General features: G+C 40.1%; 26 non-coding genes across 26 annotated transcripts; all 26 read left to right on the forward strand.

Annotated features, from left to right (window-relative positions):
- Positions 1-24,144: 24,144 nt before the first annotated feature.
- trnac-gca (transfer RNA cysteine (anticodon GCA)) lies at positions 24,145-24,216 on the forward strand. Its single transcript has one exon. It is a non-coding gene; the product is annotated as a tRNA-Cys (tRNA).
- A 1,012-nt stretch (positions 24,217-25,228) lies between these two features.
- On the forward strand, positions 25,229-25,300 carry trnac-gca (transfer RNA cysteine (anticodon GCA)). The gene has a single exon. It is a non-coding gene; the product is annotated as a tRNA-Cys (tRNA).
- A 1,012-nt stretch (positions 25,301-26,312) lies between these two features.
- On the forward strand, positions 26,313-26,384 carry trnac-gca (transfer RNA cysteine (anticodon GCA)). Its single transcript has one exon. It is a non-coding gene; the product is annotated as a tRNA-Cys (tRNA).
- Positions 26,385-27,396: 1,012 nt separating this feature from the next.
- Positions 27,397-27,468, forward strand: trnac-gca (transfer RNA cysteine (anticodon GCA)). Its single transcript has one exon. It is a non-coding gene; the product is annotated as a tRNA-Cys (tRNA).
- A 1,012-nt stretch (positions 27,469-28,480) lies between these two features.
- Positions 28,481-28,552, forward strand: trnac-gca (transfer RNA cysteine (anticodon GCA)). The gene has a single exon. It is a non-coding gene; the product is annotated as a tRNA-Cys (tRNA).
- A 1,011-nt stretch (positions 28,553-29,563) lies between these two features.
- trnac-gca (transfer RNA cysteine (anticodon GCA)) lies at positions 29,564-29,635 on the forward strand. Its single transcript has one exon. It is a non-coding gene; the product is annotated as a tRNA-Cys (tRNA).
- Positions 29,636-30,647: 1,012 nt separating this feature from the next.
- On the forward strand, positions 30,648-30,719 carry trnac-gca (transfer RNA cysteine (anticodon GCA)). The gene has a single exon. It is a non-coding gene; the product is annotated as a tRNA-Cys (tRNA).
- Positions 30,720-31,731: 1,012 nt separating this feature from the next.
- Positions 31,732-31,803, forward strand: trnac-gca (transfer RNA cysteine (anticodon GCA)). Its single transcript has one exon. It is a non-coding gene; the product is annotated as a tRNA-Cys (tRNA).
- A 1,012-nt stretch (positions 31,804-32,815) lies between these two features.
- Positions 32,816-32,887, forward strand: trnac-gca (transfer RNA cysteine (anticodon GCA)). Its single transcript has one exon. It is a non-coding gene; the product is annotated as a tRNA-Cys (tRNA).
- Positions 32,888-33,899: 1,012 nt separating this feature from the next.
- On the forward strand, positions 33,900-33,971 carry trnac-gca (transfer RNA cysteine (anticodon GCA)). The gene has a single exon. It is a non-coding gene; the product is annotated as a tRNA-Cys (tRNA).
- A 1,012-nt stretch (positions 33,972-34,983) lies between these two features.
- Positions 34,984-35,055, forward strand: trnac-gca (transfer RNA cysteine (anticodon GCA)). The gene has a single exon. It is a non-coding gene; the product is annotated as a tRNA-Cys (tRNA).
- A 1,012-nt stretch (positions 35,056-36,067) lies between these two features.
- Positions 36,068-36,139, forward strand: trnac-gca (transfer RNA cysteine (anticodon GCA)). The gene has a single exon. It is a non-coding gene; the product is annotated as a tRNA-Cys (tRNA).
- Positions 36,140-37,151: 1,012 nt separating this feature from the next.
- Positions 37,152-37,223, forward strand: trnac-gca (transfer RNA cysteine (anticodon GCA)). Its single transcript has one exon. It is a non-coding gene; the product is annotated as a tRNA-Cys (tRNA).
- A 1,012-nt stretch (positions 37,224-38,235) lies between these two features.
- Positions 38,236-38,307, forward strand: trnac-gca (transfer RNA cysteine (anticodon GCA)). Its single transcript has one exon. It is a non-coding gene; the product is annotated as a tRNA-Cys (tRNA).
- A 1,010-nt stretch (positions 38,308-39,317) lies between these two features.
- On the forward strand, positions 39,318-39,389 carry trnac-gca (transfer RNA cysteine (anticodon GCA)). Its single transcript has one exon. It is a non-coding gene; the product is annotated as a tRNA-Cys (tRNA).
- A 1,012-nt stretch (positions 39,390-40,401) lies between these two features.
- Positions 40,402-40,473, forward strand: trnac-gca (transfer RNA cysteine (anticodon GCA)). The gene has a single exon. It is a non-coding gene; the product is annotated as a tRNA-Cys (tRNA).
- Positions 40,474-41,485: 1,012 nt separating this feature from the next.
- Positions 41,486-41,557, forward strand: trnac-gca (transfer RNA cysteine (anticodon GCA)). Its single transcript has one exon. It is a non-coding gene; the product is annotated as a tRNA-Cys (tRNA).
- Positions 41,558-42,569: 1,012 nt separating this feature from the next.
- trnac-gca (transfer RNA cysteine (anticodon GCA)) lies at positions 42,570-42,641 on the forward strand. The gene has a single exon. It is a non-coding gene; the product is annotated as a tRNA-Cys (tRNA).
- Positions 42,642-43,651: 1,010 nt separating this feature from the next.
- On the forward strand, positions 43,652-43,723 carry trnac-gca (transfer RNA cysteine (anticodon GCA)). The gene has a single exon. It is a non-coding gene; the product is annotated as a tRNA-Cys (tRNA).
- A 1,012-nt stretch (positions 43,724-44,735) lies between these two features.
- On the forward strand, positions 44,736-44,807 carry trnac-gca (transfer RNA cysteine (anticodon GCA)). The gene has a single exon. It is a non-coding gene; the product is annotated as a tRNA-Cys (tRNA).
- A 1,012-nt stretch (positions 44,808-45,819) lies between these two features.
- Positions 45,820-45,891, forward strand: trnac-gca (transfer RNA cysteine (anticodon GCA)). The gene has a single exon. It is a non-coding gene; the product is annotated as a tRNA-Cys (tRNA).
- Positions 45,892-46,901: 1,010 nt separating this feature from the next.
- On the forward strand, positions 46,902-46,973 carry trnac-gca (transfer RNA cysteine (anticodon GCA)). Its single transcript has one exon. It is a non-coding gene; the product is annotated as a tRNA-Cys (tRNA).
- A 1,012-nt stretch (positions 46,974-47,985) lies between these two features.
- On the forward strand, positions 47,986-48,057 carry trnac-gca (transfer RNA cysteine (anticodon GCA)). The gene has a single exon. It is a non-coding gene; the product is annotated as a tRNA-Cys (tRNA).
- A 1,012-nt stretch (positions 48,058-49,069) lies between these two features.
- On the forward strand, positions 49,070-49,141 carry trnac-gca (transfer RNA cysteine (anticodon GCA)). Its single transcript has one exon. It is a non-coding gene; the product is annotated as a tRNA-Cys (tRNA).
- A 1,012-nt stretch (positions 49,142-50,153) lies between these two features.
- On the forward strand, positions 50,154-50,225 carry trnac-gca (transfer RNA cysteine (anticodon GCA)). The gene has a single exon. It is a non-coding gene; the product is annotated as a tRNA-Cys (tRNA).
- Positions 50,226-51,236: 1,011 nt separating this feature from the next.
- trnac-gca (transfer RNA cysteine (anticodon GCA)) lies at positions 51,237-51,308 on the forward strand. Its single transcript has one exon. It is a non-coding gene; the product is annotated as a tRNA-Cys (tRNA).
- Positions 51,309-70,534: the final 19,226 nt, after the last annotated feature.

Below are 70,534 nucleotides of genomic sequence, written 5' to 3' on the forward strand. Positions count from 1 at the left end.
TGCTTGCATGTACTGTACAAAACTGACAGTTTTGCTTATTTGACTAGTATGCATCAAGTCTTTAAAGATTAAGTTAGAGAGCCGTTTCAGCTGGTGTCTTCTTTCCTTGGCAGTATGTCAGTAACTTACTTCAAAGAAGAGTAATCGGCTTAAAAGGTCAGTGTTATCATCTTGTTTGAATGTAAAACCCTAAGGAGGAAATGAGCACAATAAGTGAAAACTACTTAAATTTTAAAATCCCAATTATCTGAAAAAGCCAAAGCTATTGTTTGAATTGCAAAGCCTTTCCACCTGGTGATCTGTAGTGTGCTACCTGCTTACTGCAAGACATTGATAAGTCAACTTAATGGGCTTCTTCAAGCTCTTCAGAGGCACAGGTCATGTGACCAACATGCTGGGACATTAGGTTCAAGTAATAGCTGATATTGCCCACAATTCCATTTTGTATTTTTAATTGTTTTTTTGTTTGTTTTATTTTATGTTTGTGTTGCTGTGGCACCCATTATATTGGGCCATGAAAAAAGATTATTTTCTTTACGACCAGAGGTTAAAAGTATTTGTACTTCAAGCACTAGCTAAAATAGTTGATGTGTAGATAATAGTCAGCAGATCAATGTATTAATCAGTAGGCACTGCTTTTTAAAATTGGTATGGTGTTTGTAGTATGGATTCAATACCATTAACCTAGGAATTTTTGTCACAGATGAAAGTATGGAGAATCAAAAGTTTGAATCCTTCCTCTATCTTGAAATAATTTATTATTATTTCAGAAATAATCTTGTGAATCCATGTTGAAAACGACCATTTGTTCCCTGTGAAAATGTGGCAAAAAGACTTGATGGCAGTCATTTAAGTGGAGTTCTGTCACTTCCTGTGCATTGCTAAAAGAAGAGTATCTTGAAACTGAATCTATAATACAGCAGAATGATAATTCCATAGATCTGTGGTAGGCCATCAAGAAAGAGATGAAATTCTAGCTGACCTACCTTAGAGGACACTGTACAGCCTCTAATCTGTACAGCTTGTGAAAACAGCCACAGTGGGTGTTAATTTCCCAATTATGGAATAATTGATGAAGAGTGGGGAAGTGCACATTCTCACATGCAAGGCTATATTTGGTAATTAAACAGCATGTACAGTACTAGTTGTTTTTTTTAGTATTGTCAATTTGTTCTAAGAACATCAATCTGCCTACAATTACTCAAAAATATATTCACCACCTGGGGTATGAAATAAAAAAAATAGCCATTATCCTATCATGGTAAACATCAAAAGTATGTGACCATATTAGGACATCCTCCTTAAAAATACCATCTTCCATTCTCTAAAACTTCTCCCTTCTCCTATCCTTTTCAGATAGAATCACATTGATTTGTGCTACGATGGCTCCTACATTGGAAGTGACGCAACTGCACAATACAGTAAACTCTGTCGTCATTGGACGGAATGCTCAACTTCATGGAAAGCATGAAGTTTGGATGGAGGGAGAAGAGAAATTTGAGGTTGGTTGAGAGCATTTTGCAGGTGGTGCTTGTGGCACAAGGAGGATGTCCTAACATGCTGTACTACAGGAAAAGGAGCTGTCTGTAACTTCATTGAATGACTAAAAAGGCACATGAATCTAAACATTGAACAGGCCAAGTGAAAATCAGCATGGCCGCAAGTGAAAACCATTCAATTGTATAGTATTAGTTTAATATTAACAAATAAGATCAAATGAATACTATGGAAGAGGGGAGGAGCACAGTCAATGAACTCACTAAAATCTGAATTTACGTTCATTTACTTTTTCATTCTAATTGTTAGTCTTTCAAGCACAACAATCTTTGTGAAGCTCTCACTATAATGTATGGAAGCTCATATTATTGGTTTTTACTTTAAGCACAGTATCCCAGGTGTACCAAGTACACTGTTAAAGGGTAACTGCAGTCCTAATTTCTCAGAATAGGTATGAAATCTCAGTAACAAAATACATTCGCTGACATTAAAGCAATATTTTGTAAATTTTGAATTAAGCACAAAATAATGAATTTTATGAAAATACTGTATTGTTGTTGCAAAAGGCTGGTCTCGCCATGGACGAGGGCTACTGTTCACATGAAGTGTGATGTAAAAATTGCCCTTTCTGCTCACTGTTACCTCTAAGCAAAGTTGTTTGTTGTCCAAACAACATTAACCCTTTTGGCTTTCACAAAGTATATATTTGAAATGATATTTTAAACTATTTTAAACAGTGTCTCACTGTCGTGCATTTGGTCATGCAGAACATACTGTAGCAGTCACACACAAAATAGAGGATTGGATCTGCAGAAAGTCAAGCTTTTCTTTTCCAAGGGATATTCAACTAGCCAAGAGAAGGGTAGTAAACATAGGCATTGATGATGGTCCCATTGACAAGTTTCTTGACATAATTCAGCGTGATGTGCAAGTGAATAAATACTGGCTGTGTAGGAGACATTTCACCAAAGAAATCTTCAAACATGCAGAGCTAACAAGTGAGTTGTATTTGTTGACAAAACCATCTCAAAGTCAATATGTTGAATTCAATTAAATTGCACGTATTCAATTCGGCATACATAATATGATATATCTTAATATATATGAATTAATGCACTAACAAAATTTGCCTGGTTGCTTTATTATATACATGATTATGATGCCTGACAGTTTGTAATGATGCCATTCCTATAATTTTTATCCATAAAAACAACTGATGAAAAGAGAATGCAGTGAGAGGGTGAGAAATAGAAAAAAAAATGTATCTTAACAATTTAAGTGATCCTTATTTTAAAAATTATGTTTAAAACCTAAGATGTGCATTAAATATGGTTTAACGACTAAAAGCAATATTTCTATTAGATTAAAATAGATGTATTCACAAGCCTGCTTGTTTACAATGTACAGTAATAGGGCCATTTTCACATCACTGAAAGTTATATTGCCTCATTCTGACTTGCAGACAATGAGCGCAATATAGCGCTACATATACCTAGAAATTATGTCTATTTTGTTTGGTAAATTGGAGATTTTACACATAACCTTCTACTTTGCACATTCATTGTGGTTTGAAATGCACTGATCAATGCAGATTCTATATAATCTGGAATGTAATAATAGTGTTGCAGTTCCCCTTTATCTTCTTGCATTGAATTTTCCGCTACAGTAAAAACACAGGTCTTTTCTACTCATGCTAGGGACTTTGTACAAACAAACCAATTCAGGCTTAGAATGGGGATTTAAAAATTAAACTACTAACTGAAATTATTCTAGAAAGATTTAGAGATTGAATAGCACTTTTTGCGTAAAAGGATCTAAAAAATCTATACTGTAATCTTAAGTGATATCTTTGCAATATCTTCATGCAGAGCAAAGTCATATCTGTCATAAATAATTTTAGTCTAGAAAATACAATAATTTACACATTTTCTAAATCCTCCTATTTTCTCTATGTAGCGTATCACAAATTCTAGCCAGCAGCCATGTCACCCTGCAACTTACAATTGGCAACCTATTGAAGCTAAGCAGGTGTGAGCCTGGTCAGTGAACCTTGATGGGAGACCTCCTGGGAAAAACTAAGGTAGCTGCTGGAAGAGGTGTTAGTGAGACCAGCAGGGGGCGCTCACCCTGCGGTCCATGTGGGTCCTAATGCCCCAGTATAGTGAAGGGCACACTATACTGTAAAAAACGAGCGCTGTCTTTCGGATGAGATATAAAACCGAGGTCCTGACTCTCTGTGGTCATTAAAAATCCCAGGGTGTTTCTTGGAAAGAGTAGGGGTGTAACCCCCGCGTCCTGACTAAAATTCCCATGCCTCCTAATAATCCCCCTTTATGAATTGGCTACATCACTTTGTTCTCCTCCCCTCCCTGCCTCCGACGGCAGGCGGAGCGATGCACCAGTTGGAGTATTCTCGGTCGTTCAAACCACCAAATGGAGACGGGCGTGCCGACAAGCGGACCCTGCTGATGCGGGATTAACGCTAGGATGAGAGAGAGAGCGTATCACAAATTATCAATTGACAATTGAGTTGCTCATTTGGAATGAATGAGGGAAATTAAGATGGCCAGTTGATTTTATTTTCTGTGTGTAGCTACTTTTTCAGTCTGGATGCGTTTTTTTTATTATTGTCATGTTGGAATCATGAGATCATGTTATCCATTATCTTGACATCACATCTTGACAAGGGCTCCAGGACCTGTTAAAGCAAAACAACCCCAACACTAAAACCCCCCCTACACACAATATTTCATAAGTGCAAAAGTATTTTCACAACAAGAGCTTCATTTTTATCATACCAAATATAACCCTAGATAACATGTCCAAAAAACTCAATTTCCATTTCATTTCATCATAAGACATTTTGTAAGAAATTCAGATTATGTTTGATTTGCCTCTTTTTGTGGAATCACCCTCAAAAGGGGCTTCTTCCTTGCAACCCAGGTCTTTATGCCACATTTATCAATACTTTTTTTTTAATGGCACATTTTGACACTTTGTATCCTGAAGTAATTAGTGTGTATTGGAGATCTCTGACTGTTGCCTTTACCAAACCACTTGTCTCATAGCACATGGTGGCAAGATACATTTGTGTTCTTTTCCCAGCAAGGTTGCCACTACACCGGTAGCCTTAACTCATCTTAATAATGACAATATGGCAGAAAAATTCAGTATTTGTGGTATTTTATAATAATAATAATAATAATAATAATAATAATAATAATTGCTTACACTTATATAGCACTTTTCTGGACACTCCACTCCACTCGCTTCACAGGTAATGGGGACTCCCCTCCACCACCACCAATGTGCAGCACCAACCTGGATGATGCGACGGCAGCCATAGTGCGCCAGAACGCTCACCACACATCAGCTATCAGTGGGGAGGAGAGCAGAATAATGTAGCCAATTCATAGGGGGGGATTATTAGGAGGCCGTGATTGGTAAGGGCCAATGGGAAATCTGGCCAGGACACTGGGGTTACACCCCTACTCTTTTCGAGAAACACCCTGGGATTTTTAATGACCGCAGAGAGTCAGGACCTCAGTTTTACGTCTCATCCGAAGGACAGCACCTGTTTTACAGTATAGTGTCCCCGTCACTTTACTGGGGCATTAGGACCCACATGGACCGCAGGGTGAGTGCCCCCTGCTGGCCCCACTAACAGCTCTTCCACAACACAATCTTTATGGATTCTTTTATAGCCCTTCCCCTACCTGTGGATGTCAATGCCCATTCACCTGCAGGCTTCAAAGAGCTCTCTGACCTTAAACATGATACATGTTACTACTGATTGTCTTCCTTGTGTTGCTTCATTTTAAACTCCAACAAAACAAGAAACCTTCAGAGGCCTCTATATATAGTTTCAGAGGTTTACATTGCACATCCAGAGAGCAGAATGTTACCATAGATTTGTTTATGTTGAGTATTATTTGAACGGATATTTTTTATGACAAATATGATTTTGCTGTTTGCAGTGTAATTATGATTACAGTATATAGAACTGTTACAAACTTTCAAGACAGACACATAATTCAAGCTGTAACTCATTCTGCAATATGATATTTCTTGTTCCTATTTCACCAGAGGTATGAATAAATCTAGAGGGCACTCTATTATTTCAGAAAAACAACGAACTTTGCTTTTTAGTGTAGTATACATATATACAAGTAGCAATTCAGAAAAGCAGTTATATATTGTGTGTTCATGTGTATTATGTCTACATTGTCAGCACTGCACTGCATGATAAAAACTTTCAGGAAGACAAGCAAGAGCCAGGCAGCCCTGTCAATTGAAATCCTGATGTTTGGGGCACATATACTATATATTATTTTACTATAGCCAGATATATGCAGTACAGTACACTTAAAGGTAGTAAACAAAGAAATTGAAACACCTGGGTAAACGGAAATCAAACTATTTGAAAGTGCTTCCACACAGGTATTGATTAATAAAATAACATCCCAGGGTCATGTATAAAAATGCTGTACAGTCCTGGTTACTTAAGTGCATGGTTGGAAGAAGAGACCTTCAAAGGGTGACTGTCAAGGTCCATTTGGCAGGAGCTTCAATGACCAAGACAGCTCAACTTGCTGACGTTTCATGATTCTAAGGTGATGTCAGCAAGGAACGATGAGGGAAAGCCATCATCTAATGTTGTGGGGAGAATTTTCCTGTCATGGTTTGGGTACACTCATTCGCTTAGAAGGCAAGGTCAATGCTAATCGCTATTGGAATAGCTACTATTCTCTACCTCCATCAGAAGTGAGCTGACTCTCATGGAAGAATGGTGCTGCATCCCTTCCATGGAATTCTAGCAGCAGTGTATTCAGGCTGTACTTGCTATACTTCATGTGTGTACATATCCACTACTTGTATATGTGCAAATCTTTTAAGTAAAATTTAATACATTAAACATTACTATATATTTGCCTATTTTAATATAAAGAAATGAATTTGGTACAGTATATTATTCATAATCTGTAGGATCAAAGCATGCAGTGGAACAGAAACCCACATTTTCTTTTTTGTACTCCCATTCCTTGTTATTTGGCTTTGGTTCCTAGTGTAGCAGTAAGGCTTGTGGATGATCCTCAGAAAGACGGGTTATTGTGAAACTTCAGTGAGGTCCATCTCTGTGATCTCAGCCACAGAATGACATAGTGATCTTTGCGTGTGGGAAAATAAGGGAGATACGTTTACAGTATGTTCAGAATAAAGATCTTCACCAGGACAGTCCAGATCCATTGTCAACCATGCCCCCTTAGATAAATATCCACTGCTGGTGCCTGGATGTCTTGCAGATAGCCATATGCACATCTAGATATAATTCTAAAAGTCATAGGGCATGATCAATCATTCAAAAAGATGACCATCTAATCAGGGATCTGCAGTGTGTGGGATTCCACTCCACCTGGTGACCTCTTGACCACTCACCAAACGTATTTTCCCCAGTTATAAAGAAGTGCATCACCTGTAACTCAGTTTCTCTACGCCAAATCAACTTGGCTGACTTATAAAGAACCACATGCCTGACACTTGTTGTCTAAACTTTGGGACTTAATTTTTTTCCCAAAATTCTGTGCGAAACACAGAATTCTGCCTGAGGTCGAGCCAGCAGGAGGACCTTGCAACCAGCTAGCTACCACTTTGCATCTGCTTGATCACTGGAGCTGTTGGACTTTTGTCGACATGCTTGAATATAGTATTGTTCAGCAGGAGCCACTTTGCCGGGAGCATTCTGAGGTTCTTCCCTTTTGTGTGACAAGCACTGACTACGCACTCACCATCCTGTGCACAGACTTTGTCCCAGTTCAGCTTTATACTAGCTCGGACATCCTACTTGAGATAATTGACTATCAGCATGAGGCTACTGCAGGATCCTTCTCTCTCTCCCCAATATCATGAGATGCCTCAGAACTGGAGTGGCATTGAGCCAGCAGAGCACAGATTGGTCAGCACTGTAACGAAATCAGTCAGCTATTGCCCATCGTTCTGCTCAGGAGTTAAGAATCCATGGTTTACTGCTCTCAAGGATTCAATTGTTATCTTAACACATGTTAATTTAATTAATTTAAATAGCAGTAGTTACTTATAAGCAACTGAATGTTGATTCAGGTGCTATAGATTGATAATTCTCATGTTATGAGCAACTGTCTATGTCCAGGCAGACTCTCATGTATTTACCCTTAATGCTTTTATGTACACATTGTTTATGTATCAATAAATGTATTCTGTGTGTTTTGAATCCTTGTGAAGACTCCTCTTTGTTCTATCGATTGATTCCTAATACCCAAGGTAAACTCACGCAACTTACAGTTACTGTACAAGTAAACATTTTGCCAGTAAATTCATACAAACTCCTACACTATTTTTTGTCTGCGATGATTAGTTCTTTACATTTCAACAGAAATTCAATTCCCTGATGCTTTTACAATCCTTCAATGACTAAAGAGTTTTTCAATCATGTTCTGGCTTAAATCAAAATCATACAGTACATTGCAAATAAATTATAATGTTCTGAGAAGGCTACAGACATCTTTATCTGGACATACTGAATTCACATTGACCAGGAAATGATACTGTATATTTACTATTTTAAATGAGACCTCATTTTCTCAATGCAATAGTTTCTCCTATTACACATGCTGCAGCATATTGGTTTATTAAGCAAACTAAATCAATTAGGTAAAAATGAAATTGTGTATTTCTGCAAAATGTATCCATTCTTACAGAATATTCATTTTCATCATACAGTTTACAGTACTAGACGTTTGTTTTTTGTATAGTAGAGTAAGTCATGTAACCCATAACTCTATTTATTGTATTCGTGCATGTGGCTTTTAAGTTCAATACTGTATAAATTATACATACACATTGTATAAAGTATTTGTAAATAAAATTTTAAATGCTCAAAATGAACACATTTATGGATGAAAGAATACACAAAAACTGCAAATTAAAATCAAAAATGTTTTTTTTGTTTTAGGGGGTTGAATACATGTGTTGATTACATAAGTATTCACCCCCCTAAGTCAATAATTGGTGGAAGCCTATGGCAACAATGACATCTGTGAGTCTTATTGTATAAGTCTCTACTAGCATTGCACACCAGAATGTTTTCAACATCCCAGATTTGTTTAATAATATTAATTTAAAAAATCATTATTTGTAATTCAGCAAAATGGGACATCATTGAAAAGGAGTCATTACTTTTGCAAGGCATTGCATGGTGGGAAACACCTGACTTCACAAAATAATGTCTTTTTTTGCAGGTGTTGCAAAACGATTTGCTAGGGTCCCTCTTTTTAATTGAAAACTTGTTTGAATCAAAAGAACAATTTCTTGCTGTGCTCCATGATGTGTAAGTATGCTTGTCTGCAAATGAAAGATTTCCATAAGTGTTATAAGAGAAAGTGCTTAGCTTTATTTAAAACCAGGATCCATTGGAAAAAAAGCAATATTATATATATATATCTTTTAATTCTGTTGGAATCTGATTCCTTTGAATGTTTTCCTTTACATATTATTAGAAACACTTTCTATGACCAGCAGTATAGGAACATTTCTATTATGCATCCAGAGAGAGTATATCTTCATATTCTGCCGCAGGCAGCCACAGGAGTTGTTTGTGTGAGTGGCACCCAGAGCGACCCGACAAAAATGACATTTTGTTGAGAATCAATATAAGAAGAAAATCTCTTGGTTGTTTAAACACTGCATTCAAATCCCTGACACAGCTGAAAGTCTTATCTACAAACAAGAAGAAATTCTACCAATAGTAGAGTTCAAGACCGTAGAGTTAAAGACCACTGACCATCTAAGTTATGTGCTCTTGTACTCTGCAAACCAAAGGGCAATAATTGGGGATTGAATGACATACAGTACAAAATAGACTGTACATGTTAAGAAGAGATTGAACTGCATCTTTCTCTTCCTTATATAGTCCTAGATTTTCATTGTGTTTTTTTCTCTTTTTAAAAATAGTCTAGAATTCTCATTGGATCAGAACAGTCTGTGAGTAGCTTCAAATATTAATGCCCTTATTAAAACATCAAATATATTCAAATTTAAATAGGAAAAGACAGGAGAAGCAGGAGAGGCTATTTTAAATGTGTTCTGAGTCAGCAAAGATGCCATTTTAATTTTTAAGCTCCTATGTGCATCATTAAGAGTTTATAACTACGTTTGTATCACCGCTGTTTAATTCATCTGTCAAATTTTCTTATGTAGCGCACTTAAAATCCAGAACAGCAATCTGATAATGATCAACTGGCACAAATTTTAAAAATCAGGTACCGTGAAAGAAAGAAACCTGATTTTTTTTTTCATTTCTCAGGAGAAAAATAATGTACACGTAAATGTCCAATTACATGTAAAAGTTCAATATCCACTGGTTTGAAGTAACTTTACACTTTGATGTTGCTTCTTCTGTGAACCTTCAGTCTTAAAAACTATAATTTCATTATGTCTTAAACATTTGAGTTCCTTTAAATGTACCTCAGATTCTTTAAATGGTTCATAGGATTTTCATCTTTTTTGTTACATATTTCTACACTCAGCAGGGTTCACATGTTTTTAATTTATTGATAACCCATTTGTTCTGTCATATTAGAAAACTGAAATACATTGGTAACTGGCATGAAAAAATAGGAAGTTGTACTAAATTGCAAGTATCCTAAAATGAACTTACTCTAACTCTAATCGGAGGAAAATCCTAAATGAAAACCCACATAAAAGCACTGATGCAGAAGACCCTTGCTGATAATGTAGGACAGTGCTGCTGCATACACAGAGGAATCATTATCAAAAGGCAGAATGACTTTCACATGATAATTCAGCCAATGCCTACTCGCACATGCCTAGGGATTCTGAGGTTTCCAAGGCTACCCTGTTCCTGTGCTATTCCATCAGTTCTGTTTCATCTTTTCCAGTTCCAGCTGAATGTCAAGCAACTAATAAATGCAACATGGCTTGTTAAAGCAACACAGACATTTCACAATAATGACTTTCACAGTTTTAATCTGCCTGTCCTGGCTGTGGGCAGTTAAAGCCATGCAGTGAATAAGATTCTGCCCCATGTTATTTAAGGGCCTTTTCATTATGAAGGACACTACTGCCTTTTCCAGTGTCTTAGAAGTTGATGTTCTGCCAAATCAATCAATGTCACGTAACTCAATTAGCTTTTACTGCAAGATTTCCCAAGCCATGGTGACCCTCAGGCAATAGTATAGTTACCAGTTTTAAAAATCCAGTGATGACCGCAATCAATATTCAATAAATTAATCTTTCTTTTCTTGGAATCAATTACCTGTCCCTGTGATGAGTCATCCATTTCCTTAAATTCAATAGTAGTGGCAGAAGAAAATGAGCAAGATGTCCATCATCATGTGGCATTATAAAATACAGAAGAAGAGATGATGGTTTGTCTGAATTGTGCTTACCTGTGTACATCCTCTAGATTAGTGAATGTATTGGGATTCATCTCTATTATATACGATCTATTGTGACTGTTATATATGATCACATTTTTAAATAGATTTTGGAGCCAATGCTTAGGTTTAACTCAAATAGCAAATGACATGAAAGCATTTTGAGGGAAATCTGAAAATAAAATTATAGAACAAATAGTAGAGGCTATTCTTAATTCAAGATACTGTAGGTATTTTTAACTTTTGAATCACCAAGTATTTTTGATTCTACGGAATATAAACATAGTCACTATTTTTGCATGTATGATTTTGTTGCCATTTTGAGTAATTGATTGTTTATGGTCAGTGGTGAAAATTTAAAAAAGTAAATGTGACAGAGGAGTCTGTCACGGGGTACAGATAGCACAGAAAATACAACATTCATACACCTTCTATTGAGCGGTTGCTAGATAAGTTCCTGAGGGTGCACACTCAGGGCTTGACTAGTAACTGCTGTTACTTAATTTCATATACATTCATGTACATAAACATACCTCATTTCACATACATTCAAATACTTAAACACAGGTATGAGTAAGTATTGTGGTGTGAATGGAGAGCGCTCTCAAAATGGATGTTACTCACTGTTTTTTTGGTGTCAGTACTTCCAGGGTGAGTCAGCCTATGGTGGCCTCAAAAGGCCAAACCTAACCCCAGTTCTCAAGGGTTATTTATGGAAAGGGGAAAAACCATTTTGAATTAGGGAAATGGTTTGTTCCAGAAGGGGAGTGGTTTACAAGTGTCATGGTAAAAAAAGAAACCATTATGACCAAGAGGTCCAAGTGTGATGTTCTGGACAACAATAATCAAGTTCTAGGACCACACTTGGCATCTTATCTTCAGGTTCATCCTGATGTGACAACAGTCCAGCAGGACAACATTCTCAAGTTGCTTGTTTAACAAAAGCTTTCCTGTGAGATGATCATTGTAACAGTAATGCTGTGGAGGGCCTGCCTGCCTTTGAACTGCATTGAATCTGAGAACTGAGATGACAAGTGGCATCTAGGGCTCAGAGACCAGTGTCAAGCAAATGCTTGTCCAGGGTCTACAGGAGGAATAGAACACAAATCCACAAGATAGATTCTTCAACCTGGTGAGAATTGTGAAATATACACAGCTTTTATTGCTTTAAGCAGTGACTGAACACTGCAAACACTACAAGCCTATGACTTTCACAGTACGATACCTTTTGACCAATAAGAAATATTATTCAGCATAATAATTTTATATACAACAATCAAGTTTTATCCATATCATATCTGTTCAAAAGTAAGTGCACCTACCACAGAATAATTTATATCTGTTGCAATTAAAAAGGCAAATGTTTCTTTTGATGCTTAACATATACAGTCGACCTACACTGATTTGAGTTATCAACAAAGCAATGAGAGGATAAGAAAAGGTAAAGAGGCTCCTTTGACCAGAGACAAACCTAGCAGACTAATTCCAACTACAATCCTGGTGGCACTGAACCATTTGAGATCCCCAGATAAATTAGGTACTATCAACCAAGCAATGTAGATGGCCCAGTGGCCTCCAGTCACTTGTAATCTTTTGATGTTCTTATGTTCTAATCTTATTCTGCTGCCTGGAAATCAAGGGGCCTTTGGCTAGAGGTTTAATTAAAGATTGGCCTTCCAATGTCTGGATCATAGAGCTCAGCATGAGCTTGGAGGACGTGCCTATACCAGTTGTAATATTTTGAACTGTAGGAGAGGAGTCTTTGAATACATTCCAAGCAGTTCCAAACAAGGGGTATATCTGAGTAAATTTATTTAAAAAAACTGAAAAATGTTTAATAGAACTGTCAATACTATCTGTTTAAAATCTGTTGATGCTAACTGAGCAACCTAAAACACAAGAATATATTGAAAATCGAGTGGAGTCTTTCTTTTACTGAATGTTTCATGTCTGAATATCTTTTCCCCTAATGTCCTCTAGTAATACTGTTACTACTATGCTGTATAGACCTGTGGTAATTTTTTCTTATTTTTTAATATTGTATTTTAATTCTAAATTTTGTTGTAATTCTTTAATTGTCATTAAAATACATTTGGAATTTTTCTTTTTATGATCCCAAAAACTCATGTAATTTCATGTCAAAGCCCAAGGTAAATTATTGTCCTGGAATGTAAGACCTCCATACTTTGTCATACATTAGTCCTGTATGTAACAAGGACAGCTGGAAGTGACTTGTAATCCTTGGCTCGATTACAAAGAAGACATGTTCCACGTAAGAGTCAATATCCCATTTGATATTAGGCCAGCAAAAGTGCCTTTGTAAGTTCCGCCACCTTAAGCATGCCTGGATGTCCAGCAAAACAAGAATCTCTAATACAGTACCGCAGATTTGGCAGAATGAGGGCCTAAACAATTTGCAAGATAGTGTGTTTGGAGGTGTTTGATTGACAGCAGCGTTTTCTACTGCCAACAAAGTAACTTCAATATTGTGGGTAGGTGGATTGGTTTGTTCTGGGTCAGTTACAGAATCATTGGGTGCTTAAATTCTAGAAAGAACATCCACCTTGCCATTTTTTAAGATCAATCTGTAGGAAACCGAGACATTAAATCTGGAAAATCTAGATTAGATCTGGAAAAGAGCAGATCCCATCTTGCCTGGCATGGATTCAGTTGCTTGGCTTCCTTGATGTAAGCCAGATACTTGTTAGTAAAAACAACTGAAAGATGAGCTGCCCCCTCCAACAGATGCCATCACCACTCTTCTAAAGCCAGCTTCACTGATTTGAGTTCCCCATTGCCACATCATAGTTATGGTATGATTAAATATATAAGAGTGGAGAATTTGACAGGTTCCTAGTCGCTGTGACTGGACTACCCCTACTCTCAGGTTTGGATGCCTCCATCAGGGCATCAAGGAAACTGTATTTCAACAGTGGTGCCATCACTAACTGGTGCTGGAGGTCAGCCTTTTTTTCTGAATGCAGTAATTGGTGCCGTCTCTGTGCTAATATGATGATAAAGCAAAGGTTGCAATTGGCAAAACCCCAAAACATTGAATATGTTTTGAAGTGAAAGGAACAGACAAATCCCTCAATGCTGTTACTTTCTGAGGATCCATCTGCAGACCACAGAGAAGCAATAGCCAAGAAAAGAGATTTTAAAGGTGTGCAATTAGCACTTCTCTAGTTTCACATAGAGGCGGTGTTGATGGAGCCATAGCACAACTATCACGCCCAGTACACCTAGAGGGCGCTCTACTTCTCTCCTGTTCCTAGTTCCCTGTGATTATTCATGTCTTTCTGGTGTGTCTTATTGTGTAGCCTATTTATTTCTTGCTTCTGCTCTGCTCCTGGCTTAGCATTGAGGTTCAGATGTCCTGAAACCTGCCTAGCACCAGGTCGCCCCACGTCCGCTACCTGACGGCATAGGTTTCTATACGGCATTCCCTGAACAGCTGAGCCTGGGCTAACCCCCGTCTCGCCACTACGCATAGGGTCTATTTTCGCTCTCCTACTATTCCACGGTTCGTCCTTTTGGACATCTGTGACAACAACATGATGCACATTATAGATGAGATCTTCAAAAGAGTAGAGACAAAAGAAAAGATCATCAATATGTAGCGCAACTACTCTATCCGAAAGATGTCATTAAAAAAGTTTTGGAAGACTGCAGGAAGACTGCAGGAGCATTACAGAATTCAAAAGGCATAAATACATATTCATAGTACCCAGAGCTTAGGTTGAAAGAAGTCTTCCATTTATCACTTTCCCTGATATGCACTAAATTATATGCCCCTCTTAAATCATATCTATATAAATAACATAGCTTGACTAGTTCTTTCCAATTAAGAGGAGATTAAAGAGAGAGGGTAATGATCTATTACAGTTATTTTATTAAGACTGAGATATGAGCATACAGTATGAAGAAGGTGGAATAAACCGTTTTTTTAAAATTCTTCTCTACATATTCCTCCAATGCCTGTAGGTCAGCAGGGGAGAAGGCAAAAAAAAACAACCTCTAGGGGGTGATATCCCAGGTAGATGATCTATGAGGCAGTCGTAAGGTAGGTGCAAAGGCAGACCCTGAGATTTCTCCTTGCTGAAAATGTCCCTAAAATCTGAATATTTTATTGGCAGCTGAGCAGTAGAAAGGCCAGAAGAACAAATACTAAAATAGTCCAATGGTGAGAAAAAACAATTGTGAAGCACAACAGCACCATCTGCTCTGAGACCACTCCAGAGCCAATGTCCTTAGGGTCCTTAAGGGCAGGAGAAGACATTAAAAAGGGAGCTGAACCAGGAATGTCTCGGCCACTGATAAGAAAATATGGGAGGTGGGGTTCAATAGTTCTCAACCAAATACTGTCCAGATTCTCTTACGAATCTACTATCCATCTTGTCCTGATCTCGGCCAAAGGAGCAGTGTGGAACAATGTGTCCCCACTGACCACATTGAAAAAAAAAATTGGGATTCCTTCTCAAATACAGATTCCTTCCTTGGTCCCTTGCTTCTGGTGTCTCTTACAAAACTATAAACTCAACTGGCTGATTCAGTCCTAGTCATTCCTACCTGGGCTGATGTCTTGGTTTCTGGATCCAGCCATTTATTGCCCAAATTAATTAGATCAAATATTTGGGACTGGGTCAAAATTAAGGGGTTATAATGCCATTCATGGTACTTTTGAGACCTCACTCTTGACGTAACTCCCTCTCTCCAAAAAAGCTTGCCCAGAGCCAAGGACCCATGACAGGCCCTCCTCTGTTCTCACAAAAGACTTCAAGGAAGGTTCCATATAGTCTTGGGCATCATCCTCCACAGGACAACTTACAGCCCCCACAGTGCCTCGTGGGCTAGCTGCTGTGTTCTGCTATAACCTATTGGTCTCCCGTTGTGTCACAACAACCTGCTCCGGGGCCATTTTGTAAAGTACTTTGCAAAACAAAACATTGTTTTGCTTCTTTAAGTCGCCTCCGATCAAACTTTGTTTTCCACATCTTATTCTAGTGAAGGGCGATTCTTCCTCCTTTTCTAGGATGGATTATGATCACCCATTTCTATTAACCTCTATTAATCTATTAATCTATTAATATAGTACCCTTAGAATCAAAATAAGAAGATTTAAAGGCCAACCCGTTACACCATTTAGCATAATGAAACACGATAAAGATAGAATTCACGGGTCAGAAAAAGCAGGGTTGAGAGTGTGATAAAAAACAAGCAAAGCTAGGGACAAAACCATGGCTCAGAGCAGAACTATAATGGAACACAGAGTACACTGACTGGACACTGAAGCACTTGAGACAACACAATTCAGATTTTCTGATTTTCATCCTACAGCAAAGTTGTAGTGACTCGCAAAATATGCAACGCTACTGTCATGAACAAAGCATTGTAAATATACTGTATTAGGGCTCAATGTTCTTCTGCTCACAAAGCTACCATCTCACTGCTATCTGACAGAGAGCACCTACATTTATTTCAGACTCAACCATGTGGGAATGTTTCTTTACAACTGCTAACAGACTATGGCATCATGGAAGACCTGTATCACTGATTATCTCGTTGAGACAGTGGCTCATGAAGAATCATGAGTCAGCATTGATAATAAATCCCCTTTCTTGTCTCATTTAATTAAAAATAATAATCATTATTATTTGGTAAAAGCTAATGATGTGGATAGAGCAGAAAACATAAAAAAAGTTAGTTAAGTATTCTCAAGAGCAGAAAACCAGTTTAATCATGTACTAATACCCTTGCCCAGCAAGTGAGCTTTTCTGGGCTTAACTTTAGTGAGAGTGGTTGAAGTCCTGATGATCAAATCTTTGAAATAGCTTTAGGGCTCTGTATTAATTTTGACACACATCCACCAGATGTGTCACAAAAGGAATACAAACAAAAGGTGTTTGTAAGACAGTACTTGTACTTTGTCAGTGTCCTACTTAAGGTTAAGCTTTGTCTAACCAGGAAGAGAATGTGATTTATGCCGCTGTCTAAGTCAAACACTTATAGCCGTGCCAAGCAGTGGCTCTTTTTTCTTCTGTGTACAGTGTGCTAATGTTATACGTTTGTAGACATCCAGCTTCAGTTCAGTGCCATAAATGTGTACGTAATTTTTTTAGCCATCTTTGCAGTTTTCAGTAGTAGTCTCAATGCCTAGTGTTGTTGACAAAACTTTGAGACTTGAGATTCAGACGATGTTACAGCAATACCAAGATCAAGGTAATCCTTTAATCTTTCAGCACAGTAATCCTCATTCCCATATGGCAAGGCTGGCAGTGTATGCTCTGATGATAGCAGCTTGACCTGCTGAGAGCTTTTGCACCTGAGTACTAAATACATGCTTCACATTATACTTGCACATGTGGTCTGATAATCCCTATGTTTATTTTTTGTATACTATGTGTCTCATGTGGACAGTGTACAAGCACTTGATCCCAGGAACTGGCTCTTACAAATGTTCTAACACATGATTTTACCAATGCTGCATAGTGTTAAGACCAATATGTGACAATATGCCCAAGCATTTTCCAAAATATGCTCAGTCATAAAGTAATAAAAATGCACAATGTTTAAGATTGCAGTTTGTAATCAGGTTACTATCAACATTGATCAGAATAATTTTTGAAAGAATCATTTGAATTAATTAAATTGTGTCTGAATACACCATTGATTAATCTCTCTGCTACTTCTCTTTTAAGAGAAGTAACTTTTTAACTTTTAGATTGAAAAAACACAAATGGTAATGTAAAAAATACAAATTTTGGTTATGTAGCAGGTGCAGGTGCCACTTTTGCATAACACATAGCCTACTCATGATTTTAATGTGAATATATCATGGCTTATTTCAGTTCAGATAACCACAAAAGAACTAAGTCCCTACCTCCCTAGTGGTGTATAGATCTTCTGAAGGGCTTTTTGTACATTGTTTTACTCCTTACTTCATTATCAATAGTGACACTAGGTCTTGGATATTTTAAAGCAAGAACACAAAAGCCTCATTTGCAAGAGCATATTCATCTGATGTGTTCAATTTTGTTCAACACAGGACTGTGTTGTCTGCTTTGAGACATGGGAAAAGCTAGATTGAATGGAAGTGCATACAGTAGGTCCTGGTCAGGAATGTACCTGGGAAGGAGATTACAGAGCAACTACAGTCAAACATCTGTCCAGAGATGTTTACTGCCACTACAGCTTGGAGAAGCCGACAAAGAGATATAGTAAAATGTATCGTAAATATGCAGTATATAGTAAATATATGCAGTAGTAACTTTACGTTAAAAATAACAGTCAACTTTGTCTCTTTAACAGCATAATGGAAACATTTGCCAGAAGACAGGAAAATATTTTTTAAGCAATTACTATTATCAGCATTTTAATTTATGATCTGTGACATCAGTAACTTGAATTTTATCTTTTTTATGTTTTACAGTGTTCCTAGGATACACATAAAGACATCATAAAGAAAGTTCAACAATCCTTTGATGAAGACATTATTTCTGTTCTAACATCATATCTTAATGCCACTGGAGATTCATTGTCACATACATTAGAGAGCAGTTTTCAGAGCATTTAGCACATATAAATACATAATAAAGCAGCAAATAACTTTTTAACAAGGCATTTTGAGAACAACATTCATTTATATGATGACAATAGCCTCAATTATTTTCCTCACATTTCTGAGATAATAAAATTGTTTATAGAAATGCAGGAGTTTCATAAGAATTCTGTTCTTTACATAGAGCGCTTACATAGAGTTACTTTAATAATAAATATATCATATTAAGAATCTTAATTTTTAAAGCAAAAGAAGCCGTCCCACAAAGTCAGTACTTTATGGAAGGACCTTTGGTAGCAATCACTGTTATTAGTCTTTTTTCTCAAGTGTGTACCAGCATTGCACAGTGGAATGGTCTGCTTTCTGTCCATTTTTCCTGGCAGAAATTCGCCAGTTCTGAAGACACATGAAAGGTTACTGATAAGATTACAAATTGACAAATTGGTAGTTAGTTGGTTTGACAAGTCCTTTGAAGATAATTTGTTGGACTGCAATCTTCACACCTTTCTGGAAATGTATCCAATTTATTGGATACAATTTATAACTTTGACGGGCTGTAACGGAGCAGCCATTTCTGGAATTTTTAAAAGGGGTTGGGCCACCAGTGGGTGTCATAGAAACACCCCAGAACCTGAAAGAAAAGGAATTACCTGAATTCTCACAAGGTTATTAGGGGATAGGCTTCACATGTTTGAAAACAAACTCCCTATTTAAGGACTAAGAGAATAGGTGAAAACTCAGGTTTTGGGATAGACCCTCGTATTCTAATTGTTTGTCTATCCTGACGTCTGTTTGTTTTTTTTTGCTTGTCTTGGGCTGTTGTAACACATCAATTTCCCTTCAGGATCAATAAAGTCTTATCTAGTCTTGTAAATAGTTAGAGTTTTTATCTCATTTTGAGATTTTTTGTGATTATCGGAAGGTTCCAGATTATATGGTCCAGTTAGAAACAAGAAGGAACCTTTAAAGAACACCAGCTCTCACGGTTTGTCCAACCTCCATCTAATTCTCGCAAAAGGGGGCAGGTTTATGTGCAGTTTCCCATACTGCACTGCCATCAAAGGGGAATCTGTCACACTAGGCAGCTCAAGAACATTCTCTCTCTTAGACCACTCCAGTGTGACTCCATAACATGACGCTGGCATAAGTTGGGATGGTAAGGTGTTGATCTTGCACTAAATGTTATACTTTTCATGTAGACCAAAAAGTTAGATTTTTGTCCTAACTATAAAACATTTTGCCAGATATCGGTAGTGACATTTGCATACTTTGTCAATTTCTTTTTCAGTATACATTTTTTCATGCTCCTCGCCCATACAGACCAACTCTGTGTAGGTATCTGTGTGGGTCCTAATGCCCCAGTATAGTGATGGGGACACTACTGTATATTGTAAAAAATGTGCTGTCCTTAGGATGAGAGTACCATCTGAAGGACTACACCTGGTACCTAAATACCACATGAATGGATAAAAATGTAAGTTGATTTTGAAAAAAGAGAAAAACAAATAAATAAATAGAATAAAGTCCTTGATAGTTGAGTGAGACATGGCTTCAAATTCAATATGTTACTTATGGGAACATCCAGTTAAATTTACTCTAAAGTCTTTACACCACTTAGATTAAACACAGTCATAGGCCATTAGAATAATTATGTGACCTTTTGCCTCTGAACTGATACACTGTAGTGTTATTGTAGTAAAGGGACTGAATACATATGCTATTCACAAATAATACAATCTCTATTATGGTGAACATTGTCTAAAGAAACATAAAAGAATAGAAATTACTTTTTTATTCAACAATATGAACCTTATTGATATCAGTGATGCCTTTCAGTGTCCTACTGTTTTCTACAAAAACTTTCTCTAAAAAAATCTGAAATAAATTGTATCTTTGTTGCGACAGTTTTCCCCAAGCACTGTGCTTCTGACTTCTAAAACAAAAACAACATCAGAGTTCTCTGAACTCTGCATACAACTGTCACAAACTGCACAAAGAAATTAATCAACCCTTGAAAAAAAAAGAATATAAAATCCCAGAAGTCATCTCCTGTGGCATCTCTTTTGGGAAAATGCATTCATTAAGCCTTTCATCAAAGCAGTAAACAGGAAAAGACTGAAATCATTGCAGCTGAGGGTAAAAATCGATCAATATATTCAAGAAATTCCATTAATGGGTCTGTTAAAATTAAAATTCAAAATTTAAACTATTGTTTAATGATTTAAAATCTATTAATATAGAAAGGAATTAAGTAGTTTGAAATTCCTTCAGTGTTGATTGCAAAGAAAGTGTTGCTCTATTGCTTTTGCTTTTGGTATATAAAAAAATTCTAATTTTCAAGATTGCTGTACTATTAGCTGTTAATCACGACTCTTAGTGTAAAACTATTCATCATTATTACATTAATAGTTGAAAAATACTGGATGCAAAAGCTTAATGTAGAGGACTTTCTGACTAGACCTGTTGTGTATTCTTCATTGCCAGAACAATTAACTTTCAATTCAATATAGAGTAGAAGGCTTTGGGAATTCTACCTTAATTTTGTCATCCATCTAAACAAAAAATCTATTAGGGTTTTGGTTATACTTCCCATTAAATGTTGACTTCCAGTGAGGTTATATTTACATTTTAAATGCATATCTGACTGCCACTTGTCAACTCAAAGTACTGGGGCAGGCTGTTCCTTTTCCACAAGTTTTATATTTGGTCTTACACACCCTGCTCTACCAGAATGGACCCTGCTAAATAGGGTAAGTCCAGTTTGCTCACCGCTGTGCTAGCGGTTCTTTTTTTTGCAGGCTGAACCCCATTTAATAGGGTAAACCCAGCCTGGAGGTCACAAGGCACAGCAGTACACTTTCTTTGTGCCTTTTTGTTTATTTTTCACACTTTTTGTATTATTTTTGGCCCCTGCTAACCTCACACTGGTGCTTCCGTCCCCTCACCCTGGGCGTTGACTTTTTACTGGTGCCTCCCACTCCACACTGTCACTAAAGTGTTGCCAAGGTGACCACACCAGCGATGAGTTGTTATAGGCAGGTAAAAACTGAGCTGGAATCACAAACTGAACATCAACCCATCCCTGATCTAGAGACTATTGGTGACAAATATATGCAATAAAAGGAATAAAAAGGAATTGCTGTGAGTATTTTGTGGAGTTTAAAATTAATTGATCAAAGTGATGGGTAATTATGACAGATATTTTTTTTTACTTATATACTGTACAATACCAACGATCCTAGAATGTCAGGCACTGAATGGATCTCTCACCTAAACCACAGCAGGATATTTTTTCACCTTTACTGTCAAATAAATTATATGCTCCTTGAAACATTTTATCAGCTTAATGGAGTTAGCAGTTCATGCCTGGTGAACACATTGTTGGCAGACATCCCTTAACTGGTGCACAGCTCAGCCTGCTGTCCGCTGTGTTCTTGTGTTCATATCACCATGAAACATTGAAGTGAAACCTTAATTGCTGTTGTACTGCAGAATGTAGTGTTCATGTTGGGGGTGGCTCTCGATTAGTTTAAACTGCACACTGAGTCACATTTATCAATATCTAACAATTTCTCAACAACATTGTGAAATTATTTGCAAGGGACAATCCAATTAGCTGTTGTCTTATTTTATCTGTTATAAGTGAAATCCATACATTCAAATTATATTTAATTGATACATTGTACACTTTAGTTTTCCATTATCAAATAAAGAATTTTTCACTGTAGTAATCTGCATTACATAGCTGATATTCTTCCTATAGACACAAATAGTAACCATGCAGGACAATAAGCGCATAACATGGATTCCATATTTTCATGGCATCTATCAACATCATAGTGTCGCTATTGGTTCTTTGACTCCAGGAGAACACCAGGAGAAGCTGACAGTTAAAATGTTGAACTTAATGTAAAAAGTCTGATCTCTAACAATTTTCCTTTAATGTTATCTCTAAAATGTCTTAGCCAGATAATAGCACAGGACAACATTTTAAGAGAATTTTAGGGCTACTACAAAAAGCACAAGTCACCAAATTTAAAAACAATATTTCTAATTTTGATTTATTGAACTTTTGAATATGCATTGAACGTTCTTGTAATCACTTCATTGTGTAATCTATTGCCAGCAGACATCATCCTGCAACACAAAACTAGTGACCCACAGAAGATCAGCAGTTTTGAGACTGGTCAGTACCTGGATAGGAAACCAACTGGTAAAACAAAAGTTGCTGCTGGAAGAGGTGTAAGTGGGGATAGTAGGAGGTGCTCACCCTGCTGTTTATGTGGGTCCTAATGACCCAGTATAGTGATGGAGACACTCTACTGTAAAAAGGTGCTGTCCTTTGGATAAAATCTAAAACGGAGGTACTGAGACCAATGCATCATGAAAAATACGAGGATGTTACTCAAAAAGAGTAGGGGTGTAACCATGGTGTCCTAGCCAAATTCCACAGTGACCCTTACCAGTCAATATTTTCCTCTAGGACCCTAAAATAATTAGGTAATTGCAGTGATATTTTGAGAATAATCTGAATTCATGTGGGGGTATAGCTCAGTGGTAGAGCATTTGAGTTTTTTCCTGCCATCCCTGGCTATTTTCTTCTATGACCATCCCTGACTTACCTGCATTGTGGGGGTATAGCTCAGTGGCAACTTGACAAAGCTTAGCGTGACGATGGCAGTACAGGCCTTCGTCCCATGACCTCTCTTGAGGTTGTCCTTTGTTGCTCAAGGCTCGCATTTTTGTTTGCTATCAAGATACATAGGCTGTGCTGGACTGTTTTACCTCCATTTTGTGGCGGGTTACACAGCTGGGCCTTCCATTGGCTTAAATGGAGGTAGCCTGTCAATCAAGGTGAGCTGGGGGTGGAGTAAAGGGAATTTAAACCAGACACTATTGGCGGGGAGGAAGTCTTGTCTCTGTGGGTGAGGGGGTTGTCTCTGCTGGATTGTGGTTCTGCCGCCTACAATGCCAAAGAACTTCCATGGCGATTGCGGGGACATTTTCATTTCTTTTCAGCGTTAACTTGATTCTTCTAGTGTGTACAGATATTTTACTACATTCCTATCCACTGTGTCTTGGAGTCCACTCACAGGGTTTTGATTCAAATCATGAGCAAATTTAAGGAGGATTTCACTTTGAAACACAAAATGTGTCTGTCTCAAAATTCCCCCAAGTAGAAAAGTTTTCGGTTTTGGGGAATCTGCTGTATATGATAGCCGGATTAAGATACTGTGGTCACGCTGAGAATGTGAAATGGTTCTGAAAGAACAAATGAAACCGATAGGACCCTTGCAACTTGACAAAGCTTAGCGTGACGATGGCAGTACAGGCCTTCGTCCCATGACCTCTCTTGAGGTTGTCCTTTGTTGCTCAAGGCTCGCATTTTTGTTTGCTATCAAGATACATAGGCTGTGCTGGACTGGATACTTTTTTGTTCAATGTGTTTTTTCCTGCCATCCCTGGTTATTTTCTTCTATGACCATCCCTGATTTACCTGCAAGGTGGGGTTTCACACGTAGCCATCCTTGTGGGACATGCTCCAAGATCATCGTGAAAAGCCACTCTGCACAAAGTTATCCTTATTACTATTGCTTGCCTTGAGCCTGATTGAAAAGTTACCAATCAGAACACGTAGAGAGGCATCTGGTTCAATGTGGGGGTATAGCTCAGTGGTAGAGCATTTGACTGCAGATCAAGAGGTCCCCGGTTCAAATCCGGGTGCCCTCTTTCCACTTCCCCCAAGTGGCTTTTTTGAGATCTATTTGCAACCCACTGGAGTTCCCGATTGCGTAACAGTTGATATGTTCTTACAAGAACCGTAGGTTTGCAAAATCAAAAAGTGCAGCTGGTGCTGGATTGTGGTTCTGCCGCCTACAATGCCAAAGAACTTCCATGGCGATTGCGGGGACATTTTCATTTCTTTTCAGCGTTAACTTGATTCTTCTAGTGTGTACAGATATTTTACTAGATTCCTATCCACTGTGTCTTGGAGTCCACTCACAGGGTTTTGATTCAAATCATGAGCAAATTTAAGGAGGATTTCACTTTGAAACACAAAATGTGTCTGTCTCAAAATTCCCCCAAGTAGAAAAGTTTTTGCTTTTGGGGAATCTGCTGTATATGATAGCCGGATTAAGATACTGTGGTCACGCTGAGAATGTGAAATGGATCTGAAAGAACAAATGAAACCGATAGGACCCTTGCAACTTGACAAAGCTTAGCGTGACGATGGCAGTACAGGCCTTCGTCCCATGACCTCTCTTGAGGTTGTCCTTTGTTGCTCAAGGCTCGCATTTTTCTTTGCTATCAAGATACATAGGCTGTGCTGGACTGTCTTACCTCCATTTTGTGGTGGGTTACACAGCTGGGCCTTCCATTGGCTTAAATGGAGGTAGCCTGTCAATCAAGGTGAGCTGGGCGTGGAGTCAAGGGAATTTAAACCAGACACTATTGGCAGGGAGGAAGTCTTGTCTCTGTGGGTGAGGGGGTTGTTTTCTCATATTCTGGATACTTTTTTGTTCAATGTGTTTTTTCCTGCCATCCCTGGTTATTTTCTTCTATGACCATCCCTGATTTACCTGCAAGGTGGGGTTTCACACGTAGCCATCCTTGTGGGACATGCTCCAAGATCATCGTGAAAAGCCACTCTGCACAAAGTTATCCTTATTACTATTGCTTGCGTTGAGCCTGATTGAAAAGTTACCAATCAGAACACGTAGAGAGGCATCTGGTTCCATGTGGGGGTATAGCTCAGTGGTAGAGCATTTGACTGCAGATCAAGAGGTCCCCGGTTCAAATCCGGGTGCCCCCTTTCCACTTCCCCCAAGTGGCTTTTTCGACATCTATTTGCAACCCACTGGAGTTCCCGATTGCGTAACAGTTGATATGTTCTTACAAGAACCGTAGGTTTGCAAAATCAAAAAGTGCAGCTGGTGCTGGATTGTGGTTCTGCCGCCTACAATGCCAAAGAACTTCCATGGCGATTGCGGGGACATTTTCATTTCTTTTCAGCGTTAACTTGATTCTTCTAGTGTGTACAGATATTTCACTAGATTCCTACCCACTGTGTCTTGGAGTCCACTCACAGGGTTTTGATTCAAATCATGAGCAAATTTAAGGAGGATTTCACTTTGAAACACAAAATGTGTCTGTCTCAAAATTCCCCCAAGTAGAAAAGTTTTTGCTTTTGGGGAATCTGCTGTATATGATAGCCGGATTAAGATACTGTGGTCACGCTGAGAATGTGAAATGGTTCTGAAAGAACAAATGAAACCGATAGGACCCTTGCAACTTGACAAAGCTTAGCGTGACGATGGCAGTACAGGCCTTCGTCCCATGACCTCTCTTGAGGTTGTCCTTTGTTGCTCAAGGCTCGCATTTTTGTTTCCTATCAAGATACATAGGCTGTGCTGGACTGTTTTACCTCCATTTTGTGGCGGGTTACACAGCTGGGCCTTCCATTGGCTTAAATGGAGGTAGCCTGTCAATCAAGGTGAGCTGGGCGTGGAGTCAAGGGAATTTAAACCAGACACTATTGGCGGGGAGGAAGTCTTGTCTCTGTGGGTGAGGGGGTTGTTTTCTCATATTCTGGATACTTTTTTGTTCAATGTGTTTTTTCCTGCCATCCCTGGTTATTTTCTTCTATGACCATCCCTGATTTACCTGCAAGGTGGGGTTTCACACGTAGCCATCCTTGTGGGACATGCTCCAAGATCATCGTGAAAAGCCACTCTGCACAAAGTTATCCTTATTACTATTGCTTGCCTTGAGCCTGATTGAAAAGTTACCAATCAGAACATGTAGAGAGGCATCTGGTTCCATGTGGGGGTATAGCTCAGTGGTAGAGCATTTGACTGCAGATCAAGAGGTCCCCGGTTCAAATCCGGGTGCCCCCTTTCCACTTCCCCCAAGTGGCTTTTTCGAGATCTATTTGCAACCGACTGGAGTTCCCGATTGCGTAACAGTTGATATGTTCTTACAAGAACCGTAGGTTTGCAAAATCAAAAAGTGCAGCTGGTGCTGGATTGTGGTTCTGCCGCCTACAATGCCAAAGAACTTCCATGGCGATTGCGGGGACATTTTCATTTCTTTTCAGCGTTAACTTGATTCTTCTAGTGTGTACAGATATTTCACTAGATTCCTACCCACTGTGTCTTGGAGTCCACTCACAGGGTTTTGATTCAAATCATGAGCAAATTTAAGGAGGATTTCACTTTGAAACACAAAATGTGTCTGTCTCAAAATTCCCCCAAGTAGAAAAGTTTTTGCTTTTGGGGAATCTGCTGTATATGATAGCCGGATTAAGATACTGTGGTCACGCTGAGAATGTGAAATGGTTCTGAAAGAACAAATGAAACCGATAGGACCCTTGCAACTTGACAAAGCTTAGCGTGACGATGGCAGTACAGGCCTTCGTCCCATGACCTCTCTTGAAGTTGTCCTTTGTTGCTCAAGGCTCGCATTTTTCTTTGCTATCAAGATACATAGGCTGTGCTGGACTGTCTTACCTCCATTTTGTGGTGGGTTACACAGCTGGGCCTTCCATTGGCTTAAATGGAGGTAGCCTGTCAATCAAGGTGAGCTGGGCGTGGAGTCAAGGGAATTTAAACCAGACACTATTGGCGGGGAGGAAGTCTTGTCTCTGTGGGTGAGGGGGTTGTTTTCTCATATTCTGGATACTTTTTTGTTCAATGTGTTTTTTCCTGCCATCCCTGGTTATTTTCTTCTATGACCATCCCTGATTTACCTGCAAGGTGGGGTTTCACACGTAGCCATCCTTGTGGGACATGCTCCAAGATCATCGTGAAAAGCCACTCTGCACAAAGTTATCCTTATTACTATTGCTTGCCTTGAGCCTGATTGAAAAGTTACCAATCAGAACACGTAGAGAGGCATCTGGTTCCATGTGGGGGTATAGCTCAGTGGTAGAGCATTTGACTGCAGATCAAGAGGTCCCCGGTTCAAATCCGGGTGCCCCCTTTCCACTTCCCCCAAGTGGCTTTTTCGACATCTATTGGCAACCCACTGGAGTTCCCGCTTGCGTAACAGTTGATATGTTCTTACAAGAACCGTAGGTTTGCAAAATCAAAAAGTGCAGCTGGTGCTGGATTGTGGTTCTGCCGCCTACAATGCCAAAGAACTTCCATGGCGATTGCGGGGACATTTTCATTTCATTTCAGCGTTAATTTGATTCTTCTAGTGTGTACAGATATTTTACTAGATTCCTATCCACTGTGTCTTGGAGTCCACTCACAGGGTTTTGATTCAAATCATGAGCAAATTTAAGGAGGATTTCACTTTGAAACACAAAATGTGTCTGTCTCAAAATTCCCCCAAGTAGAAAAGTTTTCGGTTTTGGGGAATCTGCTGTATATGATAGCCGGATTAAGATACTGTGGTCACGCTGAGAATGTGAAATGGTTCTGAAAGAACAAATGAAACCGATAGGACCCTTGCAACTTGACAAAGCTTAGCATGACGATGGCAGTACAGGCCTTCGTCCCATGACCTCTCTTGAGGTTGTCCTTTGTTGCTCAAGGCTCGCATTTTTGTTTGCTATCAAGATACATAGGCTGTGCTGGACTGTTTTACCTCCATTTTGTGGCGGGTTACACAGCTGGGCCTTCCATTGGCTTAAATGGAGGTAGCCTGTCAATCAAGGTGAGCTGGGGGTGGAGTCAAGGGAATTTAAACCAGACACTATTGGCGGGGAGGAAGTCTTGTCTCTGTGGGTGAGGGGGTTGTTTTCTCATATTCTGGATACTTTTTTGTTCAATGTGTTTTTTCCTGCCATCCCTGGTTATTTTCTTCTATGACCATCCCTGATTTACCTGCAAGGTGGGGTTTCACACGTAGCCATCCTTGTGGGACATGCTCCAAGATCATCGTGAAAAGCCACTCTGCACAAAGTTATCCCTATTACTATTGCTTGCCTTGAGCCTGATTGAAAAGTTACCAATCAGAACACTTAGAGAGGCATCTGGTTCTATGTGGGGGTATAGCTCAGTGGTAGAGCATTTGACTGCAGATCAAGAGGGCCCCGGTTCAAATCCGGGTGCCCCCTTTCCACTTCCCCCAAGTGGCTTTTTCGAGATCTATTGGCAACCCACTGGAGTTCCCGCTTGCGTAACAGTTGATATGTTCTTACAAGAACCGTAGGTTTGCAAAATCAAAAAGTGCAGCTGGTGCTGGATTGTGGTTCTGCCGCCTACAATGCCAAAGAGCTTCCATGGCGATTGCGGGGACATTTTCATTTCATTTCAGTGTTAATTTGATTCTTCTAGTGTGTACAGATATTTTACTAGATTCCTATCCACTGTGTCTTGGAGTCCACTCACAGGGTTTTGATTCAAATCATGAGCAAATTTAAGGAGGATTTCACTTTGAAACACAAAATGTGTCTGTCTCAAAATTCCCCCAAGTAGAAAAGTTTTCGGTTTAGGTGAATCTGCTGTATATGATAGCCGGATTAAGATACTGTGGTCACACTGAGAATGTGAAATGGATCTGAAAGAACAAATGAAACCGATAGGACCCTTGCAACTTGACAAAGCTTAGCGTGACGATGGCAGTACAGGCCTTCGTCCCATGACCTCTCTTGAGGTTGTCCTTTGTTGCTCAAGGCTCGCATTTCTCATTGCTATCAAGATACATAGGCTGTGCTGGACTGTCTTACCTCCATTTTGTGGTGGGTTACACAGCTGGGCCTTCCATTGGCTTAAATGGAGGTAGCCTGTCAATCAAGGTGAGCTGGGCGTGGAGTCAAGGGAATTTAAACCAGACACTATTGGCGGGGAGGAAGTCTTGTCTCTGTGGGTGAGGGGGTTGTTTTCTCATATTCTGGATACTTTTTTGTTCAATGTGTTTTTTCCTGCCATCCCTGGTTATTTTCTTCTATGACCATCCCTGATTTACCTGCAAGGTGGGGTTTCACACGTAGCCATCCTTGTGGGACATGCTCCAAGATCATCGTGAAAAGCCACTCTGCACAAAGTTACCTTATTACTATTGCTTGCCTTGAGCCTGATTGAAAAGTTACCAATCAGAACACGTAGAGAGGCATCTGGTTCCATGTGGGGGTATAGCTCAGTGGTAGAGCATTTGACTGCAGATCAAGAGGTCCCCGGTTCAAATCCGGGTGCCCCCTTTCCACTTCCCCCAAGTGGCTTTTTCGACATCTATTTGCAACCCACTGGAGTTCCCGATTGCGTAACAGTTGATATGTTCTTACAAGAACCGTAGGTTTGCAATATCAAAAAGTGCAGCTGGTGCTGGATTGTGGTTCTGCCGCCTACAATGCCAAAGAGCTTCCATGGCGATTGCGGGGACATTTTCATTTCATTTCAGTGTTAATTTGATTCTTCTAGTGTGTACAGATATTTTACTAGATTCCTATCCACTGTGTCTTGGAGTCCACTCACAGGGTTTTGATTCAAATCATGAGCAAATTTAAGGAGGATTTCACTTTGAAACACAAAATGTGTCTGTCTCAAAATTCCCCCAAGTAGAAAAGTTTTCAGTTTAGGTGAATCTGCTGTATATGATAGCCGGATTAAGATACTGTGGTCACACTGAGAATGTGAAATGGATCTGAAAGAACAAATGAAACCGATAGGACCCTTGCAACTTGACAAAGCTTAGCGTGACGATGGCAGTACAGGCCTTCGTCCCATGACCTCTCTTGAGGTTGTCCTTTGTTGCTCAAGGCTCGCATTTCTCTTTGCTATCAAGATACATAGGCTGTGCTGGACTGTTTTACCTCCATTTTGTGGTGGGTTACACAGCTGGGCCTTCCATTGGCTTAAATGGAGGTAGCCTGTCAATCAAGGTGAGCTGGGCGTGGAGTCAAGGGAATTTAAACCAGACACTATTGGCGGGGAGGAAGTCTTGTCTCTGTGGGTGAGGGGGTTGTTTTCTCATATTCTGGATACTTTTTTGTTCAATGTGTTTTTTCCTGCCATCCCTGGTTATTTTCTTCTATGACCATCTCTGATTTACCTGCAAGGTGGGGTTTCACACGTAGCCATCCTTGTGGGACATGCTCCAAGATCATCGTGAAAAGCCACTCTGCACAAAGTTATCCTTATTACTATTGCTTGCCTTGAGCCTGATTGAAAAGTTACCAATCAGAACACGTAGAGAGGCATCTGGTTCCATGTGGGGGTATAGCTCAGTGGTAGAGCATTTGACTGCAGATCAAGAGGTCCCCGGTTCAAATCCGGGTGCCCCCTTTCCACTTCCCCCAAGTGGCTTTTTCGACATCTATTTGCAACCCACTGGAGTTCCCGATTGCGTAACAGTTGATATGTTCTTACAAGAACCGTAGGTTTGCAAAATCAAAAAGTGCAGCTGGTGCTGGATTGTGGTTCTGCCGCCTACAATGCCAAAGAACTTCCATGGCGATTGCGGGGACATTTTCATTTCATTTCAGCGTTAATTTGATTCTTCTAGTGTGTACAGATATTTTACTAGATTCCTATCCACTGTGTCTTGGAGTCCACTCACAGGGTTTTGATTCAAATCATGAGCAAATTTAAGGAGGATTTCACTTTGAAACACAAAATGTGTCTGTCTCAAAATTCCCCCAAGTAGAAAAGTTTTCGGTTTAGGTGAATCTGCTGTATATGATAGCCGGATTAAGATACTGTGGTCACGCTGAGAATGTGAAATGGTTCTGAAAGAACAAATGAAACCGATAGGACACTTGCAACTTGACAAAGCTTAGCGTGACGATGGCAGTACAGGCCATCGTCCCATGACCTCTCTTGAGGTTGTCCTTTGTTGCTCAAGGCTCGCATTTTTGTTTGCTATCAAGATACATAGGCTGTGCTGGACTGTTTTACCTCCATTTTGTGGCGGGTTACACAGCTGGGCCTTCCATTGGCTTAAATGGAGGTAGCCTGTCAATCAAGGTGAGCTGGGGGTGGAGTCAAGGGAATTTAAACCAGACACTATTGGCGGGGAGGAAGTCTTGTCTCTGTGGGTGAGGGGGTTGTTTTCTCATATTCTGGATACTTTTTTGTTCAATGTGTTTTTTCCTGCCATCCCTGGTTATTTTCTTCTATGACCATCCCTGATTTACCTGCAAGGTGGGGTTTCACACGTAGCCATCCTTGTGGGACATGCTCCAAGATCATCGTGAAAAGCCACTCTGCACAAAGTTATCCTTGTTACTATTGCTTGCCTTGAGCCTGATTGAAAAGTTACCAATCAGAACACGTAGAGAGGCATCTGGGTCCATGTGGGGGTATAGCTCAGTGGTAGAGCATTTGACTGCAGATCAAGAGGTCCCCGGTTCAAATCCGGGTGCCCCCTTTCCACTTCCCCCAAGTGGCTTTTTCGAGATCTATTTGCAACCCACTGGAGTTCCCGATTGCGTAACAGTTGATATGTTCTTACAAGAACCGTAGGTTTGCAAAATCAAAAAGTGCAGCTGGTGCTGGATTGTGGTTCTGCCGCCTACAATGCCAAAGAGCTTCCATGGCGATTGCGGGGACATTTTCATTTCATTTCAGTGTTAATTTGATTCTTCTAGTGTGTACAGATATTTTACTAGATTCCTATCCACTGTGTCTTGGAGTCCACTCACAGGGTTTTGATTCAAATCATGAGCAAATTTAAGGAGGATTTCACTTTGAAACACAAAATGTGTCTGTCTCAAAATTCCCCCAAGTAGAAAAGTTTTCGGTTTAGGTGAATCTGCTGTATATGATAGCCGGATTAAGATACTGTGGTCACGCTGAGAATGTGAAATGGTTCTGAAAGAACAAATGAAACCGATAGGACCCTTGCAACTTGACAAAGCTTAGCGTGACGATGGCAGTACAGGCCATCGTCCCATGACCTCTCTTGAGGTTGTCCTTTGTTGCTCAAGGCTCGCATTTTTGTTTGCTATCAAGATACATAGGCTGTGCTGGACTGTTTTACCTCCATTTTGTGGCGGGTTACACAGCTGGGCCTTCCATTGGCTTAAATGGAGGTAGCCTGTCAATCAAGGTGAGCTGGGGGTGGAGTCAAGGGAATTTAAACCAGACACTATTGGCGGGGAGGAAGTCTTGTCTCTGTGGGTGAGGGGGTTGTTTTCTCATATTCTGGATACTTTTTTGTTCAATGTGTTTTTTCCTGCCATCCCTGGTTATTTTCTTCTATGACCATCCCTGATTTACCTGCAAGGTGGGGTTTCACACGTAGCCATCCTTGTGGGACATGCTCCAAGATCATCGTGAAAAGCCACTCTGCACAAAGTTATCCTTATTACTATTGCTTGCCTTGAGCCTGATTGAAAAGTTACCAATCAGAACACTTAGAGAGGCATCTGGTTCTATGTGGGGGTATAGCTCAGTGGTAGAGCATTTGACTGCAGTTCAAGAGGGCCCCGGTTCAAATCCGGGTGCCCCCTTTCCACTTCCCCCAAGTGGCTTTTTCGAGATCTATTGGCAACCCACTGGAGTTCCCGCTTGCGTAACAGTTGATATGTTCTTACAAGAACCGTAGGTTTGCAAAATCAAAAAGTGCAGCTGGTGCTGGATTGTGGTTCTGCCGCCTACAATGCCAAAGAGCTTCCATGGCGATTGCGGGGACATTTTCATTTCATTTCAGTGTTAATTTGATTCTTCTAGTGTGTACAGATATTTTACTAGATTCCTATCCACTGTGTCTTGGAGTCCACTCACAGGGTTTTGATTCAAATCATGAGCAAATTTAAGGAGGATTTCACTTTGAAACACAAAATGTGTCTGTCTCAAAATTCCCCCAAGTAGAAAAGTTTTCGGTTTAGGTGAATCTGCTGTATATGATAGCCGGATTAAGATACTGTGGTCACACTGAGAATGTGAAATGGATCTGAAAGAACAAATGAAACCGATAGGACCCTTGCAACTTGACAAAGCTTAGCGTGACGATGGCAGTACAGGCCTTCGTCCCATGACCTCTCTTGAGGTTGTCCTTTGTTGCTCAAGGCTCGCATTTCTCTTTGCTATCAAGATACATAGGCTGTGCTGGACTGTTTTACCTCCATTTTGTGGTGGGTTACACAGCTGGGCCTTCCATTGGCTTAAATGGAGGTAGCCTGTCAATCAAGGTGAGCTGGGCGTGGAGTCAAGGGAATTTAAACCAGACACTATTGGCGGGGAGGAAGTCTTGTCTCTGTGGGTGAGGGGGTTGTTTTCTCATATTCTGGATACTTTTTTGTTCAATGTGTTTTTTCCTGCCATCCCTGGTTATTTTCTTCTATGACCATCCCTGATTTACCTGCAAGGTGGGGTTTCACACGTAGCCATCCTTGTGGGACATGCTCCAAGATCATCGTGAAAAGCCACTCTGCACAAAGTTATCCTTATTACTATTGCTTGCCTTGAGCCTGATTGAAAAGTTACCAATCAGAACACGTAGAGAGGCATCTGGTTCCATGTGGGGGTATAGCTCAGTGGTAGAGCATTTGACTGCAGATCAAGAGGTCCCCGGTTCAAATCCGGGTGCCCCCTTTCCACTTCCCCCAAGTGGCTTTTTCGAGATCTATTTGCAACCCACTGGAGTTCCCGATTGCGTAACAGTTGATATGTTCTTACAAGAACCGTAGGTTTGCAAAATCAAAAAGTGCAGCTGGTGCTGGATTGTGGTTCTGCCGCCTACAATGCCAAAGAACTTCCATGGCGATTGCGGGGACATTTTCATTTCATTTCAGCGTTAATTTGATTCTTCTAGTGTGTACAGATATTTTACTAGATTCCTATCCACTGTGTCTTGGAGTCCACTCACAGGGTTTTGATTCAAATCATGAGCAAATTTAAGGAGGATTTCACTTTGAAACACAAAATGTGTCTGTCTCAAAATTCCCCCAAGTAGAAAAGTTTTTGCTTTTGGGGAATCTGCTGTATATGATAGCCGGATTAAGATACTGTGGTCACGCTGAGAATGTGAAATGGTTCTGAAAGAACAAATGAAACCGATAGGACCCTTGCAACTTGACAAAGCTTAGCGTGACGATGGCAGTACAGGCCATCGTCCCATGACCTCTCTTGAGGTTGTCCTTTGTTGCTCAAGGCTCGCATTTCTCTTTGCTATCAAGATACATAGGCTGTGCTGGACTGTCTTACCTCCATTTTGTGGTGGGTTACACAGCTGGGCCTTCCATTGGCTTAAATGGAGGTAGCCTGTCAATCAAGGTGAGCTGGGCGTGGAGTCAAGGGAATTTAAACCAGACACTATTGGCGGGGAGGAAGTCTTGTCTCTGTGGGTGAGGGGGTTGTTTTCTCATATTCTGGATACTTTTTTGTTCAATGTGTTTTTTCCTGCCATCCCTGGTTATTTTCTTCTATGACCATCCCTGATTTACCTGCAAGGTGGGGTTTCACACGTAGCCATCCTTGTGGGACATGCTCCAAGATCATTGTGAAAAGCCACTCTGCACAAAGTTATCCTTATTACTATTGCTTGCCTTGAGCCTGATTGAAAAGTTACCAATCAGAACACGTAGAGAGGCATCTGGTTCCATGTGGGGGTATAGCTCAGTGGTAGAGCATTTGACTGCAGATCAAGAGGTCCCCGGTTAAAATCCGGGTGCCCCCTTTCCACTTCCCCCAAGTGGCTTTTTCGAGATCTATTTGCAACCCACTGGAGTTCCCGATTGCGTAACAGTTGATATGTTCTTACAAGAACCGTAGGTTTGCAAAATCAAAAAGTGCAGCTGGTGCTGGATTGTGGTTCTGCCGCCTACAATGCCAAAGAACTTCCATGGCGATTGCGGGGACATTTTCATTTCATTTCAGCGTTAATTTGATTCTTCTAGTGTGTACAGATATTTTACTAGATTCCTATCCACTGTGTCTTGGAGTCCACTCACAGGGTTTTGATTCAAATCATGAGCAAATTTAAGGAGGATTTCACTTTGAAACACAAAATGTGTCTGTCTCAAAATTCCCCCAAGTAGAAAAGTTTTTGCTTTTGGGGAATCTGCTGTATATGATAGCCGGATTAAGATACTGTGGTCACGCTGAGAATGTGAAATGGTTCTGAAAGAACAAATGAAACCGATAGGACCCTTGCAACTTGACAAAGCTTAGCGTGACGATGGCAGTACAGGCCATCGTCCCATGACCTCTCTTGAGGTTGTCCTTTGTTGCTCAAGGCTCGCATTTCTCTTTGCTATCAAGATACATAGGCTGTGCTGGACTGTCTTACCTCCATTTTGTGGTGGGTTACACAGCTGGGCCTTCCATTGGCTTAAATGGAGGTAGCCTGTCAATCAAGGTGAGCTGGGGGTGGAGTCAAGGGAATTTAAACCAGACACTATTGGCGGGGAGGAAGTCTTGTCTCTGTGGGTGAGGGGGTTGTTTTCTCATATTCTGGATACTTTTTTGTTCAATGTGTTTTTTCCTGCCATCCCTGGTTATTTTCTTCTATGACCATCCCTGATTTACCTGCAAGGTGGGGTTTCACACGTAGCCATCCTTGTGGGACATGCTCCAAGATCATCGTGAAAAGCCACTCTGCACAAAGTTATCCTTATTACTATTGCTTGCCTTGAGCCTGATTGAAAAGTTACCAATCAGAACACGTAGAGAGGCATCTGGTTCCATGTGGGGGTATAGCTCAGTGGTAGAGCATTTGACTGCAGATCAAGAGGTCCCCGGTTCAAATCCGGGTGCCCCCTTTCCACTTCCCCCAAGTGGCTTTTTCGACATCTATTTGCAACCCACTGGAGTTCCCGATTGCGTAACAGTTGATATGTTCTTACAAGAACCGTAGGTTTGCAAAATCAAAAAGTGCAGCTGGTGCTGGATTGTGGTTCTGCCGCCTACAATGCCAAAGAACTTCCATGGCGATTGCGGGGACATTTTCATTTCATTTCAGCGTTAATTTGATTCTTCTAGTGTGTACAGATATTTTACTAGATTCCTATCCACTGTGTCTTGGAGTCCACTCACAGGGTTTTGATTCAAATCATGAGCAAATTTAAGGAGGATTTCACTTTGAAACACAAAATGTGTCTGTCTCAAAATTCCCCCAAGTAGAAAAGTTTTTGCTTTTGGGGAATCTGCTGTATATGATAGCCGGATTAAGATACTGTGGTCACGCTGAGAATGTGAAATGGTTCTGAAAGAACAAATGAAACCGATAGGACCCTTGCAACTTGACAAAGCTTAGCGTGACGATGGCAGTACAGGCCATCGTCCCATGACCTCTCTTGAGGTTGTCCTTTGTTGCTCAAGGCTCGCATTTCTCTTTGCTATCAAGATACATAGGCTGTGCTGGACTGTCTTACCTCCATTTTGTGGTGGGTTACACAGCTGGGCCTTCCATTGGCTTAAATGGAGGTAGCCTGTCAATCAAGGTGAGCTGGGCGTGGAGTCAAGGGAATTTAAACCAGACACTATTGGCGGGGAGGAAGTCTTGTCTCTGTGGGTGAGGGGGTTGTTTTCTCATATTCTGGATACTTTTTTGTTCAATGTGTTTTTTCCTGCCATCCCTGGTTATTTTCTTCTATGACCATCCCTGATTTACCTGCAAGGTGGGGTTTCACACGTAGCCATCCTTGTGGGACATGCTCCAAGATCATTGTGAAAAGCCACTCTGCACAAAGTTATCCTTATTACTATTGCTTGCCTTGAGCCTGATTGAAAAGTTACCAATCAGAACACGTAGAGAGGCATCTGGTTCCATGTGGGGGTATAGCTCAGTGGTAGAGCATTTGACTGCAGATCAAGAGGTCCCCGGTTAAAATCCGGGTGCCCCCTTTCCACTTCCCCCAAGTGGCTTTTTCGAGATCTATTTGCAACCCACTGGAGTTCCCGATTGCGTAACAGTTGATATGTTCTTACAAGAACCGTAGGTTTGCAAAATCAAAAAGTGCAGCTGGTGCTGGATTGTGGTTCTGCCGCCTACAATGCCAAAGAACTTCCATGGCGATTGCGGGGACATTTTCATTTCATTTCAGCGTTAATTTGATTCTTCTAGTGTGTACAGATATTTTACTAGATTCCTATCCACTGTGTCTTGGAGTCCACTCACAGGGTTTTGATTCAAATCATGAGCAAATTTAAGGAGGATTTCACTTTGAAACACAAAATGTGTCTGTCTCAAAATTCCCCCAAGTAGAAAAGTTTTTGCTTTTGGGGAATCTGCTGTATATGATAGCCGGATTAAGATACTGTGGTCACGCTGAGAATGTGAAATGGTTCTGAAAGAACAAATGAAACCGATAGGACCCTTGCAACTTGACAAAGCTTAGCGTGACGATGGCAGTACAGGCCATCGTCCCATGACCTCTCTTGAGGTTGTCCTTTGTTGCTCAAGGCTCGCATTTCTCTTTGCTATCAAGATACATAGGCTGTGCTGGACTGTCTTACCTCCATTTTGTGGTGGGTTACACAGCTGGGCCTTCCATTGGCTTAAATGGAGGTAGCCTGTCAATCAAGGTGAGCTGGGGGTGGAGTCAAGGGAATTTAAACCAGACACTATTGGCGGGGAGGAAGTCTTGTCTCTGTGGGTGAGGGGGTTGTTTTCTCATATTCTGGATACTTTTTTGTTCAATGTGTTTTTTCCTGCCATCCCTGGTTATTTTCTTCTATGACCATCCCTGATTTACCTGCAAGGTGGGGTTTCACACATAGCCATCCTTGTGGGACATGCTCCAAGATCATCGTGAAAAGCCACTCTGCACAAAGTTATCCTTATTACTATTGCTTGCCTTGAGCCTGATTGAAAAGTTACCAATCAGAACACGTAGAGAGGCATCTGGTTCTATGTGGGGGTATAGCTCAGTGGTAGAGCATTTGACTGCAGATCAAGAGGGCCCCGGTTCAAATCCGGGTGCCCCCTTTCCACTTCCCCCAAGTGGCTTTTTCGAGATCTATTGGCAACCCACTGGAGTTCCCGCTTGCGTAACAGTTGATATGTTCTTACAAGAACCGTAGGTTTGCAAAATCAAAAAGTGCAGCTGGTGCTGGATTGTGGTTCTGCCGCCTACAATGCCAAAGAGCTTCCATGGCGATTGCGGGGACATTTTCATTTCATTTCAGTGTTAATTTGATTCTTCTAGTGTGTACAGATATTTTACTAGATTCCTATCCACTGTCTTGGAGTCCACTCACAGGGTTTTGATTCAAATCATGAGCAAATTTAAAGAGGATTTCACTTTGAAACACAAAATGTGTCTGTCTCAAAATTCCCCCAAGTAGAAAAGTTTTCGGTTTAGGTGAATCTGCTGTATATGATAGCCGGATTAAGATACTGTGGTCACACTGAGAATGTGAAATGGATCTGAAAGAACAAATGAAACCGATAGAACCCTTGCAACTTGACAAAGCTTAGCGTGACGATGGCAGTACAGGCCTTCGTCCCATGACCTCTCTTGAGGTTGTCCTTTGTTGCTCAAGGCTCGCATTTCTCTTTGCTATCAAGATATATAGGCTGTGCTGGACTGTTTTACCTCCATTTTGTGGTGGGTTACACAGCTGGGCCTTCCATTGGCTTAAATGGAGGTAGCCTGTCAATCAAGGTGAGCTGGGCGTGGAGTCAAGGGAATTTAAACCAGACACTATTGGCGGGGAGGAAGTCTTGTCTCTGTGGGTGAGGGGGTTGTTTTCTCATATTCTGGATACTTTTTTGTTCAATGTGTTTTTTCCTGCCATCCCTGGTTATTTTCTTCTATGACCATCCCTGATTTACCTGCAAGGTGGGGTTTCACACGTAGCCATCCTTGTGGGACATGCTCCAAGATCATCGTGAAAAGCCACTCTGCACAAAGTTATCCTTATTACTATTGCTTGCCTTGAGCCTGATTGAAAAGTTACCAATCAGAACACGTAGAGAGGCATCTGGTTCCATGTGGGGGTATAGCTCAGTGGTAGAGCATTTGACTGCAGATCAAGAGGTCCCCGGTTCAAATCCGGGTGCCCCCTTTCCACTTCCCCCAAGTGGCTTTTTCGAGATCTATTTGCAACCCACTGGAGTTCCCGATTGCGTAAAAGTTGATATGTTCTTACAAGAACCGTAGGTTTGCAAAATCAAAAAGTGCAGCTGGTGCTGGATTGTGGTTCTGCCGCCTACAATGCCAAAGAACTTCCATGGCGATTGCGGGGACATTTTCATTTCATTTCAGCGTTAATTTGATTCTTCTAGTGTGTACAGATATTTTACTAGATTCCTATCCACTGTGTCTTGGAGTCCACTCACAGGGTTTTGATTCAAATCATGAGCAAATTTAAGGAGGATTTCACTTTGAAACACAAAATGTGTCTGTCTCAAAATTCCCCCAAGTAGAAAAGTTTTTGCTTTTGGGGAATCTGCTGTATATGATAGCCGGATTAAGATACTGTGGTCACGCTGAGAATGTGAAATGGTTCTGAAAGAACAAATGAAACCGATAGGACCCTTGCAACTTGACAAAGCTTAGCGTGACGATGGCAGTACAGGCCATCGTCCCATGACCTCTCTTGAGGTTGTCCTTTGTTGCTCAAGGCTCGCATTTCTCTTTGCTATCAAGATACATAGGCTGTGCTGGACTGTCTTACCTCCATTTTGTGGTGGGTTACACAGCTGGGCCTTCCATTGGCTTAAATGGAGGTAGCCTGTCAATCAAGGTGAGCTGGGCGTGGAGTCAAGGGAATTTAAACCAGACACTATTGGCGGGGAGGAAGTCTTGTCTCTGTGGGTGAGGGGGTTGTTTTCTCATATTCTGGATACTTTTTTGTTCAATGTGTTTTTTCCTGCCATCCCTGGTTATTTTCTTCTATGACCATCCCTGATTTACCTGCAAGGTGGGGTTTCACACGTAGCCATCCTTGTGGGACATGCTCCAAGATCATCGTGAAAAGCCACTCTGCACAAAGTTATCCTTATTACTATTGCTTGCCTTGAGCCTGATTGAAAAGTTACCAATCAGAACACGTAGAGAGGCATCTGGTTCCATGTGGGGGTATAGCTCAGTGGTAGAGCATTTGACTGCAGATCAAGAGGTCCCCGGTTCAAATCCGGGTGCCCCCTTTCCACTTCCCCCAAGTGGCTTTTTCGACATCTATTTGCAACCCACTGGAGTTCCCGATTGCGTAACAGTTGATATGTTCTTACAAGAACCGTAGGTTTGCAAAATCAAAAAGTGCAGCTGGTGCTGGATTGTGGTTCTGCCGCCTACAATGCCAAAGAACTTCCATGGCGATTGCGGGGACATTTTCATTTCATTTCAGCGTTAATTTGATTCTTCTAGTGTGTACAGATATTTTACTAGATTCCTATCCACTGTGTCTTGGAGTCCACTCACAGGGTTTTGATTCAAATCATGAGCAAATTTAAGGAGGATTTCACTTTGAAACACAAAATGTGTCTGTCTCAAAATTCCCCCAAGTAGAAAAGTTTTTGCTTTTGGGGAATCTGCTGTATATGATAGCCGGATTAAGATACTGTGGTCACGCTGAGAATGTGAAATGGTTCTGAAAGAACAAATGAAACCGATAGGACCCTTGCAACTTGACAAAGCTTAGCGTGACGATGGCAGTACAGGCCATCGTCCCATGACCTCTCTTGAGGTTGTCCTTTGTTGCTCAAGGCTCGCATTTTTGTTTGCTATCAAGATACATAGGCTGTGCTGGACTGTTTTACCTCCATTTTGTGGCGGGTTACACAGCTGGGCCTTCCATTGGCTTAAATGGAGGTAGCCTGTCAATCAAGGTGAGCTGGGGGTGGAGTCAAGGGAATTTAAACCAGACACTATTGGCGGGGAGGAAGTCTTGTCTCTGTGGGTGAGGGGGTTGTTTTCTCATATTCTGGATACTTTTTTGTTCAATGTGTTTTTTCCTGCCATCCCTGGTTATTTTCTTCTATGACCATCCCTGATTTACCTGCAAGGTGGGGTTTCACACGTAGCCATCCTTGTGGGACATGCTCCAAGATCATTGTGAAAAGCCACTCTGCACAAAGTTATCCTTATTACTATTGCTTGCCTTGAGCCTGATTGAAAAGTTACCAATCAGAACACGTAGAGAGGCATCTGGTTCCATGTGGGGGTATAGCTCAGTGGTAGAGCATTTGACTGCAGATCAAGAGGTCCCCGGTTAAAATCCGGGTGCCCCCTTTCCACTTCCCCCAAGTGGCTTTTTCGAGATCTATTTGCAACCCACTGGAGTTCCCGATTGCGTAACAGTTGATATGTTCTTACAAGAACCGTAGGTTTGCAAAATCAAAAAGTGCAGCTGGTGCTGGATTGTGGTTCTGCCGCCTACAATGCCAAAGAACTTCCATGGCGATTGCGGGGACATTTTCATTTCATTTCAGCGTTAATTTGATTCTTCTAGTGTGTACAGATATTTTACTAGATTCCTATCCACTGTGTCTTGGAGTCCACTCACAGGGTTTTGATTCAAATCATGAGCAAATTTAAGGAGGATTTCACTTTGAAACACAAAATGTGTCTGTCTCAAAATTCCCCCAAGTAGAAAAGTTTTTGCTTTTGGGGAATCTGCTGTATATGATAGCCGGATTAAGATACTGTGGTCACGCTGAGAATGTGAAATGGTTCTGAAAGAACAAATGAAACCGATAGGACCCTTGCAACTTGACAAAGCTTAGCGTGACGATGGCAGTACAGGCCATCGTCCCATGACCTCTCTTGAGGTTGTCCTTTGTTGCTCAAGGCTCGCATTTCTCTTTGCTATCAAGATACATAGGCTGTGCTGGACTGTCTTACCTCCATTTTGTGGTGGGTTACACAGCTGGGCCTTCCATTGGCTTAAATGGAGGTAGCCTGTCAATCAAGGTGAGCTGGGGGTGGAGTCAAGGGAATTTAAACCAGACACTATTGGCGGGGAGGAAGTCTTGTCTCTGTGGGTGAGGGGGTTGTTTTCTCATATTCTGGATACTTTTTTGTTCAATGTGTTTTTTCCTGCCATCCCTGGTTATTTTCTTCTATGACCATCCCTGATTTACCTGCAAGGTGGGGTTTCACACATAGCCATCCTTGTGGGACATGCTCCAAGATCATCGTGAAAAGCCACTCTGCACAAAGTTATCCTTATTACTATTGCTTGCCTTGAGCCTGATTGAAAAGTTACCAATCAGAACACGTAGAGAGGCATCTGGTTCTATGTGGGGGTATAGCTCAGTGGTAGAGCATTTGACTGCAGATCAAGAGGGCCCCGGTTCAAATCCGGGTGCCCCCTTTCCACTTCCCCCAAGTGGCTTTTTCGAGATCTATTGGCAACCCACTGGAGTTCCCGCTTGCGTAACAGTTGATATGTTCTTACAAGAACCGTAGGTTTGCAAAATCAAAAAGTGCAGCTGGTGCTGGATTGTGGTTCTGCCGCCTACAATGCCAAAGAGCTTCCATGGCGATTGCGGGGACATTTTCATTTCATTTCAGTGTTAATTTGATTCTTCTAGTGTGTACAGATATTTTACTAGATTCCTATCCACTGTCTTGGAGTCCACTCACAGGGTTTTGATTCAAATCATGAGCAAATTTAAAGAGGATTTCACTTTGAAACACAAAATGTGTCTGTCTCAAAATTCCCCCAAGTAGAAAAGTTTTCGGTTTAGGTGAATCTGCTGTATATGATAGCCGGATTAAGATACTGTGGTCACACTGAGAATGTGAAATGGATCTGAAAGAACAAATGAAACCGATAGAACCCTTGCAACTTGACAAAGCTTAGCGTGACGATGGCAGTACAGGCCTTCGTCCCATGACCTCTCTTGAGGTTGTCCTTTGTTGCTCAAGGCTCGCATTTCTCTTTGCTATCAAGATATATAGGCTGTGCTGGACTGTTTTACCTCCATTTTGTGGTGGGTTACACAGCTGGGCCTTCCATTGGCTTAAATGGAGGTAGCCTGTCAATCAAGGTGAGCTGGGCGTGGAGTCAAGGGAATTTAAACCAGACACTATTGGCGGGGAGGAAGTCTTGTCTCTGTGGGTGAGGGGGTTGTTTTCTCATATTCTGGATACTTTTTTGTTCAATGTGTTTTTTCCTGCCATCCCTGGTTATTTTCTTCTATGACCATCCCTGATTTACCTGCAAGGTGGGGTTTCACACGTAGCCATCCTTGTGGGACATGCTCCAAGATCATCGTGAAAAGCCACTCTGCACAAAGTTATCCTTATTACTATTGCTTGCCTTGAGCCTGATTGAAAAGTTACCAATCAGAACACGTAGAGAGGCATCTGGTTCCATGTGGGGGTATAGCTCAGTGGTAGAGCATTTGACTGCAGATCAAGAGGTCCCCGGTTCAAATCCGGGTGCCCCCTTTCCACTTCCCCCAAGTGGCTTTTTCGAGATCTATTTGCAACCCACTGGAGTTCCCGATTGCGTAAAAGTTGATATGTTCTTACAAGAACCGTAGGTTTGCAAAATCAAAAAGTGCAGCTGGTGCTGGATTGTGGTTCTGCCGCCTACAATGCCAAAGAACTTCCATGGCGATTGCGGGGACATTTTCATTTCATTTCAGCGTTAATTTGATTCTTCTAGTGTGTACAGATATTTTACTAGATTCCTATCCACTGTGTCTTGGAGTCCACTCACAGGGTTTTGATTCAAATCATGAGCAAATTTAAGGAGGATTTCACTTTGAAACACAAAATGTGTCTGTCTCAAAATTCCCCCAAGTAGAAAAGTTTTTGCTTTTGGGGAATCTGCTGTATATGATAGCCGGATTAAGATACTGTGGTCACGCTGAGAATGTGAAATGGTTCTGAAAGAACAAATGAAACCGATAGGACCCTTGCAACTTGACAAAGCTTAGCGTGACGATGGCAGTACAGGCCATCGTCCCATGACCTCTCTTGAGGTTGTCCTTTGTTGCTCAAGGCTCGCATTTCTCTTTGCTATCAAGATACATAGGCTGTGCTGGACTGTCTTACCTCCATTTTGTGGTGGGTTACACAGCTGGGCCTTCCATTGGCTTAAATGGAGGTAGCCTGTCAATCAAGGTGAGCTGGGCGTGGAGTCAAGGGAATTTAAACCAGACACTATTGGCGGGGAGGAAGTCTTGTCTCTGTGGGTGAGGGGGTTGTTTTCTCATATTCTGGATACTTTTTTGTTCAATGTGTTTTTTCCTGCCATCCCTGGTTATTTTCTTCTATGACCATCCCTGATTTACCTGCAAGGTGGGGTTTCACACGTAGCCATCCTTGTGGGACATGCTCCAAGATCATCGTGAAAAGCCACTCTGCACAAAGTTATCCTTATTACTATTGCTTGCCTTGAGCCTGATTGAAAAGTTACCAATCAGAACACGTAGAGAGGCATCTGGTTCCATGTGGGGGTATAGCTCAGTGGTAGAGCATTTGACTGCAGATCAAGAGGTCCCCGGTTCAAATCCGGGTGCCCCCTTTCCACTTCCCCCAAGTGGCTTTTTCGACATCTATTTGCAACCCACTGGAGTTCCCGATTGCGTAACAGTTGATATGTTCTTACAAGAACCGTAGGTTTGCAAAATCAAAAAGTGCAGCTGGTGCTGGATTGTGGTTCTGCCGCCTACAATGCCAAAGAACTTCCATGGCGATTGCGGGGACATTTTCATTTCATTTCAGCGTTAATTTGATTCTTCTAGTGTGTACAGATATTTTACTAGATTCCTATCCACTGTGTCTTGGAGTCCACTCACAGGGTTTTGATTCAAATCATGAGCAAATTTAAGGAGGATTTCACTTTGAAACACAAAATGTGTCTGTCTCAAAATTCCCCCAAGTAGAAAAGTTTTTGCTTTTGGGGAATCTGCTGTATATGATAGCCGGATTAAGATACTGTGGTCACGCTGAGAATGTGAAATGGTTCTGAAAGAACAAATGAAACCGATAGGACCCTTGCAACTTGACAAAGCTTAGCGTGACGATGGCAGTACAGGCCATCGTCCCATGACCTCTCTTGAGGTTGTCCTTTGTTGCTCAAGGCTCGCATTTTTGTTTGCTATCAAGATACATAGGCTGTGCTGGACTGTTTTACCTCCATTTTGTGGCGGGTTACACAGCTGGGCCTTCCATTGGCTTAAATGGAGGTAGCCTGTCAATCAAGGTGAGCTGGGGGTGGAGTCAAGGGAATTTAAACCAGACACTATTGGCGGGGAGGAAGTCTTGTCTCTGTGGGTGAGGGGGTTGTTTTCTCATATTCTGGATACTTTTTTGTTCAATGTGTTTTTTCCTGCCATCCCTGGTTATTTTCTTCTATGACCATCCCTGATTTACCTGCAAGGTGGGGTTTCACACGTAGCCATCCTTGTGGGACATGCTCCAAGATCATCGTGAAAAGCCACTCTGCACAAAGTTATCCTTATTACTATTGCTTGCCTTGAGCCTGATTGAAAAGTTACCAATCAGAACACGTAGAGAGGCATCTGGTTCTATGTGGGGGTATAGCTCAGTGGTAAAGCATTTGACTGCAGATCAAGAGGGCCCCGGTTCAAATCCGGGTGCCCCCTTTCCACTTCCCCCAAGTGGCTTTTTCGAGATCTATTGGCAACCCACTGGAGTTCCCGCTTGCGTAACAGTTGATATGTTCTTACAAGAACCGTAGGTTTGCAAAATCAAAAAGTGCAGCTGGTGCTGGATTGTGGTTCTGCCGCCTACAATGCCAAAGAGCTTCCATGGCGATTGCGGGGACATTTTCATTTCATTTCAGTGTTAATTTGATTCTTCTAGTGTGTACAGATATTTTACTAGATTCCTATCCACTGTCTTGGAGTCCACTCACAGGGTTTTGATTCAAATCATGAGCAAATTTAAGGAGGATTTCACTTTGAAACACAAAATGTGTCTGTCTCAAAATTCCCCCAAGTAGAAAAGTTTTCGGTTTAGGTGAATCTGCTGTATATGATAGCCGGATTAAGATACTGTGGTCACACTGAGAATGTGAAATGGATCTGAAAGAACAAATGAAACCGATAGAACCCTTGCAACTTGACAAAGCTTAGCGTGACGATGGCAGTACAGGCCTTCGTCCCATGACCTCTCTTGAGGTTGTCCTTTGTTGCTCAAGGCTCGCATTTCTCTTTGCTATCAAGATACATAGGCTGTGCTGGACTGTTTTACCTCCATTTTGTGGTGGGTTACACAGCTGGGCCTTCCATTGGCTTAAATGGAGGTAGCCTGTCAATCAAGGTGAGCTGGGCGTGGAGTCAAGGGAATTTAAACCAGACACTATTGGCGGGGAGGAAGTCTTGTCTCTGTGGGTGAGGGGGTTGTTTTCTCATATTCTGGATACTTTTTTGTTCAATGTGTTTTTTCCTGCCATCCCTGGTTATTTTCTTCTATGACCATCCCTGATTTACCTGCAAGGTGGGGTTTCACACGTAGCCATCCTTGTGGGACATGCTCCAAGATCATCGTGAAAAGCCACTCTGCACAAAGTTATCCTTATTACTATTGCTTGCCTTGAGCCTGATTGAAAAGTTACCAATCAGAACACGTAGAGAGGCATCTGGTTCTATGTGGGGGTATAGCTCAGTGGTAGAGCATTTGACTGCAGATCAAGAGGGCCCCGGTTCAAATCCGGGTGCCCCCTTTCCACTTCCCCCAAGTGGCTTTTTCGAGATCTATTGGCAACCCACTGGAGTTCCCGCTTGCGTAACAGTTGATATGTTCTTACAAGAACCGTAGGTTTGCAAAATCAAAAAGTGCAGCTGGTGCTGGATTGTGGTTCTGCCGCCTACAATGCCAAAGAGCTTCCATGGCGATTGCGGGGACATTTTCATTTCATTTCAGTGTTAATTTGATTCTTCTAGTGTGTACAGATATTTTACTAGATTCTTATCCACTGTGTCTTGGAGTCCACTCACAGGGTTTTGATTCAAATCATGAGCAAATTTAAGGAGGATTTCACTTTGAAACACAAAATGTGTCTGTCTCAAAATTCCCCCAAGTAGAAAAGTTTTTGCTTTTGGGGAATCTGCTGTATATGATAGCCGGATTAAGATACTGTGGTCACGCTGAGAATGTGAAATGGTTCTGAAAGAACAAATGAAACCGATAGGACCCTTGCAACTTGACAAAGCTTAGCGTGACGATGGCAGTACAGGCCATCGTCCCATGACCTCTCTTGAGGTTGTCCTTTGTTGCTCAAGGCTTGCATTTCTCATTGCTATCAAGATACATAGGCTGTGCTGGACTGTCTTACCTCCATTTTGTGGTGGGTTACACAGCTGGGCCTTCCATTGGCTTAAATGGAGGTAGCCTGTCAATCAAGGTGAGCTGGGCGTGGAGTCAAGGGAATTTAAACCAGACACTATTGGCAGGGAGGAAGTCTTGTCTCTGTGGGTGAGGGGGTTGTTTTCTCATATTCTGGATACTTTTTTGTTCAATGTGTTTTTTCCTGCCATCCCTGGTTATTTTCTTCTATGACCATCCCTGATTTACCTGCAAGGTGGGGTTTCACACGTAGCCATCCTTGTGGGACATGCTCCAAGATCATCGTGAAAAGCCACTCTGCACAAAGTTATCCTTATTACTATTGCTTGCCTTGAGCCTGATTGAAAAGTTACCAATCAGAACACGTAGAGAGGCATCTGGTTCCATGTGGGGGTATAGCTCAGTGGTAGAGCATTTGACTGCAGATCAAGAGGTCCCCGGTTAAAATCCGGGTGCCCCCTTTCCACTTCCCCCAAGTGGCTTTTTCGAGATCTATTTGCAACCCACTGGAGTTCCCGATTGCGTAAAAGTTGATATGTTCTTACAAGAACCGTAGGTTTGCAAAATCAAAAAGTGCAGCTGGTGCTGGATTGTGGTTCTGCCGCCTACAATGCCAAAGAACTTCCATGGCGATTGCGGGGACATTTTCATTTCATTTCAGCGTTAATTTGATTCTTCTAGTGTGTACAGATATTTTACTAGATTCCTATCCACTGTGTCTTGGAGTCCACTCACAGGGTTTTGATTCAAATCATGAGCAAATTTAAGGAGGATTTCACTTTGAAACACAAAATGTGTCTGTCTCAAAATTCCCCCAAGTAGAAAAGTTTTTGCTTTTGGGGAATCTGCTGTATATGATAGCCGGATTAAGATACTGTGGTCACGCTGAGAATGTGAAATGGTTCTGAAAGAACAAATGAAACCGATAGGACCCTTGCAACTTGACAAAGCTTAGCGTGACGATGGCAGTACAGGCCATCGTCCCATGACCTCTCTTGAGGTTGTCCTTTGTTGCTCAAGGCTCGCATTTCTCTTTGCTATCAAGATACATAGGCTGTGCTGGACTGTCTTACCTCCATTTTGTGGTGGGTTACACAGCTGGGCCTTCCATTGGCTTAAATGGAGGTAGCCTGTCAATCAAGGTGAGCTGGGCGTGGAGTCAAGGGAATTTAAACCAGACACTATTGGCGGGGAGGAAGTCTTGTCTCTGTGGGTGAGGGGGTTGTTTTCTCATATTCTGGATACTTTTTTGTTCAATGTGTTTTTTCCTGCCATCCCTGGTTATTTTCTTCTATGACCATCCCTGATTTACCTGCAAGGTGGGGTTTCACACGTAGCCATCCTTGTGGGACATGCTCCAAGATCATCGTGAAAAGCCACTCTGCACAAAGTTATCCTTATTACTATTGCTTGCCTTGAGCCTGATTGAAAAGTTACCAATCAGAACACGTAGAGAGGCATCTGGTTCCATGTGGGGGTATAGCTCAGTGGTAGAGCATTTGACTGCAGATCAAGAGGTCCCCGGTTCAAATCCGGGTGCCCCCTTTCCACTTCCCCCAAGTGGCTTTTTCGACATCTATTTGCAACCCACTGGAGTTCCCGATTGCGTAACAGTTGATATGTTCTTACAAGAACCGTAGGTTTGCAAAATCAAAAAGTGCAGCTGGTGCTGGATTGTGGTTCTGCCGCCTACAATGCCAAAGAACTTCCATGGCGATTGCGGGGACATTTTCATTTCATTTCAGCATTAATTTGATTCTTCTAGTGTGTACAGATATTTTACTAGATTCCTATCCACTGTGTCTTGGAGTCCACTCACAGGGTTTTGATTCAAATCATGAGCAAATTTAAGGAGGATTTCACTTTGAAACACAAAATGTGTCTGTCTCAAAATTCCCCCAAGTAGAAAAGTTTTTGCTTTTGGGGAATCTGCTGTATATGATAGCCGGATTAAGATACTGTGGTCACGCTGAGAATGTGAAATGGTTCTGAAAGAACAAATGAAACCGATAGGACCCTTGCAACTTGACAAAGCTTAGCGTGACGATGGCAGTACAGGCCATCGTCCCATGACCTCTCTTGAGGTTGTCCTTTGTTGCTCAAGGCTCGCATTTCTCTTTGCTATCAAGATACATAGGCTGTGCTGGACTGTCTTACCTCCATTTTGTGGTGGGTTACACAGCTGGGCCTTCCATTGGCTTAAATGGAGGTAGCCTGTCAATCAAGGTGAGCTGGGCGTGGAGTCAAGGGAATTTGAACCAGACACTATTGGCGGGGAGGAAGTCTTGTCTCTGTGGGTGAGGGGGTTGTTTTCTCATATTCTGGATACTTTTTTGTTCAATGTGTTTTTTCCTGCCATCCCTGGTTATTTTCTTCTATGACCATCCCTGATTTACCTGCAAGGTGGGGTTTCACACGTAGCCATCCTTGTGGGACATGCTCCAAGATCATTGTGAAAAGCCACTCTGCACAAAGTTATCCTTATTACTATTGCTTGCCTTGAGCCTGATTGAAAAGTTACCAATCAGAACACGTAGAGAGGCATCTGGTTCCATGTGGGGGTATAGCTCAGTGGTAGAGCATTTGACTGCAGATCAAGAGGTCCCCGGTTCAAATCCGGGTGCCCCCTTTCCACTTCCCCCAAGTGGCTTTTTCGACATCTATTTGCAACCCACTGGAGTTCCCGATTGCGTAACAGTTGATATGTTCTTACAAGAACCGTAGGTTTGCAAAATCAAAAAGTGCAGCTGGTGCTGGATTGTGGTTCTGCCGCCTACAATGCCAAAGAACTTCCATGGCGATTGCGGGGACATTTTCATTTCATTTCAGCGTTAATTTGATTCTTCTAGTGTGTACAGATATTTTACTAGATTCCTATCCACTGTGTCTTGGAGTCCACTCACAGGGTTTTGATTCAAATCATGAGCAAATTTAAGGAGGATTTCACTTTGAAACACAAAATGTGTCTGTCTCAAAATTCCCCCAAGTAGAAAAGTTTTCGGTTTAGGTGAATCTGCTGTATATGATAGCCGGATTAAGATACTGTGGTCACGCTGAGAATGTGAAATGGTTCTGAAAGAACAAATGAAACCGATAGGACCCTTGCAACTTGACAAAGCTTAGCGTGACGATGGCAGTACAGGCCATCGTCCCATGACCTCTCTTGAGGTTGTCCTTTGTTGCTCAAGGCTCGCATTTTTGTTTGCTATCAAGATACATAGGCTGTGCTGGACTGTTTTACCTCCATTTTGTGGCGGGTTACACAGCTGGGCCTTCCATTGGCTTAAATGGAGGTAGCCTGTCAATCAAGGTGAGCTGGGGGTGGAGTCAAGGGAATTTAAACCAGACACTATTGGCGGGGAGGAAGTCTTGTCTCTGTGGGTGAGGGGTTGTTTTCTCATATTCTGGATACTTTTTTGTTCAATGTGTTTTTTCCTGCCATCCCTGGTTATTTTCTTCTATGACCATCCCTGATTTACCTGCAAGGTGGGGTTTCACACGTAGCCATCCTTGTGGGACATGCTCCAAGATCATCGTGAAAAGCCACTCTGCACAAAGTTATCCTTATTACTATTGCTTGCCTTGAGCCTGATTGAAAAGTTACCAATCAGAACACATAGAGAGGCATCTGGTTCTATGTGGGGGTATAGCTCAGTGGTAGAGCATTTGACTGCAGATCAAGAGGTCCCCGGTTCAAATCCGGGTGCCCCCTTTCCACTTCCCCCAAGTGGCTTTTTCGAGATCTATTGGCAACCCACTGGAGTTCCCGCTTGCGTAACAGTTGATATGTTCTTACAAGAACCGTAGGTTTGCAAAATCAAAAAGTGCAGCTGGTGCTGGGTTGTGGTTCTGCCGCCTACAATGCCAAAGAGCTTCCATGGCGATTGCGGGGACATTTTCATTTCATTTCAGTGTTAATTTGATTCTTCTAGTGTGTACAGATATTTTACTAGATTCCTATCCACTGTGTCTTGGAGTCCACTCACAGGGTTTTGATTCAAATCATGAGCAAATTTAAGGAGGATTTCACTTTGAAACACAAAATGTGTCTGTCTCAAAATTCCCCCAAGTAGAAAAGTTTTCGGTTTAGGTGAATCTGCTGTATATGATAGCCGGATTAAGATACTGTGGTCACACTGAGAATGTGAAATGGATCTGAAAGAACAAATGAAACCGATAGGACCCTTGCAACTTGACAAAGCTTAGCGTGACGATGGCAGTACAGGCCTTCGTCCCATGACCTCTCTTGAGGTTGTCCTTTGTTGCTCAAGGCTCGCATTTCTCTTTGCTATCAAGATACATAGGCTGTGCTGGACTGTTTTACCTCCATTTTGTGGTGGGTTACACAGCTGGGCCTTCCATTGGCTTAAATGGAGGTAGCCTGTCAATCAAGGTGAGCTGGGGGTGGAGTCAAGGGAATTTAAACCAGACACTATTGGCGGGGAGGAAGTCTTGTCTCTGTGGGTGAGGGGGTTGTTTTCTCATATTCTGGATACTTTTTTGTTCAATGTGTTTTTTCCTGCCATCCCTGGTTATTTTCTTCTATGACCATCCCTGATTTACCTGCAAGGTGGGGTTTCACACGTAGCCATCCTTGTGGGACATGCTCCAAGATCATTGTGAAAAGCCACTCTGCACAAAGTTATCCTTATTACTATTGCTTGCCTTGAGCCTGATTAAATAGGTGCTAATCAGAACACTTAGAGATTAGGCTGCTTTTATGTGGGGGTATTTTAAATTTTAGAAAGGTTAAATAATGGAGATCCTTTTCTAAAAAAGAATAAAAGAGATTATCGTTCTTATATAACCTTGACTATAACTTTGCCATAATTCAGTGTTTCCTTGCAGATTTGTACCTGTCTTTCTGCATGCCTGCATTAATTTGGGTTGTTTATTTCTAATTATATGCACAGTGAATACCAGTTAAACAGAGAAATAATTGAACATAAAATATTTAGAAAATCTAAATGTAACTAGAATAAATTAATTTTATGTTTTGCTGCAGTATTGAGCAAATTTTTTAAAAACACAGTTTTTATAGTGCAATGAAGGTTTGGTCTGTTCTTCAAACCAACATGCTTCTTGAATTATGAGAAACTGTCTGTGTTGTTTTAACCCGTGTTTGTGAAATATTTCCCCAGGTGCATAGATGGCTTGTTAAAATAAAACTGAAGCAGGTAGTGCAATGCATGCATTGCAAACACTATTCTTTTTCTGGCTTTGTAGCTCTCAAGCAGGGACTATAGACCTTCAGAGACTGAAGAAAAGAGGTACAGGTGATTAACGATGAAGGTAAGTGCCAGAGGAGAGTGTAAAATAAGTCACTGGTGAAGTAATGCTTTTCTGGTTAAGCTGCAAAGAATACAGATGTGAGTTATGAATCTTTGCAAGAAGTGATTTACAGTAATCAAACCTAGAGAACATAAGATCTTCAGTAGAGAGGACATGGTAAATTTGTATACTTTGCAAAGAAATTGCAGGAAACCCATGCCAAGGAATTTTCACAAATTGTAAAAGTGAGATCAAAGGTGACACCATATGTCCTTCCTAAAGGAGAAGGTGGAAGAGTGTTTGAGCCATTACAAAACCCATAGATCAGAGGAGGAATCAGCTGCAATGAACAGAAGATACTGATTACTGAGCTCTCTGGAATGATGTTAATCTATGTATTATAAAAAGAAAAGAAAGAACAAGAGGGGTGAGGATGAAAGGTTCAAGGGCATATCCTGGAAGATTGATAGGCAGGAAGAAACCGGCTGTGATCAGTAAATGAAACATTCAGATAAGCAAGGGAAGGACATGGTTGACTGTTAAAGTTAGAGGCGATGTCAAGGCCAATCAGAGTAGAGGACAATAGCATAAGCTCAGAAGAGAGGATCAGCTACAGACAGGAGGGTTGTTTCCATGGAAATACTCATTCTTGTAATGATAAAAAAAAGTCATTTTGAGTGTTAGATTCTGTCCACCACCGTAATGCCTGAGCCCCACAAACAGTTACCTCATCCAAACCTAACTGTTGATTTATGGTTTATAGATCATCGTCAAATATCCAGCCATACATTTTTCTGTGTATACTTTATGCTTATTCCCTTTATGGTGTTAGAAGGAGAAGAATAAATCATCTGATCGTCTGGAGCTAAAACAGCAGTATATAAATGAGTCTTGGCAATTATGTCAGAAATACAGAACAGCATTAACACTGTCTGGCATTGTAAATATTCGTAACAACAATATAAACTATATCTTAATACATTAAATCAGGAAAAGGGTCAAACTTAATCACATATTTTTGTATCATACATGACAGTAAATTCAAGAAAGTTTGAATCACTTTTTGTTTACATACATGCTTGGGGACATTTGATATTGTTTGTCAATGCTTTCAAGTTTTGGGATAAATAGTTAAAAATTCTCAAAATTCCTTCAAAACCTTCCTTTCCAGTATGTCCCATGTCCACTATAGTCCCACCACTCTAATCCCCATGTGTATTTTTAGATAAATTTAGTAAGTACATTATTATTCCTCCAGTGTGCTACTGATGTCCCTGTATATCTTCATCCTTTTCATTCATTTTCATCTGTCCCCACGTTCCAGTTTTGGTGAATGAGGTTTTGGAAATTTCCTTCATTGTAACCCAACATTTTTAATGTAGAATACAACTTGTACACATTAATCTAAGATGTTATTAATGCACAGATATTTTAAATGATAATTCTGAAGGCTGCCACACTCCCTAGCCCATGGGACACCAGATATTGTTGTCACCAGAGGTTTTACGGTTCTGCCTCTTTGCCGCCAGGGGGCACCTCCAGCACTGGCTGCAGTCCCAGCTGCGCAGCAGAGACGCAGACAACATAGACAGCTGAGTTAAGCCGTAGCCAATCACAGACTGCCCAATGTACCCTGCGCTCCACACCTCCCTTTCTCAGCTCTATAAAAACTGTGTTCACTATCCCATCTCATATATATCTGGTTAGAGCAGCTCTAGACTGCTCTTACGTATTTTTTCCAGGACTTTAATCCTGCTGCTTATCCTGCTTCTGTTTTATTTCAGTACTTGTTCACCCTTTTGGTCTTGATTTCTTGTTTTTTTTTCTCCAGATTACTGTACTTCTAGTTTGCTTTTATTTCTTTGGATTGACTTCCTGGTTCCTGATTTTGGTCTGTTCCTGACCTTTGATTGATGATTTAGTCTTGTTGTTTAGGTTTAGTATATCCATTTATTGGTTCCTGTACAGGGTCAAATTCCCTGTTCCCTTAATCTGTATAAGCAGTCCCTTTACAGGTGGAGGTAAAACTTTAATGATATCCAATCTAATGCATTTCTAACATGATTCAATTAATAGACCATTACCATTATAAATGAGAAACGTACTGTACTGTAGTATAACTCTAGTTTATTTGGAATTCCAGAAGTCATTTTTTGTCATACGTCACATTTTTGGTTACATTATATTTGGAGTATTAACAAGCTGTCCTAAATAATACTTAAACACGAATTGAACCAAATAGCTCAACTTGTTAAAAATGCTTGTGAAACTTTCTTTAAATTAACAGTAATGCATTCAAGATTTTCTTGGTTTCAAACTTACAGGTATAATTAGTATTATGGTTTAGTGTGCTCTCTGAAGGCACCAGTTCTGTAGGGTTTGGGCATTTACTGGGACAATTATTAATTGTAGCAGTAAATCACAAAATTGATTATTTTGATGGCTTTAGAATCCAACCATGCAATATAACTCAAACAACGCACACACACAGGTACTAATACACGAGGATACATTTATTAATACATAGAATATGCATATAAACCTAACAGATCTTATCGAGAGGGTTATCAGAATACAAAAGGTATATATTCCGTCAGTTACAAAGAGTTACATATATCAAGAGGACATACGTTCAGTATATCATTCATTTAGACCCTTTCATAAATGAACTTGGTTATAACTTCTACATTAGATACTCAAAACAAGTACATAACTCTTAGGAATTAAATTGATATCAACTGGTTGGGATAACAATTGAATTCTTGAGCTGTAATGCATTGAAGTTGAATACTCATCCAATCTCTGGGGATTCAGATCTCCTGCGGGCTCAAAGAAACAGTTGCAGGCTTGTTGCTGTCCAATCCGCGCTCTCTGGCTAGGTGCCAGGCTGTGCTGTGCGGTTTGCGACGGTTCGCTGCAGATGCTCACTGACTGGCTAGTTAGTGTTGGCTTTAACTAGCAAAGTTTGTGCACAGGAGAAAAGATGACTGTGGGTCCCAGCAAGTCAGGAAGAAGTCCGGTTCGTTCCTGATGAAGAGCTAGTTCTGAATAGTGATTCAGCTGTCCACAGTTCCGACCTGTTCATGAGGCTTGCTGCTGATGCTAACCTCAGGTGGATCCTCTGGTTACTCTCTGGCAACCTCCGCTCTAGACTCTTAGAACAAAGGAAAGTTCTGGCACTCGGACACACTGGCCGTTCCGTGGTTGTCCGGGCTGAGTCTCAGGATGGTCAGGAGGCGCGCTGCGAGAATGTCCTGCCCTTGGGAGCCTTCTGCTCCTGGGCCATCCTGCCCTGGAATTCTCCTTTGAATTCCCTTTAGAAAAGTCCACAGAATTCTACTGAATCTCCCAGGCTCTCTGTGTTGCCTGTTTTTACCTGGAGGAACTTCAGCTCGTTGATTGGCTGAAAGTTCCATGGGCATCAGAGTCCCGCGTGGGTTACTCGGCCCTACCAGTCCCTGATTGGTTGATCAAGGTGAGATATGAGTCACTTACTCCTGACACTTAGGAATGCAGTCCAGATGTCCATCTGGCACTCCCTAGACAGATAGGCGCCAATGGATGACCATTGATCATGATAGCCAGGCTTAGCTAAGTGCATCCCCCTTTGGGAGCTGTCCCTTATCAAAAGAAAACATCTTTAAATCAGCCTGCATGAATAGTTTCTCTGTGGCTGCACCACAGAGATGAACAGAGATGGGGCCTCATTTGGGAAGGCTCAGAACGCTTAATTCTTTCTTATTAATAAGCCTCGCCACTACAATGGTGTTTCAATCAATCAGTCAAGGTTTATTTATCAATGCACGAACAGTACAGCATACAGCGGTGTTGTCGGCAATGAAATGCTTTATCTCGTTAAGAGGGATAGAAGAGTAGAAGGATAGAAGTTTAAACGGATTAGGTTAAGATTCGGATACAATAAATTATACAATTGCAATTAACAATACAGATTGCTTGAAAGTAACACAAGGAGATATGGTAGGATAGGAGGTATTCAGCGCTGTTCATATGTGTCCTGAGCGTGCAAAGTGACAAGCGGGAGCCGGTGCAATCTATCTGTTGAAGTAGGTTGCCTATTCGCCAGCGGCCGTTTGTATAATTGCGGCTTTCTGCTGTGGTTGGCTGTTTAGCAGTCTTATTGTCTGCGGGAAGAAGCTGTTACGAAACCTGGTGGTCTTGGTCTGTATACTTCGTTATCGTTTTCCAGAAGGTAGTAGAGAGAACAAGTTGTGGTTAGGGTGACTGGGGTCCCTGAGGATAGACCTGGCCTTCTTGAGGCATCTAACAGTGTAGATATTCTTGATGTTTGGTAGCACGCACCCTGTAGTGTTTTGAGCCAGTTTCCCCACCCTCTGGAGTACCTTGCGCTCTCAGACGGAGCAGTTCAATTCAGTAGATATATTGAAGCGCTTTTTTACAGCTGCTCATTTGAATTTGATTAAATTTAAAGCAGATACTATTTTCCTTTGTGGCCAGAACATACATAATTATGATGACATTGGGCTTATCAGTCTAGCACCTTTCAGTACATAGTGGCTTGTGCAAGCAGGCATAACCACTGTTTTTCTACTGCAGGTCCAGAGCTTGAGTGGTGGAAAAAGGAGGCAGACATTTATTTTTAAAGGTACTGTATACAATTCCCTTTTTCACAAAGAATAAATTATTGTTGATAAAATGAATACCGCTGATACAAATTCACTAGATAACCTCATGGACAAGCCTTAAATCTTTTGAAAGTACATGAACAAGTTGAGCTCTGTGGCATAGATAACATTTAGTCAGTAACAAAATTAATTTTGAAATATGGCACAGTGGTGCAGTGGACAACATTGTTGCCTCACAGCACTGGGTTCAATTTCAGACCTGGATGATATTTGTGTGGAGTTTGTATGTTCTAGCCTTGTTCACATGGATGTCCTCCGGGAACTCTGATTACCTCCCAAAGTTCATAAACATAGTGATAGGTTAATTGACTTCTGTTGTATTTTAAAATTGGCCCTAGTGTGAATGCACCCATCGCTTTCTGGGATAGGCTTTGACTTCCCCGCAATCCTGAATTGGAGTTAGAAAAGCAGTTAGAAAATGGATGGATGAAAAGTAAAACAGTAATCGAATGAGTTATGAAAAATAACGTATACTTTTTTTTTTGCTTTTCTTTATTTATGAAGTACAATATAAAATTCATCTCTAGGGAAACTTATTGGTAACAATAAAAAATAATTTCATAGTTCATTATCTATGACTATTCTTTCATACTTGGTTAATCACATTTTTAATTGCACTGAATAAAACTAATAATGAAGCTGTTGGGGGGAAAGCATTTTCATTTTTGTTGCTTTCTGTTACATTTTTAATACTGTACCATTGTCATTTATTTACATGGGGAATAAAAGTCTTGATGGTTATTACTGTAGATATTGTGAAGGTAAGGTTGCCAAAGAGAATTAAAATGGGCATTCATTACTCTAGGAACGCATAGTGGCCACACTGAAAGCTAGAGACAAAAAAATAACAGTTTACGGTTCAAGGCTCAACAGCTGAAATTTCTTTTTCTCCCTACTTTTCAGTGTGGAAATTAAACTCGACTTGTTCCTTTGCAGCCTTTATTCTAACACATCTCCCCACTCACATGAAATAAAATTATGAACTTCAAACACAACATCATTCAAAAACATTATCATTACTAAATCATTATGCTTGTATTTAAAAAAAAAAAGTATTAATGAAATCCCTTTTAAAAGATTGATTAGCATAAATGTGGCAGTGAGACTCATGCAGACATACGTTTCCTCTAGTTATTCTTAATTGCAACTCCCTCCCACAAAAAAATACACCACTGGCCTTTACTGACCTTTATATACAGAGTTTGACAACCACACCTAGTGTGTTACTGTATATGTAGAAAGAAATTTCCTTTGGAATTATAGTTATGCTTTAGTGGGGGGTTTCGTAGCATTTTGTAGCAGTCTCGGCAATTTCCTTTGTCAGTGCTTAGTAATGATGAAAGAAAAGCACTATTTTTATAAAAAGACCTGACCAGGGTACTTCCCTGGGGACAGTTTCTCTCAAATGCCTTGTCTACTTACATTAGAAGTAACTCCTGAAAGCAGAATATTGCATTTCATTCAGCTGTGCTGCCACACTTTTAATATCATTGGGTAAAAACAACACATCACAACACGTTAAATGTAAACTTTTCTCTCCCTCCAAATTTAATATAAATATAACTGACAAAAATGACCTGTTTAGTGTTGGCAGCAAGCAATCATATACAAATCTATCATTTGTAAACATGTACTGTATTCAGTTTTAGTTTTCAATTATGACTTTTCACAGCTTTAACAATAATTAATCATACTTATACGTGCATGTGCCTTTTGATTGGTAAATAACCCTTAATAAATGTATCTATTCATTTCACTGTTGAAAAAGTACTCTGTATCAGAAAACGAAAAAGCAAGTTGCTGGATTGGTTGAAAGGTTAAGGACAAAGGGAAAGGCTCAATACTGGGAACTGTTAGATAGTAGAACATGGTTGAATTTTCAATTCATTGGTGAAAACATCTTAGAACTTAAGTGTAAATGCAAAGGGTTACATCTGGCACAAACTACACAGGAAATCACTCAGTCAATACCATCCCTCTGTCAAATCTGGTGAGGAAACATTATGTTGTACATCTGCTTCTGATCAGCAGGGGCTGGAAGATAAGTGGAGCGAATTACTGGCAAATCTTAGAGGAAAACTTGCTTCAGTCAACTAAAGACCTAAAACTGAGATGAATAATTCACCTGCAGCACAAGAATGAAGCAAAACACAAGGCCAAAGCTACAGTGGAGTGGTTTAAAGATAGGAAGGGAAATGTTTTTGAGTGGTCCAGTCACAGTCCTAACTTGACTGCCTATGACTCCTTGAATCTGTGGGAAGACTTGAATAGTTTGCCACAGACCTGGGTAGGAATAAGCAGCTCTCTGATGTTAGGGTGAAGGATTAATTAAAAGAAATACTGAAACACACAAATATGTGCAGGTTTCAAAATTGTCAGATCTCCATTATCATTTTATCAGGGTGCATTTTTCTAAAACAACAGTTGATTCAACTTTATAAAATGTATAGTTTCGAAACCTTACATTACAAGGACAGGATCCTGGTTCAAATTCCATGTGAGATGCTGCTGTTATATACATGAACAAGGTACATCATTTCCAGTACAATACTAACAGATAGATGTTTTGGACAAAAGTGTCAACCAATTGTCAAAAATTATTAGTGAATTATGTGAACATTTTAAAAATGTTGTTTTATAATTAGAATCAGTTTAGGATCTTTGAAATAACACCTCTGTCTGTCTGGGTTTTAGAGGAAGTAGTATATAAAATAAAGACTAGTAAATTGTATGTTTTACAAAAGGTTTGAATGATTCGAAATAATTTGTTTCAGAACATTGTGACAAATTCCATTGTCAGCTGTGTAGGAAGTTATTACACTCCCTTCCTTTGTTCTGCTCTTTTCCAATTTTTAAAATGTTCTTTATGTGCACAAAACTCTCATTTCAAAACTTTAATATCTGATATCAGTCTTGCTAGACCTTGCTGTTTCTCACCTCAGTGGAGTAAGATTGCCTGAAGCTCCTGCTCTCCCATGAAGTCTCAGCAGTGCCCCTGTTGTCACTCTAAAATATCACACTACACTGAGATTAAAACAGGGGTCTTTTGGGGAACACTGTTTGCCTGTTACCCGTAGAGTCTGCTTTCCTCCTGCTGATGTTGTTGTGCCTCATAAGCTGAAGGCTAAAGAGCTACTGGGTATTAACACAGAACCAGCTGACACTGAAGTTTAGGAATAACTGCTTATGCTAACACTGTTTGACAGCATTCCCAGGAAGTCATGCCAGTGCAGTTCACTTCAAAGATGCTCACAAGTCTAGAATGCTGACATTGAGCAAAAGCATTATTACAAAATGAGAAAGTAAATAAAATAAAGATTCTCAATCACAGTTTATTCCTCACAGTTAAATTGAGTCTGTGCATAAATGTGAAGATCATTGCAAATTAATTTGTTGTCACTTTTTCTTTGCTACTATCAGAAAACACGTATTTCTTAACCATGTTAACACACAATGCTTGTGCCAGAAAAGACTCATAGTCTTCATAGTCCCTAAACGTTTTGCTAATGATGTATGAATACTTCCTCTCTTGGGAGCGAAGCTGCTGATATGGAAACATAACCTAGATCCCGCATTTAGGCAAGCCTGCAGGACCAGATTGCCATCACAGCTTGAATGCATTTACTGTGTCGTGTTTGCTTCAGAATGCAGTCACCATGCTGCCTCCAGTACTTGAGAAAATCAGACTTGACAGGTTTGGTTTAACTCAAATTGCCCTTAACATGTGATTTGCTGATAACCATGATAGCTCAAATTGTTATTTCATGAAAGGTGAACAGTCTACATTCATTCCTTCCATCACTCAGTTCTTTTCTAATGGCAACTTCAAGTCCTAGAGTTCTCTCTTCATTTTATGAATTAATGTTTGTGCTTAAGGAATTTATTTCTGTATCGTAGCTGACCATCACATTTATGTCTACACAGCTTTCTGTCTCCCATCTGTATGCTCTCAAAGTAGACCTGCCTTCCTTTTCACACTTAGAATGTTTTTAGCTGTTTATGAAGGAAGAATTGCTTAGATTTCTATTTTGTAATACAATAGTATTGTGTTTTGCACATGGCCACATTAAAGACAACATTAAAGAGTTAAAAGGCTTCAGTAGCATGATTGTCATCTCGATGTTTCAGACCAAAAACAGAGGTGGTAAAGTCATTCAATTGCAGGACATTCATAATCAAGGAAAATTACAGGTTTAATCTGGATATGTCTGACAATATTAAGAAGATTGTTTTATAAACTCAAACATACAACCACACTAACCCTAAATTAATTAAATCAGAAAAAAGATAATAAGATTTTAAAATTTTAAGGTGGTGTCACCAACCATCATGTTCATGACATGTGAGGATTGAACACAACAGGTGGCTTTGTTCTAACATGGTTGAACATGTATGTGTAGTAACACCCAGGTACAACAGCTGCAATTTCATACCTTGGCTTCATATTAATCTTTAGATCTGAAACACAAATTTATTTTTTTACACAGCAAAAATTACACATTTCATTTTATGAGTCCCATTATTCATGCTTTCATTGTATACATAACCACAGAATAAAAAAGGTTATTCTTGCATGAAATACTGTAGCAATATTGTAAGCACCAAAGACAGGATGCATTTTCTAAAATCCAGTTGTCCGAGTCACAACAGCTCTGATCCCTGCTTTTATCTACCCGATCTCTTAATAAAGGAATGAAACTCTACAATTTGACCAGCTGTAGAGAGAGAGAACTACAATCGAGATGCCACCATTGAACTATGCCATCTTGGAATTATGTGTTTATTTACCATACACAATATATAAGATTTGGTCACAACACAATTCTTAAAGTCTATGGACGTCATCAGACTCCCATGGCACTTTCATTCGATTGTTCCCTCTGACAACCAGTAACAGAAGAATTTTAGAAGGCCTCTGGCTCTGTGCTCCAGGCAGCACCTTTTACACACCTAAATAATAAATGTTGTTTTTGCATCACAATCACAAACATGAACTTAGAACATAATATACTGTACAAGTATAACATTTTATTAGAGATCAACTCTTTTTCTGTACTGGTATTTTGCAGACGTTTCTGGAGCATATTTTTCTGACGGAAATACTACTGATAATGTCATTGTGAAGTGTTGCTGCCAAGGACAACATTCTTAACTGTGGTGATGTGTGTGCAAAGCAGTTGGCTTCACTTGACTCTCCCTGATCCACAGACAGCTCGCCACCTCCTCCCAGCCAGACACAAAGAGATCAGAGTGTCTGCCTTCAATGTGATGACAATCAAAATGTAAGAAATAAATCTATTAAAGTGCTTCATATATCTTAGAAGCCTGTGGTTCATGGCCTTTGTTGGCATTGCATTTCACACGCTTAATATTAATATATCAGATTTTATTACCGAAATACTGTTCTGGAATGGCCATAGGTTTCCTCTCATGATATCATATATTTTAAAATCAATTTTCATAAAACCTTGCAGTTAAAATACACAGCAGAAAAAATTGAAAAAAAATAAAGAAGTGGTACTACTATAGTATCTTATAAATAGAATATATGTTGTCTTATTAATGTTAATCAGTCTTACCAGAGCTGCTAGGAGGAGATGATCAGCTGCTAGATTTGTTCTATTAAGTAACCACTTGATTTGTAAACCTGAAGAGGCTTTTTAATTCTCAGACAAAATTTAATTTACATGTTTACTGATATGGAGGATGTTCTGCACGGTCTGCGTGTAATTAAATGATAACAATTAAAAAACAAAATTGGCACACAATTATTCCAAATCACCTTTTCAAATAATTCAGATTTCCAAAGTACTGCACATTCATTTTGGTAATTTGACAACAATTCTCCTTTTAATGAAAGTAAAATATTTTGAAACATCTCTAACACAAGTTTTCACAATCAATTCCAAATCTCTGAATTGCTATTTAAGAAGGTTAAAGATTAATTCAATTGAATATAACAACCTGCTTCATAATTGCAGCTGTGACACAACCATTGTTTCTGTTGGTCTGGAGGCTGTAATGGCAAGTAGGTGTACCCAGAAAGAAATGATTGTATTTACAATACATGGAAACAACACCAAAGTCACAAAACCAAAGCCTAGCTCTTGTTGGAGGTCCTAACTAGATTTGTTTTGAAGAACATTGTTTAATAATGGCCAGGCAATTAAGCTGCAAAGCAGTCTCCACTCAAGATTCTTACTGGAAAACAGGGGCAACCCTAAAATACCTACCCTCTCCATTATGCAAACTGCTTGGTAAAAAATTTTTTTCTTTAAATTTTTCAAAGCATTTTTAATACTGAGGTTAATTCAGCTGTCCAGTCAATGTTTCTAATATCAATTATAATAGATACAAAGTTTTCCAAATAGATTCGCGGGCAAAGGCTACATAATATTTTATTTTAATTTCAAATAAAAAATAACAACACTAGCTTGCTTTAAATTCATTTATCACAAAACCCAAACATTGAAAGAATACTCTTCAAAGAACTAAAATTGCCTCAGGGTGGAGAGGTGGCTCCGTGGCTAAGGATCTGTGCCTGTGGCTAGAAGATTGCCAGTTCAGATCCCACAGCTGGCACAGGAATCCTACTGTGTTGGGCTCCTGAGCAAGGCCCTTAACCCCAACTGCTCCAGGGGTACTGTACAATGGCAGACCCTGTGCTCTGACCACAGGCTCTCTCCCTGTCTGTATGTCTCATGAAGAGCAAGCTGGGGTATCTGAAAAGATAATTCCTAATGCAAGAGATTGTAAAGGGTTAATAAAGTGATATTATTATTAAATGTGTATTTCCAAAATACAACATCAAAAAATTCTGTACTCTTAAAATTACTTTAATTTGCCTTATGTTTTGCAAACTCAACACATAAGGCAATGTTCTTTTAGATTCAGTTTTCCAATGATTTCATATTCTCATGTCAATGTCATTATCATGACATTGCGGCATGTCTAACTCTCTGGCATCATTGTTGAGCACAAATAGAGAAGCTAAGCTTCAAACTAGCTACGGAAACTAGCAAAGTAAAAACAAAAGTGTAGGGCTATGAAAATGTTTTGAAAACTGTTTGAGAATTTGTTTTCACAAATAAACTTCAGTACTTCTTCAGGAGTAGTATGTTCCTGAGGTTGTCTTGAAAAAGCTTGAAGCTCACTACACAAATCTCCAAAAATGTCTTTTGAATTTTTATGTGTCAAAGCCAACTCTAGTTTTCCCTTATCGGTTTTGCTGTTTTTTTTCACAAGCTGTGGATATCATATAGAAAGCCAAATACTGACTCCAGCAGCTGCATCTGTTTAAATCTTTCGACAAATGAATGAATAGTAATTTCAAGAACTGTGAAGTAGAAATTCACTTTGAAACCCTGTTTTGAATTCTGAATTAGTGTATCTAGTCCTTCATAAGAAAACTGATCTTTTGCAGAAGGCAAACTGGCTCTGGCTGAAATTCTGTCGGAAAGTCTATTTCTTCAGCAAGCTCACAAAAATCTACCAGTGTTCCTTCAAATCCTTCATCACTTCTGAATTCCTCCAGAATGTTTTTATTTTGCTGCAGTTTTTGAATAGCAGAATATATGTTGAATAGCAGAATGTATGTCTTTTCCTGAAGCTGGTTAGTAATGAGGGTAATCTAAAAAGGGATTCACAAAATGAATGAAATCACAAATTTGAATTTGGAATGGTCATTTACAAAAGCTTTTGCATCTGAACATGCTATATTGCCACATGGTCCAGTAACTATAGTATCATCAGAAATTTCAACTAGGGCATCATAGATGGTTCCTGGTTCAAAGCGAAGAGACAAATGAATAGTTATTTACAATAACATCTAAACAACACAACACATTACACAATATACAACATAAAAGTTACACAATTCACGAAGCAAGGCATCTCAGAGGCCTAAATTTAATAAGTCTGAATTAGAAAACTGGCAATATCATCACTCTGTGATAATAACACAGGCAGCAAGTGTCACGGTCGTCATCCCTCCTCTAGAGGGCGCTCCAACCTGTCTCGTACTGTTCTTAGTTTTATTAGTGTCAGCTGTGTTTCATTCCCTTTCCCTTATTTAAGTCCGGTGTTCCGGGCTCAGCTTTGGAAGACGGACACCCGGTAGCCCGCCTACCACCGGAGTTAGGAGTGGCCCGAGGGCATAGGCTTCATCATGGCATCCTGACCTACTGAGTCTGGGGCTCGTAGCACCTTGTCCCATTATGTTTTTACGTTTTGTGTTCTTGGTCCCAGATCCCTGTTCCTGTTTTTAACCATCTGCGTCTCCGATGGATCTCCCTGTTTCTGGATTTTGGACTGCGCCCTAACTACCCCCTTGGACTTCCTTTGGACTCTTTTGCCCACGCTCCCCCCAGGCACCGGATCACCTCCCCCTGTCTGTCATCCCGACCTTAACTCGCTGTGCCTTCCCTGACGTCATTCTCCAGACACTTCCGGATTATACCGTAACACATAGGTCTTTTACAATACGCTCCACAGGAGTCAGAATTGGCTCCCATGACAGCAGGGGAATAGTGTAATGGCAATGTACCCTTGCAGAGTACAGTCATAATGCGGTGAGATTTAAGTTAATATTTTAGGGTCTTGTTACCATATTTTCTGTATTAGTAAATTCTCAAAAATGTATAGCAATTAATTATAATTTATAATTCCTCCTTACACACATACACATTGAAATAAGTTCAACCTTTGTAATCTTATTTGTATTTTTTAAATCTTTTAATTTTTTTAAAATATTTTTTTTTTCTCCTCAATTTGGTGCCTCATTCAACTTGGCACCCTAGGTGACCACCTAATTCACCTGTATATATATGCCATGCCAGTAATCAACTCAACCTCTGTCTGAGAGTCTTCAGAAGATTCACAATTCCAAAATTTGCACATACTGTATAGGACCTAAACCAAGACAGCAGATCAAGCCAACAGTCAGCCTCTGATTCCTGATTTTTAAATTGTCTCCTGACCAATTGTCTTTCCTCAACTGGTCAGGTGATTGAGGGCAGCAGGTCATTTTTCTCAGCATTCTTGGGCTTTTAGGTCAAAAAAGGTTCTTCCTCTTACACACCTTACAGCAGGGGTCTGCAAACTACACCACATGTGCCATTATTGGCATGCATAGGGATTCTTCACAGCACATACAATAAAAAAAGTATGTGCAATAAAGTCTAATAAGCCACAAAGAACTTAAAAGACAATCAAAACTATGCTTGAACCATACTGTAGCTACCCAATGAGAACTCTTTGGCATACATAGAAAAAACAATTCACTTGTTTTATTTACTGCATTATTTTAGTGAGGCTAGCCTATTATTTTCACCGTAAAGCTTGTAATTTGTGCTGCTGATAACATTTTTCACACTTAGTTGTAAAGTCAAACATCTTGGACAAAATTGTGGTTGCTAAAAAATCAGTTAGATGTTTGTTCATTTCAGCCCTTTTGGAGGGATGATGACCACCATCTGCTAGATTAGTGAAGAGATGCATAAATGAAATGGCTGGAAATGTTATCAAACAAATAGACATTGGTTTTAAAACACGTCAAAGTATTTAGTGTGGTGCTAGATGAGTGTGTGGATATAGAAGATATACTGGGATCAATAATTCTTGAGAGATACTGTGGGGGATAGGAAATTTGAGAAGAGCTGTGCTACCTAAAACATGCATATTATTTATTAATTTTAGACATTATTATATTTTAATGGTAAATTTCTATTAACTAAAATATAGGCAGGGTTATTATTGACATTAATAAAGTATCAGTGGCACCCAAATCCATAAGAACAAGTGCATGAGTTAACACTTGCCATGCCCCTTCTGACAGGTTGGCAACCCCTGCCTTCCAGGTTGTACAAATACTGTATATGCCCATATTGGGTCTTCACCTGCATGACGATGCTCTTTTTCAAAAACTGGTTAGCCAATTAACTTATAATTTAGTATATAATATTGTAGCAAAAGATTTATTGACATATTTCAAAATGGGGCTTCTACTTAAACCCGGATGACTGCCTAACTGCATTTGTGTTCTCAAACATCTAAATAGTGCTCTACTAAAACTGCTAGACTGATTGATTTGAAACTTAGCAGGCCTCATTCATCACACTTAAACCGAATTCAGGATTAGTAAGTTTAAACGTGATGTCACATGTCAGTGCAAGATGTTTTTATGCCCACAATGGATAAATAACTATTTTCACAGCATGTCTCGTACCTTTCACTGCTTTTCCCCAATTAGTCTTCGGCCAATGAAAATCAAACTTGTTATTATCCTAGTTTTGAAGTTTATTTGCAGTTTACTTTAGGTTGCCTTCACTTGCAAGCCTGCTCTGATCATTATTAAAAACCAAGGGAGGAATCGCCATATGCCAAAACGGCAGCCTTGCACCAGAGAGGTCCATCTGTTACAGATCTCAAATTGTGAAAGAATGGCAGCCATGTTCATGGCAAGTGGAGATGGGCTTCCTGTGGCATCCTGTCAGGGAAATACTGTCAATTTGTTGAAAAACAAAAACTGTCAGGAGACTATTCTTGTTATTTTAAATGTTGTATATATTCTATATACCACAAGTTATCTAAAATATTAGAAACATCTTAAAGAGTTCTAAAAAGAATTTAAAGATAACTAAAATGTATGTTAGCTATCCTGACATGGTAGAAAAATAAAAACCTGTAAACATTTCTGGGGTATTATATAAAAAATTTTAATAATAATCTTATATTAATTCTAAGATTACATTTGAAGATAACTTGAAATCGCTAAAATAGTCGTGCACATTTTAAAAAATGTATATGATATATATTTATTTTATTTAGAGATATCGTTCAATATTTTATTAATTTTATTATCTTAATTCAAGGAAAATCTTGAGCTTAACATTTATTTTCTCATAAAGAGGTTATTGAAAGCTGTATGAGTTCATTTTAGCTCTGATTCAAACCCTGGGAAATATATTTTGTATTACAGTAGCATTGTAGTGCACAAACAGAACAACATAAATGTATTTTTGTAAAATTATCTTGATGAAAGATGTAAACCAATCTAAATTACTCAAGGTCTTATGATCTTACTTAAACATAATAATGGTCATGTTAATATTATGGGTGAATCTATTTTTACATTTTGTTTTACATTTACAGCAGACCACCCTTTACAAGGGAATGGTAAATTCAGGAATCTTCGACTGCATTTCAGTCTCAGTAACTTCATCCCTTTTTTCAATAATTCTTCCCTTTGCCTTAATCCCATCATCTGTTTTGTCTCTCATAACCTTTTAACGATTTGGAATAGTATAAATATGTTTACATATGTTTACTTCTTGTAATTGTTTACTGCTTTCTACACTCAAGGAAATCTTCCTAATAGCTTATCTGCTTTAAATTTTTTTAATATTTAAATACAAACTCAAATCATGTGACTATGGATTCAAATAAATATACTGTGAAGGAAATTACATTCCACAGAAAATAATAAAAATATGATTACACTCTTTAGTTTATATAGGGAATCATTGCTTAATACATAACAGATTTGTTTTACTGCTGAGTCATGTTGCAATGTCTAAATGATGACCCTAAACTATTCATCAAATTCTGTGGTCTACAGCTAGACAGTTTTATTTTTTTTTAATTTGTATTGTACTGCCATCTGCAGAGTCTATGAAACACTACAGCCTTGTCACTGCACAACAGATTCAGAGGTCTGGGACAAAGCATGGATCCAATGCGAATTTCCCTGAATAAAGAAACTGCACAATTAGGAATCCAACAGCTTAGAAACCCTCCAATCTTCTCTATAAAGCTAAGCAGGTTACGGTTAATAATAAAAATGCTGGAAGAAAAAGCTGTAGTACTGTTTGTATTCTACATTTCAAGTACTTCTTTCAAGTATGTTACATTGATTTGTACCAGGTAACAATTTAGACAAAAATCATTGTGCTTTTTAATAAAATACCTAAGGCTTTAACTAACCATGTAAATTATTTTGAGTAAATTCCTTGAGTGCGACTTGCTGCTAAAACAACATCATACAGAAAGAAAAGCAAAGAAGACTTTTTAACAAAAAGATTAGTCAGTACTGTGACACATATCAGTCAAAAGAGATTCATTTTATAGGATGCCTCTTAATGGAGAATAGCATTTCAAGACCTTGGCATTAAGAAAGGCTCTGTTTGAATACATTAAACCAATATGAGATGGATAGCCTTCACTAAAACCCTTCACTAACAGGAGGAAATTCTGAAAGGTTACTGAAAGTACACTGAAGGTTTAAAAATAGTAGCTGGGATAGTGGCTCTGGTAGGAGTAGCCCTCATCAAACCCCGTGAAGCACATCATTCTTGTCAAGGGATAAGATTGAAAATATTTCACCTTGTTGGTAATGCCTCCCTCTCAGACAAAAAAAGATGGACAGAGAGGTGCTCACCTGTTAGCAGTATGAGATTAGAATTTGTATCTTAACACAAATGAACAAATTAAGTCATCTTCATGAACATTCATTAACTAAAATATTAAAAATAAAAAATAATCATTTTTTAACTATTTCAAATATAATTCGACCCAGTTTCCATTATTACTTTTTCTAACCTCTATGTATAACCTTATAACTCAAGGGCCATTTACCCAATTGATCAAGGGGTGCCCAAACTTTGGACTAATTAACTGGTTACAAATGAACAAATACTTAAAAAATGTACCAAAAAAAAGCCTTTAGAGTTGCTGTCAGAACTGACTAACATTTTACATTTCCCAGATTCTGCTGCATAAGGCAATACTATGGATAAGTGACAACTAGAGATGTCTTTTTTTCACTGTTCCCAAACCCCCAAAAATTGGTCATTCTTATGGGATCAACCAGTTAAAACAAATTTAACCTTACTGCTAAGGTAATCTTTCATCTTGTGATAAAATAAAGAGAGCAGTTAAAGATGTCTCCTGGAACCATTTTGATCTTCCAGTAAATGAATTGCACTGTCTTGCTCTGCTAAGCAAG

The sequence above is a fragment of the Lepisosteus platostomus genome, chromosome 9 (assembly GCF_059453375.1).
Source record: "Lepisosteus platostomus isolate fLepPlt1 chromosome 9, fLepPlt1.hap1, whole genome shotgun sequence".
In the NCBI taxonomy this organism is placed as follows: domain Eukaryota; kingdom Metazoa; phylum Chordata; class Actinopteri; order Semionotiformes; family Lepisosteidae; genus Lepisosteus; species Lepisosteus platostomus.